The sequence below is a fragment of the Apteryx rowi genome, unplaced genomic scaffold (assembly GCF_003343035.1).
Source record: "Apteryx rowi isolate R43461 unplaced genomic scaffold, aptRow1 scaffold_1267, whole genome shotgun sequence".
NCBI lineage: Eukaryota > Metazoa > Chordata > Aves > Apterygiformes > Apterygidae > Apteryx > Apteryx rowi.
Window position 1 is genome coordinate 3,365 of NW_020447494.1, and position 72,089 is coordinate 75,453.

Here is a 72,089-nt window from a genome sequence, read left to right on the forward strand (position 1 = left end):
ATCAGTATAGTCAACATATCTTGTCTGGACCAAGATCTACTGTCCAGTCCTGTGCTTTGTCAGCTTTGAAGGAGAATTAGAGAGTGGATGGAAATTTTCATCTCCCATTAACTAAGAGAGGGTTTAGAGTTCCTGTGATTTAGTTCAGTCATGACTGTGATGCAGAAGCAGAAAATTCCCATATTCTTCACAACTTTCTGTTGCAGCTCTCATTGACCATGTCAGTCTCATGCATAATATGGCTCATCTTATGCATGTGGTGTTGGGGCCCTTGTGGTGTTTCAGAACAATAATCTATATGAGATATAGAGCATGGAACTAACACTGTTTAGGATTAATTGCTTAGCACAACTTGCTTAGCATTAGTAGCTAAATTTGCTGAAGCCTTAGGCCTCAGGCTGTAGCCACTGCTACGTGCTTTGAAGTAGTTTTACCAAGGACACTGGTGCAGCTGGGAATGATACATCCTGAGAAAGTACAGATAAGCTAGCAGAAGCCAGTGGGAACCAAGGTTAAGGGCTAGACAGCTTTGCTAAACAAGCAGCAAGGTACAAGGCATGACCGCTGTGTGCGTGATCGGTGCCATGATTGGCTACCTGTGACATAATCTGCATGAACCACAAATCAAGGGCCAGAGCGCCGAATACTTGTACTTATAAAATGGGCAAATTGCTGAATAAAGATGGAATTGAACCTGCATTCTGTGAATGCGTATGATTCTTTCCCGTCACTCCCGCGGACCGCGACAATGTGGTCTGTAAAATCATCCTGGAAGTCCAGTAAGACTTAACAGTGAGGGTATACATGGCTACAGGATGGCACTGGGAAGTTTGGCTCTGATTATAAGGTCTTAGTAATAATCCACAATTATAGGAAGTGGACCCCACACCTAAGAATTTCAAGAGTGGTGTTTAAAAATATTCATAAGATATTGCCTAAATCACAAAAACTATAATTACTACATTGAAATTATGCAGTGCAACCAGGAAAGGGTTAATGGCTGATTGGAATTGAAGAATTGTTCATAATGGGCACAAAACTCCATCTGCTTTCACAGTATGAGCAGGGAAAATCATGGTACTATCTATGCCATCCATTTCCTTCTGCTCTGATGCATTATAATAGCATCTAAAGAAAGCACTAGCTGGCACATGGTTTTCTATATTATGCAAACTGAACTTTTCAAGCCCATGAAAGGTGTCAGCAAAGGTTGTCAGTCTTGTACACGGATCATTACCAGTTTTAGAGGGTGAGAGTCTGAACTGCAGATTTTAGGTTAGCTTCTGTATCTCTCTCTCTACCTATCTGTACTTCTCTATCTCTCTGACTCTGTCCCTTCCTTTCCTTCCTTCCTTCCTCTTTCCCTTTTCCTTTTCATTTCTTTTCTTTCTTTTCTTTTTCTTTTCTTTTTTCACTTCTTCACAATGATAAGGAGTCTTCCAAGACAAGAGAAAAGTCTGATAAAAGACAATTGTTCAGTGAACTCATCTAGGAGAGTAGAGATGTTTTTGTCATTTGTTATGCATTCAAGATAGTGACACAATAAACAAGACACTTATTCTGTTTAGAGATACCTCTGCTGAGCCAAACAGCAAAAACTATCAAATGTTTGTGGCTCAGTTACGCATGCCTGGAATGCTTATGTTGTGTAGTCTTAGCAGATATGCTTGTCACTTTATCACTTTGCTTTACTGGCTACATTCACGATGTGCACAAATGAAGATGGACATCACATAGTGCGAATTACAATATGCAGGGTGAAGAACAGTGTATCTCAGTGATGCTTTGTGTACTGTAAAGGCTGAGTCTCTTACCCCAATCAATCCCAGTGGATCATGAACCACCTGAGCTAAAGGACCCACTTCTCTATTTTTTGGGCTTGTTTTGGATTTCTTTTTGCATGCTTACTTACCCAAATGCCTATATTGTATAAAATCCAGGAACCTGACTCTCTGCTTAGCACTGGAAGTATGAAATTATTCTCCAAAACTGTTCAGAATGATTCCTAATTCAGGCATCTCCAAATTTGTCTCTGAATTAGCCCATGTTGCTCTGTGGGGCATGGGGCTAAGAACTGGCTACAGCAAGGCATTCTCGCCCTCGGCTGCACAGGGTAGAAGGTTTCTCCTCCCTCCTGTTGCCACTGAGCTGCTGTGCAACAAGGCAAGTCACGAAGTTCATACAGAGAGCAAGCAAAGCAAGCATCACATGCCCTCTGACACCTTAGGGGGCATAAGCGGGAGAGAGCACAAGTGCAGTTGTGGTCCCAGCTGCCTTTCCAGCTTGCACTAGATGGTTGCCTAACATCAGGCAGCTGAAACAATACAGGAGGCCCCCCAGCCTTTCCCTCACAGCCATGGGGTTACAGCTACCCTCCTGGGGCTCACAAATTTTGTTTTCTTGGCTACAGAGTCTGTCAGGTGGAGAGTATATATTATAGCCTGTGCTCCAGGAGGTAAAAGCTCTGGAGTTGAGGAGAGATCATGATAGAGGTTTTCAAATTTCCTGTGTTAATAGAGGATGTTGGAAGATGAGAAATAAAAATCTCTAAGCAAAGGAAGCAGGTTTCACAAAGACACCATGGAGCTCTCTTGGATGGATGCTTGAGAACAGAATTTCAGGTGCACACTTCTTAGCACTTTCTTTTGAGTGTTTTAGGTGTATCAACATGCTGGCATTTTAGTCTCTATGTGGTAACTTAGCTTTTATCCTATTTTGCACAGGAGTTTTGGCAAACAAATCCCACTCCTGGAGCTCGTCACCTAAGTTTCCACATGCAGCATGTGAATGCAGCAGAACCTGAGGCCTTTTGTCAAATGACTGTCCAAGGGAAAGGGCTGGAAGTGACTCGTCCTGTCATCCTTGTGGGCCTGCCCCAGCACCCTGCTCTAAAAAGACTCTCTCCAACTCCAAGGGGCACTGAATCAAGTACTGGGTACTCAGGGACTATTTTGCATAGGCATGCACATTGCTTTCTGATTTTACAATGAAGTACCAAACAGTTAGACCGTAATATCTTTATGTTGTGTTTGTAGAGGAAACCTAGCAGAGAGCAGTATTTTTATTTCAATTGCTTCATAAAACTAAAAGGCCTTTCTCCTCTTCCAGTTCTTTTAGACGTGAACTTTTCTGATACCAAGTAAGCTTAAATTATTCTCAGCTGGTACTCTTCTTAGGTGTTGAGATATTATAGCAATAAAAAAAAGTTTAAGAAATCTCATGGGTTTTTTTTTGTCTTTTAATAAAGACAACCTTTCTTAACAGACCACAGTTTTAGATCCTGTGTTAAATTATCACTAAATACATGCCTGACTGTATAGCATTTGGGAAATTAGTATTGTAAAGAAAAATCATGCCAGAATTGAACATCACACAGGTAAAATAACATAAAACAGCTTCCAAGAACACAGGGCAAAAGTATCAATGAATAGCACTGACAAGGAGTTCAGTACATAGGCATTAAAAAACATAAATCATTTTGCACATGCAAAGGACTAGGCTGATAACTTCTCAGAGCATTAATTGTTGATATTTTTGATGATCCTGAGCTGTAGTAATTCGGGAATTCTTAATGATGCGCCAGGCCATCAGGTAGAATAAGTGATTAATAGCTGCAATGTAATTTGAAATCTGTGCAGATCTGACTGCTGGAGTATCTCCTAGGGACCGAGGAGCTCTGGGGTGCAGGATGTCACCGTCCGGGCAGTTGGCATCCTGCTGCTTACTGCCAAGGAGGACAAGGAGAGAGGGGCAGGAAGACACTGGTAACAGCGGTAAGAGCTTTCAGGGGCTTTCAGCAGCAATACATAAGATACAACAGTCTTTAAATTGTTGTAACTAATATGAGAACTGGCTTGGTATCTAAGACTAACCAAAAAACTATAAGGATGAGGGTAGAAGGCATTTTTCTTCTCTTTACCTTTTAACTACAGTGCTGAATGCTCCTTAGCCAGTCCTCAAGCTGTAGGCCTGGTTGCCCTTAAACTAGCAAGACCCATGAAGTAAACAAACACAGATACTTTATTTTAAAAGTACGTAAAGGAATTTACACTGCAAGATTGATCTGACTCATCTGCACAATAAAAAAAAATGCAGAAGCTTTTTCCTTGATGTACTTCTTTTGTACAGTTTTGTTCTTAGTTTCTGGTAATCTGAAAGCACAACTTCCAAAAGCAAAGTGAAAATACACTAAATGTAGCACAACCTTAAAAAAGAACAAAGACCTGATACATCTCCCCTACGGAAGTACATGGCAAAACCATCATTTAATTCAGCAGGAATGGGACCACGAATAAATAGTATGTCATAAATATTACTTACGTACTAATACAATAGTCTAATTAGACTTATCTGAGAAAAAGAAAACAAATACACCATTTTATATGAAAATAATGCACACAGTAACTTACAAATAGTTAATGTTCTCATCATATATTAATCAGCTCTTAAAACAATTACAGATGCATTTCTACCATTTGCTACAATATTCACGAACTCTGGACATAGCAATGAATCTAATAGTGACACAGAAAGAGTTCATTTTCTGCTTGCAGTGGGCATGGTGCCCTGTGCACACAGTCAAAGCCAAATCCATCCAATAGGTACCCAGACAGCCAAGCATTTTATGCTTCTCTTTTTCTTCCCTTTTAACCCTTTTGGGTGAATTCCAATCAATATTTGCCTCTGCACTGCAGAGTTCTTCATTTTAACTAACAACATTCTTAAAAGCTTTAAAAATAAACTAGCAGTAATATCAGTTTCAGTTCAAAGAGTTTGTCTGACTCTTCCCGAAACTTCAAGCAAAACAAGAAAAAAATAAACACTGGTGAAACACTGCCTTCCCACTACTACCAACTCATTTACTCATGACTGGTTTACATGTAGGATACAATCTGTCAAGAACCTCATGCTTGTTCATTTCATTTTTGTCACTAATTTATCATATTATGACAATTAAAATGCTGGTCACAGAAGTCAGTTTATTTATAACTCTGCATTTCATTTTTGATAACTGCTATAAAAACATATGGCACAACAAATGACTTCAGCTTTCTTTTCTTTACAAATACTTTCTTTCTCTCCTTGCAAATTATTCACTGCATATGCAGACTGTTGTGAAAATAGCTTTTAAAAGTGCATCCTTTGTGAAATAATTTCTTGTTCACTAAAGTACTTTATTATTCTGTCAGATGCTATAAAACGACTCAGTTTAGGGAAATTCTGTAGTCTGCATTATGTAAGAGTTCAGACAAAATGGTCTTTCTTACTATATTGTCTGTGATCCTATGAATAAGACAAAAAAAAAAAAAATGCAGCACACACTGAGCTTCAGCTTCAGTGGTTTCCATTATTCTTGAATGCTCTTGCAATTACCAACACAATCAGACAGGCGATACCTAGGAACTTTAAAGTAAGAGCCCTCTGTCAGCTGGCTCCCCCTCTGTGCCTTCAGGGTCAAAGCACTGCATAAACCATGGATTCCTTGTTTCTGTCCTACACATCCTTCTTGGAAGACACAGTACAATATAATTTAAGACCTAGCTATTAGCTATTAAGGCATTAGTAAACTACACACTGTAAAAATTCTATACACTGTATTCTGGCATTGTAGAAATCATGGCTGATATATCAACTCTAAATAAGCACCATCAGAAATAAATGTAAACCATCTAATCAAAAAACAAAAGATTGCTCTGGGGTAGGAAAAAAATGGATAATTTGTACTATCTGTAAAAACAGATTAATGTTTACATCTACTGTAATGGTGCCCCAAGAGGTGGCCCTAGCTAACACCTACAGCTTCGATTCAGACTAACAACTGAACTTTCTTTGCAAATTGTCACAGGTCTTCCCAATATTTTGAAAGAAGAATGTTGTTGTTTTTACTATGAAAAACATATAACAGCAACATAAAACATCTCTATTTAAACCTATCTTTGAACTGCAGACTTCCTTTCTGACTACATTGCACTTTTTGTGTTTCTAACATTAATACAGCCTAGAAACCTTAAACTGCCACCTGTCCTGTAGAGAGCATGCACTTCCTGCTGAAGAGGCACTATAAACTCGATTGATGGATTGAGTGTTAAATCTTCAGCACTTTATCTGGCACTTTAATTCATCACGAGGATACTTCTCTAGCTTTGCCAGAGAAGTATGGTAATAGTTTAGCCTCCATTCACATAGATCAATTCAGAAAGCATGTCTATCCAGGGCAATACTAGACAACGCATATAACTTCAACAACTTGTTTCATTCAGTGAGGTCCTGGAAGGAGGTAGGCTTTAAACATATGCTTAATTAGTATTACAATTGTCCTTCCAGATTACAAGATGCTTAACACATAAAGTGCTGTGAAAGTGGCTGCGCTGCTCTCCTCCATTTTTTGCGCATTTTTGACAGGTCTGTAAACTGTATGTTCAAGACAATCCCCAACCTGATGTTTTGTTTGTGATCAACACCATTTCAAACAACGTTTGAATCTAGAAAACAGAAAACCAATATGTTCTTAGGCAAAACCCAAATGCTGCTATGGATAATAGTAAGAATAGATATTCGAAATAATAGAAACTAAACACCATTATTCCACTACCCTAAAAACAGGGCAAACTGTCAGTGATAATGGCTATACACGTTCACAGATGTTCCTTCATAACATGAAGATATAAAAACTCAAAACAGCTGAACTAGATTAGAAACTTGCTCTAACTTGATGATACTTGAAAGGTCTAGCATTCTTCCTGATTAGGCTCTCAGACCAGATCATCAGTCTCTGGGACTGTGAGATACAGCATTTACAGTGATGTGAATCCCTATTTTCATGGTGATAAACAGCATCTTAAATAACTCACCACATGACAGTGGAAAAGAAAAGAATCAAAACCAAACCAAATCAATTCCCTGATTTTTTTTTTTTTTTTTTTTTTTTAAAGCCCGGTGTTATTTGTTGAAGAAATGATTGGTGCCCAACTTGGATAAGTATAGAGATCAAATATAGGCACTATCCACGTCATAATTCCAAGCATAACTACAGCAACTCCGATGATGTTAATGCCCAAACCTGCTTTCACCTAAAGAAAGGGAAAAAGCAAAGCAGAGACTAATATCAGGACTCTGAAAAAAGTTTTTAAAAATGGTAAAAATTAGACATTAATGTTCCAGAGTGATTATCAGAACGTTTGAGGGAGTTTTGCTTAGAACTCACCATGTCCATAATAGTTAAATGACCATATGAAAATACAATGGCATTGGCTGGGTTTGCTACTGGCAGCAGGAATGCAAAGGAGGTACACAGGGTGGTAGGTATCAAAATAAAAAGTGGGTTCACGTGAATGGCTTCAGCCTGTCAGAAAGTAAAATAAAACAGAAAGAACAGCTGTCAGGAAATTCATTTGCCAAATGAAACACATCAAATACAAACGTATTACATTAACACAAGTGAACTGTGAACTGAACCAACAGTTTAAATAGCACAAACAATCTTTTCCAATAGCTCCTGTTTAAAATTATTTCAGGGGAGCAAGGGTGCTTCTAATAAAGAATAGCTAATGAACTTTAAATTCTGAGCTAATTTCTTTCTAATCTTAGGCAAATCCATAAAATAAAAGATTCTTTCAAAGAGTGTGGACACAGGGCAAGCATCAAAAACAAAACACTGTGAGAAAGACGTTAGGGTTGAATTTGTATATAATATGCAGGAGGGATTCAAGGCTATAGACCAGAAGATGACCACAGCAAGTTTCAAAGAAGAAAAAAGAATTGAGTGTTTTGATAAAGACAATGAGAAGAGAGGGCAGGACTGAGAAGAGAAGAAATGAGAAGTACATATAAAGCCCTTCTATCAGTCCTCTCTTCTCTTTGATGGTAGCTGGAATGTTACAGTTGGATATTTTTGTCAAAAATGTGGTCCTGATGAAACACTGTGAGAGTGCTGTCCTTTTAAATGATTCCATTATTTTCAAATAGGAATAAGAGCTTCAGTTCTTAAGCATGGAACTCTGAACTTTACAGAATTTTCAGCGTCTCCTGTAAGAAATCCCCCAGACCATCAGCTCACCAATGCACAACACGGTACTATTGCACGAACTATTTTATGGAGACTTTTTTAAAACTGCTTCTTTGACCAGTTTTATTTTTAAATGGGTGGTAGAGCACATTCTGGTTAAAAACAGCCTCTATTATACTCACCAAAGGAGATAGTATAGGCAAAAATATTGTGATGGTAGCTGGATTGCTAGCCACTTCTGTTACTGAAGTGACAATAAGGCATGATATCAGGATAATCAGCCACAAGGGTAATGATCCTAGAGGGGTCAATTTATTTCCTACCCAGGCAGACAGATTTGAAACCTGCATAAGGAATATGACAACACGATTATGTTATACAAATCACTAAAAATGAAATTTAATAAAAGGTGTAGAACAAGAATTTACTCATCTGTTAATTGTGAAGTATTTGTGTAAAAGAGAAAAACTGGATATGAAATATTTCCCATGTTCCTTCCACATGCTTTAAGCACATTGTTCTAATTGCACCCTTGTCCTATAGGAACCCATGCAAACATTATGCTATTTATTTATATTTATTCCTTAGAGAATTTTAAGAAGATATCCTCAGAAAATTTTAATCTGCATGCATCAGGGTTCACAAGCAGAGTGTGGGTCAAATCCTGCTTGATTTACTTGAGTAGCCAGCAGAGATCAACATTATGGGGGAGTTACCTCAGTGACATGGGACATTAATCATACAGCTTTGGAAACAGTGTGTCTGCACAACTCCCACCACCATTACGCTTAGATTAAAACAAATAACAAACAGCAGTCATCACTGTGCATAGTCTTTGAAGACAGAGAAAACTCCTTCTTTTTAATCCTCCTTTCTGAACTTCTTGAATATTCTTCACATTTATCATATTCAATATTGCTACAAAATTACTTGTTAAAATAAGAGAATAACCTTGAATCCACTGCATGTCTGAATTGTTCCTGGTGTGGGTCATGATAATTGATCAGTATCTTCTATAAATTGCATTACCTCACAGCCGTCTGCCAGTGCAAACCCGCCACCAACAAGAATAGCTATTTCCCAGGGCATGCATGACTGAAATTCCTTCCAAGTAATCAGTGGAGTGTAACCAAAAACAGCTAGAGAAAAAAAATAATAAAAAAACCCCCACCAATATTTAAGAAACGGATTGAAAAACGTCTTGAAATAATCTCTCTCAGGAAACACTTTGGAAATTTCATCATTATAATATGATTAAAGTCTTTGACATGAACAACCTGCACTTCCTGGGACAGATCCTTAGCTAGCATAAACTGTCACAGCTTGAAGTCCATAGAGCTACAACAGTTTCCACCAGCGGAGCATTGATCCCTCTCCCCTCCTTCTTTATGTGGAAGATAGCTATAGGATATCACTATGATTAATTTATTCAATAAATCTGCTCTATTTAGACAGACTGCTGAGCACGTTGTTTCACATAGACTCATTTAAATCCTGATATTGCACTCTCTGTGAACCCCCAGATTTCACTGATTTCAGTAGCAGAGCTGAATGCATGAAGAGGTCAAGCCTGAGGCATACTTTAATCAAGGTAAATTCCTTTTTAAGAGGAAAAATTTAAACGAAAATAGATTCATTTACCATGTGGAATTGTGTAGGTTACCTTAAATCAGCAGTAACATTTTCAAAAACAACCCCAAACCCATCCCGGTAACTTGATCCAAAGCCTGTTAAAATCAACAGAAAGGTTGTTTCCATTGATTCTAGTGTGCTGTAAATAGCATGTTCCTATATACTGCTAGCTCTTTGCTGCTTACATCACATAAGCATTGCCATTGATTTCTAGGCCAGGCAGGTTTTACAGCCCAGTAAGATATCATCCTGTATGAAGGTGGTAAAATTGGACTATGGAGTAAGAAAAAAATCCCCAAAGGTATATTGGGCGGAATTCATCTCAGTTGACTTAAAACATCTACATATGAACTGTCGCATGGGTTCCCTTTCATATTCTTAGAGAAAAATGGGCAAGTCTGGGAAGTGATTTTTTGGACCTATTTTAGATATTCCTGTTAAGGTGCAAGTAATTTTCCCTGGATGCCTTTGTTTGCACTGAAAATAAAGACAGCCCAATTATGGGTTTTGTTGTAGACAGATACATTGTAAGCATCCAAAGAAAAAGGTAAGATGGATCCCACCATTTCATTATTGTATTGTTTCATTAGTGCACCTAAGTCTTAAAGTATTCAGAAACTTCTACATCTGTATCCCTTTGAAGACCCTTTATCCTGTCAGTTATGTAAACCCAAAGCAGTTCAAGTATAAGACACGTACAAAAGTGTGGTATCAGGTAGCATAGAAAGCAACATTCAGTGTTGTTCAAATTCAGAACTTCTTTGCCATGTAAGCAATGGAGCAAAATCATAAATTTTAGTAATCTTATTTCCTGAACTTTTCTTGAATTGTTCTATTTTTACTGTATAGTCTTCACTTATTCTGGATACTGAAATGAAACAAGCAATTTCTTTTTCTTTCTTTTTCCTTTTTTAATCCATAGCTCATTTTGATTTCTTATTGTCAGAAACTTCCAAGCAGCCTTGTGTTCAAGTTTCTGGCATTATGGATGGATGTTTAATTTAGACTCTATAAAGCACTTCCACCGTCCATGTTTTCTTTTGACTTAAAAACTTGCTGGACTTTAGTATTTAACAACAGTATTCTAACAAATACATTGAATAATATTTATGGTTGAGTTTTAAATAACTTATTGTAGCAAAAGCCACATCAAAATATACTCAACTGTTTTCTCCATTTGAAGTCCTAGACAATGTTTTTGCTGGAATAATAAAGAAGAGGAGGCCAATCACTAATGCAGTTGTTGAATCTGTAGCAAATCCTTTATACCTAGGGAGAAGTTAAGAAGAATAACACAAGAAAAAAGCATATAAATGTATATAGTCAGGAAAAGTAAATGTGTATTATTTTGTCACACAGAAATAAGCTGGGGGATGAGAATGTTTAGGAACTGTTGATACTTAAACAACTAATTTGCAGACAAAAGTTAGCCATATTCTTCAGTTCAATGGTGAATTTAATAACTTTGATATGCTCTGTTGTATATCCAGTCCAATAGGCCTTAAGAGCACTGTGCCTACCCACAACGAGTGATGCTCTTGCAGCAGAGGGAAGACTGGAGTTTCATTATCAGCCTCCTATGTTTGTCACTATGGGGGTCATAGGTGTGAGGGCCGTAATTGCTTTGGACATTTCGGGCACTTTAGAACTGCTTGCACCAGTGTGCTTCTTAAGCTGATCCAGTTTCCTACTAACTTGTACACAGTATCGCCAAGATCGAGTAATGGGCAAAGCTGATCATTAAGGCCATTTTAACACATTGTCTCATTTTATTGAATGCTCTTAGGTGGTGATGTATCCCAGTCTGTCTTATATTAGTCAAGATGGTCATTGAGAGGAATAAGAACTGTGCTGCAGAAAGTTAAAAAACTGTGTTAAGGTTTGTCATTAATTTCTTGTCGTATTTTCTGTAAGTTCTTTTTCCTGAACGAATATATTTGTCCTCTTAGCCTCATACCATATGCTTTTCTTCATATGCAGCAACAGTAGGTGGAAGTATAACTTCCCAACAGATCTTAGGCTTAAGATTTTATGCTAAATCAGGGCTTTTCACTGAGAGGGAAAATCATCTCTCAGTTATACGCTATGAATGTATAAACTGGTAGAACCCTTTGCTTTAACAGCAGTGTTAGGCGAGATTCAAAACACCCTAATATGCATAGTACGCTGACACCACAGACAGCATAGTGTTAGCTAACACTATCAGGAAATGAACCTGCCACAAAAGTTGAAGTGGCCCTCTAATATATTTCAACTCTTGTTTTATACTGTCTGCTAGCACAGAAGACACTTTTAAACAAAAGTTCTTATTTTGTAATGGCTTCCCTTGACAGGGGGGTGGTCTGCCTATATGTCAGTTTTAGCCCAGGTATGGGTACATCGCAGCAAGTAGAAAAAACCTTCCTCTAGATTCCTATCCTGCACCCTTCTGTGACTTGAGGGGTGTTTTGCAGGAAGGAAGGACTTGGATTATAAAGACACAATTGATGCCACTACTTTCTTGTAGGCAGCTGCTTCTTCTCCCTGTGTAGTTTCATTATTGCTTAAATATAATCAACATTCCTGATTGATGACTGCAAAACACTATTTTTGGAAAACCTGTTTGGGAGACAGCACTATGTCTACATCTATATTGATAGCTATATCACTATTGCTATCACTATCAAAATTGATATATAGATATATGTGTATATTTATACAGCACTCCACATATATACACACAAAGAGACTGAAAAGATAACACTTCTTGAACTGGAATAATAGTTTAAGAAAAACACACAACAACCTACCATTAGTCATATTGTTATGGAGACACACATGGCACCATTCCAGACAGAAGCTTTTCAAACATTATTGAATTTTGAGATAAACATTTTTCAAAGTCCATTTACCCAAGCTATAATGCAATTGCATATACAATATCTACCTGCTTGTGACACTATAAATCTGATTGTCCTATAAGGGAGCAAAAAGCTGTCATTTAAGGAAGACTCACAATGACTTGAACTAAAAGCATTGTAGAAAATGGGACCATTGGCAAATTAATATGACCAATTCCATTCACGTTCTTGCTTTGCACCCACCCTTCAATATTGTAGTTGGACACATTCCAAAAAATGCATAGTAGCCATGTATTGGCAGTAAAGAAGGGACAAGCCATACAGAAAAGTGGAAAAATGTGCTGAGACACATGCTCAGGCTGTAATCTGATGGAGGTGAAGAAAGCCCACCTTGCATACGTCAGCTCTAATCGGCTGCAGACCTGGGCTGAACTTTCTGTTCCTTAGTAAGTTCATAAGGACCTGGCCAAAGGCCGCCTTGAAACTCATCTTAATTGAAGCTGGTATCCTACAGCACGTACAGCCTGGAATCAAGCCAGGAGAGGAAGAGGAACTGCTGTGGTAGAAATGATAAGCGATCTTTCACTGTCAGCAGATGAAAAGGAAACAGACATTTTTGCCCTGCACTTCTCTGCAGAGTTATGCAGCACTGATTATAGATAGCAGCCTGCATCTGCCTCTAGTGGCAGGTAACAGGGACTCAGGGCAAGGCAGTAAAGGACTAGTCTTTGATAGGTTTACAGAGTTTTCTTGATAAAAATTAACTCATAAATGTAATGTATGTTTGAAAGGTATCTGACTTAGAGAGGTTGATTTGCTGCTTAAATATGAGCTCTACTCATATACTGCAGAAATGTGGGTTGAGAATTGCCTGACATTTCAAAAAGCAGCCATTAAAGAGTGGGGAGCATCATCATTAAATACAAATATTTCTGCTGGGATTACAAAGAAATCAGTGTCTATATTTTAAATAGGTCTTCAGTAACTTGTGGGAATGCAGACAATCATGCATGTAAGTTGAGAGTGGTGAGAATGCCTCTCCAAGCAAAACTTCAAGCATTCCGTTTAGTTTGTCAAAAATTATAATGGGATATAATTATACCAGATAACTATATCCTTAAAGCCCCTATTACAGAGAAGTTTTTAACCTAACAGAGAAAGACAAAAACAGATGGCTGGAAGCGATATTCAGATAGAAAACAAGGTGCAAATTTCTCTGGTTTATTTTGGCAACGGAGGTGATTATCTGCTGGGACATACTAACAAAGAAAGTGGTAAATTCTTCCATTGCCTCCAAAATATGAAGAACCTATGTTTTGATATCTTGAAATAAGCCCGGGTGCTTTCTGCAAATTCATGTTCCAATAAAATAAATATATACCAAGCTCAAAATTCAGAACAGTGTAGCTTCTTAGGATAGTCAGCATGTTAGAACAAATGAGCTGAGAGTCAAGTAGTCCAGCTTAATACCCTAAAGGTGGTGTGAATCCTACTTAAAAGGATTAATTTCTTCTTAAAACCAACCCACTGGCCCAGGGGGTTCTTAAGGTTACTTATGGCTCTGACTTTGTAGCTTTGTTCCTCCAGTCTAATGGAAAGTTTTATAAAGAGGACAAAGCTCATCTGTACAGGTGACAGGTTCCCTGAGGTCATCTTGAGACTGTGGAATAAAATCCTGTGGGAAATAAGTACTATCATCAATCAAAGTGCAGAGAACATTTCCTTATATTTGCTTTGTGTAATATAAACTTAGGTTTATATTACAGGCAGCTTGCACAGGCAATTGCACACATGCCTACTGATATACTTTTAAAAAATCCAGAATAAAATATTCCACTGAACAATTCTTGCCTGCGGAGGGCATGAGGGAACATGGGCATGAGAGGTGTAGGCCACAGTAAGGCACTACTAGAAGCCTCTTGAATCTTATGGTGATGAGTGCAATGCAACAATTGAGAGAAACACAGTTCTTTGAGGTCTTTTTTTCTGATTGTTTCTTTTTTTCTTTAAAGACAATGGCTCCCTACTGCTCATAACTGTACCTTTGCTGGATCCATGCACTGCTCCTGTACCTTGGACCCTGCTTGCAGAGGTCCCACTCAGCCCCGCAGTGCTGCTGAGAGGCGGACCTTTGGGCCTCCTCACCTGTACCAAGCCCCTGCCATCAGAACTTTCTGAGTTAAGGGAGGAGCAGCACTGCAAGCTAGAGACGGAGAGGTATGTGGGACATTGGCTGGCTGAAGAAGGGGACAGGGCTGACCATCACGGCAGCACTGCTCTCTGGTCTCCCTGTCTCCTGCTGCTGCCTCCCTGTTGCAGTGATTGTTATTCAACAGCTGTGGTGTGGTCTCGAGTGAGCAAATCGAGCTTGTGCTCAGCTCTCTGTCTCTTCTCTGATATAGACCTGCCTTATATTGGGAGCTACGGATATAAACAAACTTGAACCTCTGAAACCTATAAACCACACTGAACCGCTAATAAACTCCTAGCTCCCATCTGAAACCAAAATGTTCTCAACCATAATTGGCTGGTTTTATGCTTATCACTGTAACTGTCTGATAAATTAAAGCTACCTAGAAATAGGCAGGGTCTGAATAGTGAGAAATGCTTTCTTTCCCGTTAATGTTTTTGTTAGAGAATAACACAGGCTTTGTTTCTCTTCAGATTACCTCATACAAATTATAACATGATTCAGCCTAATGTGACATGACACATGTTCGCATTCCCTTCCAAGGAAAGCATTAGAGGGCATCCACAAAGTAACATCCCCATGCAGAACCTGTGACCGTAGTTATTATGAGAATATTCTACTTTTCACTGTCAGTGAACAAATCCTCAGACAAACAATAAACAAAAAACTTCAAATAGGAAAATGTAAGTATCTGGACTGAAATAATTTCTTGGTCATAAGCCTCCTCAAATTTGAAAGGCTGCTCACAAGGTCTGTTTTTTAGTATCAGAGGTAGCTCGTTAAATGGTGTTCGATGAACACTGAATGTTGGTATGAAGCAGAAAGGGAGGTGAAGCCAGCCTGATTGTTTAACTTGCTGATTGCTTGATTAGGTCAACACTCCAAAAACTCTTCTTTAAGAATAGTGTTTCATATGAGACAATGATTATCAGCCCTTCTGTCACAGTTATAGGGGAAAAATATTCTTTTGTTATCTTTAGATATTTAAAAAATTAAAACATTTTAAAACAATCTTAGATTTTTATGCTTTTCAATGCTATTTTTACATGAAAGAATTCTTCTCTGTGCTTTAGATCTTCAAAGGGCTAAATTATTCCTTATAACACCCTCTATCGGACCTAGTGGGAGAGCGCTTGACTCTCTGTGTGTGCATGTGTGTGTATGTGTATGTGACACTATGTGAATGGTGGGGAGCATATTTAAAGAGAGGAGGGATGACGGGTGCATGTGCACATGTCATCCAGGATGGAGACACAGAAACACAAAAATAGAAAGTACGACCCGAGTCCAGCTTATGACCCATTAAGTAATACATGTTAAGTACAGAAGAGCATAAACAGCACAATGTCCTGTCCCTCCCAGTCTTCCAGCTATTTCCCAATACTCTAGAGCAAAATTCAGACCTTTATCACAGAGGAAAGAAACCAAAATTACAATGATTACAGCAAAAGAACATGAGAGATTACAGGAATCACTGTATCATAAATTCTTGCAGTAGTGAGGGATTTCTTAGGGAAAAAAGTCTAGGTGATCCTGCAAAAGGGACTGTACACCCAAGCTGCAGCAGAAGGAAAAGAAAACGCAATAGTTCCTGCAGGTCTGTTTCTCTGGTGGTTAGTTTAACTATGAACTTGAGATAGCTACCTATGAACAGATAGTAATTTATAACAGTAATTAAAGCTGTCAAAGCAGAGGAAGTTGCCCTATAAGAATAGAAGCATGGCTGTCAGTAAGCACAGTAGATTAAAAAATCCTGACTAAAGACCATATTCTTCAGATTGCAGATTTTACAGGTAAACTGTAACATCAGACATTATACATTCTCCCTCACTGCGCTAAGTCTAAAAAACAGGTATAATTCATTTTAAAAGGCACTCTGTCTTACCCTGTAATAAGTTTAGTCCATTTTGAATATTGCACAAATATACTGATGAAATTGCTGGAGTTGTACCTATTGTGAATACCCTACATAGGTTTTCAACAATTTCAGTTTGGAATTTTTCCAGAATATTAAAAACAATTTTTGGTTTTTTAGAAGAAAAGCAGATATTCAGTTAAGACACGGTATAGTTCTTGTTGGTATATCAAAAAGATTACTTACTTTGGGAAAAGTGAAGACCATCCAGGGATGAAGCCAGGATCTCTGGTAAACCACAACAGGGTCATTAGAATGAATAGGACAAGTGTAACAATTTCTGGGTAGCTGTAGCAGAAACACAATGGGTTACATTTTCCAGAATTCACACTTAGATTTACTTTGAGCAGCTTTGTTCTCATATGCTGATTTACAGTTCAACATACCTTATTGGTCCAAGTTTCTTGTATTCCTCCCGAATCACCTGTGCTGAGGCCTGTTCTCTAGCTGTTTTTTCCTTGCCACACCTGAACATACTTTTAAAACTGGAATGTAAATCAGCAATAATGGAGGATGAATTAAAAAAGAGAAAAACATCTATCCTTTCCATGTAACAATAGCACTTAAAAACAAGACTTTCATTTTACAATGCAGTGTCTCCCATTTAATTATCACACACTAGACTGAACATATTGAAATTAACTGACAAAGCTCAGTGGGAGATTGACAGAGGCAGCAACAAAATGCGTCCTGTCATTGACTGGCTCATTTGTCAAGGAGGGATGAGGCTTTAATCACAGCAGCTAATTGAAACAATCAAATGCATAACCTGTCTATTTAATGAAAATCTTAGATGACTTTGCTCTACTTTGTTTTGTAATGAGAAAGTTTGTATTGCATTAGTAGCCTGCATACTGATCAGCACATCTCTGTTTTGCTACAAGCTGGATTATCATTCTTGGATAAGACTCTTGCATAATGTCAAAAAGAACACTATCAAAACAATTAAGAGAAATGAAACGATAAATGTTCAAATATACAGTGGTAAGCCTGGGATGTTTCTAAGTCTGCTTAAGAGTAGAAGGTCTACTTCTTCATCTCTTACACCTGAAGTAGCCATCTGATTGTGAAAGACAGGCATCTCCACTACTATCCTTGCAGAGGTTAGTGAATGCATTGAGAGCAAAGATTTGGAGACTCAGACTGAAAGAACTGTTGTCCTCTCCAAAAATCTTAAAAGCACAAACTGCAAGGGCAAAAAGAGCATATAAATTTTTGAAAATTGGACATTTTTGCTTTATGTTTATAAATGTAGTCATCTAGTTTATAATACAGATACTGTTCAAGTACCTAAGTCAAACCCTGGCTCTAATGAAGAACATTCTCCTGATTATCTTTAATATTTTCAAGACTTGGACTGCAAAGCATATAATTTAATATTCTTCCATCTTGCACATATGCATTGTTTAATGACAATGTGTATATTCTACAGGAATGCATATCATCATTTTTGATGTGAGCTTTCCACACTGGGCTGAGTAGTCAAGGATTCTTATTTAATAGGACTCCTGTCCCCTCCAGAGACTCAGTTGTACTATTCAAGAATGCAAAATCACCACTGCTGCATTAGCTTTCTATTAAGCATGTTAGATACAATATTTACTGCCTGTACAAAGTATTTCTTATATTATCAACCTTTAGTTTTATTGATTCCAATATTTACTTACTCAAATCCAAGGAAAAGCCACTGGAGCCAGACCCAGGAGAGCAGCAGAATAATAACTGTGATGGGGATGGAAAGGATGAACCAGGATCCAAAATTGATGCACTGGCAATCTGGGTAACGTCTGGATAAAATTCAAAAAAAACAATTCAGTTAAGCTTTGGAAAGGAATGAAGTCCTGTCAGAAGTGCCAGAAAACCCTGCTGCATCAGGGATATTCAGAGTGCTTCTGGATGGCAGCTGCCTTTAACAAGAGGTTGCCTCTCGTGTCCTCTCCCTCACCCTCCCGTCTTGTTCCTAATCATCATAACTAAAGCAACCATTTCTCCAGCTGTGTCCCAATTATTTGAGCCTGCAGCAATGGGTTTGTGAGCCTGCCACCAGGTCTGAATGTGTCTAAGCTGAGCTGAGGAGGTGAGGAAGGGTCACTCAGAGCATTAAGGGCCATTAGGACTACAGAGAAAGAGAAGTAGAAGAAAAACAATTCTTAGAAAGGAGACTTTAGCACAAGAAAGCATACTTGAATAAATAGGCTCCAATAAACTTAGAAGTAGAAGATGACAGTGGAGAAAATGCTGTAAAATATGCATTGTATAAGCTTCATAAGGGATTAAAAGCTCATTAGAAACAAAATTATTACTAATTTCCACAAAAAGCAGGCAAATTCATTTGTCAGGTGGATTGTATCTCAAGTCACACTGTCTCTTTGAGGCTGACTTAATCTACCATCTACAGATGTGAGCCATTCACCCAAAGCTGTCCCTGACATATACATTTAAGAAAAGGAGAAAGGTGCTTGGGTTTTCTGAAATAAATTAATTTATTATTGAATGAGATAGATGCCAGGTAACCAAAAAGGCCAGAAAAATGAATACTGTTTTCCAATTTACTTTATAAATTGTTTTTTTTCTTCATTTGAGACCTTCCAGCTTTACTGAGAGAGCTTTTAATGTTAAATATGAGAACATTCTAACCCTCTGGAACAGCCTTCCCTCTCAATGCAAAAATCAGATGGAAGGAAAATGACAGTGCTCAGTCAGAGGCTATAATGACTATTTCTAATTATTATCAATTCTTCTTTGTATTTCAGGCCTTGCTAAAAGAAAAGGAATTGTAATATCCACAGTAATGGCAGTAAATGTTGATTACAAATGCTATCTCAAGTGCTGTGTAAATTTTAGGAATGATCTATATTTATTATAATATTTATATACATAGCAATTAAAGTGCCAGCTGGGACTGAACCAAAATGCTTACCCACATCTTGAGGTGGATTATCTAAATTGCAACTCTGCATAGTAATGAGACAGTGAAACTAGAACAGGAAAAGACATTATGCTATTATATATAATTTACTGATTATGTGGCTATTTAGCTTTTATTACATGATTAACCACATCATTTTTTGAATGTACAAATTCCAGGATAGAAAAAACCCTGACTTCAGCACAGCAATGACTCAGCTTACTAATTTAGTATTTTATCAACTTGATAAAGTATTTATCACCTTCTTTCCTGAAGTATGCACAGTAAATTTTTATCAAGCAACAAAGCTCTTGAAAACTTTACACTAGAGTTAATTCTGTTATCAGAATGTATTTTACTTTGGACAGGTTTCACAGTAAGTTAGTGCAGGGTTGAATATATATATATATAAAAGTATTTCTCTTAATCTTTAATATTAATGTTAACTAATCCTAATTTCCATAGCAAGTATTCCTACGTAGAAAGGATGATCAGTTTAAATGATTAAGAAATGATCCATTATATAGTGCTGCAAGATTATCTTCTATAGTTGGATTATCTACAATAGGTCTTTTCTGGGGCAAAGACTGACAGAAAGAAACACTGAACTAGCTTTTTTTTAGATCTATGTCTTGTGGAAGATATGAAAGTGTGATTGACTTTAACAAATCTCTGTATTACAGTGAATCAGTGCCACTAACAATAAACTATCTTTCCAGGAACACACTACAAATGCCAGCAAAACTTTATTCATAAAACAGATGCAGATAAAATTATTCCTTTCACTTTAGAAAGTTCCTCAGGTAGAAAATAATTTAATGTTGGCAAAGTTTGATTCTTCTTGTTGGAAGGTCAAACTCAGTTACCAGAATAGGATTCACACAACCTAGGAAATTGTCAGTGTGCCTGACTGGAGAACCAAAGGTTCCCCATGTAGGACCTTCCCTTCCTTGTGTGTAGGAGAACTCAGTTTTCTCCCCACCACTATGTCCTGCTCTCTGGTAACCCTTTCCTTTCTGTAACCCGCTTCGGGGCCTTCCCCCCAACCCATGGTGTGGCTGCCTGCGCTCCCCAGATCCACAGCCCCACTCTGATATGGGTCAGCGACACTGCCTTGGCTGGCACTGTTTAGTCATGGGAAAGGGCCATGAGAAAGTCCCTACTGCAGAGCTATGCAAGATAAGAAAGGTAAAACTGCAGAGTTTAGATCACTGACATGGGGTTTGATAGCAGCCTCAGGGATTCAAGAAGAAAAATATCAATACAGAAAGGTATCAAATGCTAAAGGAAAAAAAAAGTAGAGAGTCAGAAGAGGGACACTCAACACCATTAATGATCCACTCCAGGGAGCAGTGAGAGCCAACTCTTCTCATCCCCACTGACACCTCCCTGGCCAGTAAAGGCTTCTGAGTAACTTAAGGGAGATGGTAAGCAAACTGATGGTTAGCCTTCTAGTGTCTTCTGAGTGTGTTAGCCAACTTTTTTTTTTTTCAGTTGCATATATCCTGCTTGCAGTCTCTCTTTGCACACAATAAAAGATGCCTGAGTAGAGTGACCCTGAGAGGATCAGTAACAATTCTGTCTTAAAAACGAGCCCTTATGGAAGTGCAGTCTCACTGGCAGGGATGCTTAGAATTGCATCAACATTTCCACTGTTTGCTTTTACCCTGTGAAACATGGCTTAAATGCATGTCCTAACTCAACAACATGCTGAGGGTTCCCAGCTACTCACAGCCTCCAAAGTGAACACAGATATGCTAGCTTCCTCTTCATGTGACAAATGAAAAGAAGGGAGGAAGAGGACAGTAAGCATCAGTTCCAGCTTGTTTAATATTAAAACCAGGAAGACATGATGAATCTGGAACCTTGCAATGCCGTTTTAACTATCCTATCATGAGTGGTAAACCCAAGAATATGCTGGATATGTACAGTTCTCTTGACGAATTATCCCCCCACCAGATGCATGCATGACGGTAGACTGCAAATATGTTCAAGTCATGCTAACAGGTTGATTACCACTTCAGACAGGACATAAATAGAATTAAGGCCTCTAAGCAGAAGGGGGGCAAGACATTTAAAAGTATTTGCACAACTAGGTTGTTGAGACAGCTCAAGTTAAGGATTAGGCTCAGTGGTTGTGTCACGATTAAATAAAACCCTGGCTGCATGTAAAACTGGATTACACACATAGTACTTGATGTATGCCCCATGTTCCTAGCAGAAGGTGAAGATCCAGGGAGAGAAAAACAATCTGTGTATGCATTCTTGAAGAGATTGTTAACATCTAAGACAAACTGAAAAACCAGCTGCAAGCCAGTTTTTCAAGTTTCCTACAACTTCAGGGAAATGAACAAACTAGCTCTTATCAAGTAGTTTTGAATTCTTGTAGGCTCCTGAGGATGAAGCCTGCTGGAACCAGAAGTACTTATACATTTAAAAGTTTAAACCTAGTAAGCATAACATTTCCCTACAGAATGCAGAAGACCTGAAGGGACTGCAACAGATTTTAAAAGGTCTTTTTTTAGACTTTGGAAGGACAGATTATAATTTCACAATCTGGCCTGTGTAGTTCTTTGGTCCCAATAGCAGAGAATCTCTGCTATAATTTCTCTATTGCTCTGTTGGAGAGGTAATCTGGACCAGACTTTCTCTTAGCACAGGCTGGTTTACAGACTGTACCACTTCAGTACTCTGCACCATCATGTTGGAGCCAAATTTGATCCACTCATGGAACACGGGTAGAAGAAAATCTATCAGTAACTGGTCTTTCAACCTGTTTTGCTACCTGTAATACAAAATAGTATGCAGAGAAGAATAAATGGATTGTATATTGTTTTGTTCTATTTTAAAAGTAGAGTGTAAATATTTTTGACAATGAGTAAACCTGCAGAAGAAAAAAAAAAGCCAGCAAAAACTATGGGTTTTTCAAAAAGCTTTGGAAAGAAATCTGCCAATTTTCATTTCAAAATAGTTTGATGTAGGAAAGAAAAGGAATATTAAAGAACATTTTTAGTAACCTCAAAACAAAGTGTTTCATTGAATACAGTGTTTCAAATTGATTTGAAATGATTTGCTTTTTCTTTGATTAACGGACCTAAATTTTGCATTTCAACAATGCACCAGACATAGCCTACTGAAAGCACATATGCTAGTAAAGACACTCTTTGCTAAATGTACCTGCATGCCTGCCTGCTACAGATATTACAGAAGTTTATGACAGACCAAAAAATATTTTCTTCCTCCCTTCCACCAAATCTCTTTGAATTTTTTCTTTCTTTTCCATTAACGCTTCTAAACTCTACAAAATGGTCTTTAGAAAAGAAACATTTCAGGGTTGCCAGTAAGCAATGTAGGTCAGATTTAAATATACATTTATATATTTTAGAATTTGAAAATATTGTATTAAAACTGCTGTAAATATTGGAAAAAATCAGCACTAAGGTGAGTTCTTGTCTATTTTAATGGATTGGGCAGGTGTGGAAAGAAGTCTTGTAATCTGCTTTGCTGCCTCTCTGATTCTGGGACTGACAGGAACTCGGAGCAGCTTTAAATGCAAGTTAGCACAATTCAGAGCAACCACAGGGCCCCTCTCAGTTATGCTAACATATGCTAACTAGTCACAAAAAGACTGTTCACATGGGAGCCCCCAAGTACTCTAACTGGACTTCATACAATACACTAGTCCATCTCACTCTTCTCCCCAAATCTGTATTTGGGAAAGTAGGTGGTGACCTCAAAAACAAATAATATTAAGATATATGGGAGAAAGATACTTTAGTTAGAACTATACCTGATGTCCTGTTTGCTCTTTTAAAGTCTAAATTATGATAGATTTCTTACTGCAAGAGCTCAACTTTCAGTGGTGCCAGTTTTTACAAAATGCAGGTGGCAGTCAGACATAATATTCCTCATTCTTACAAATCACACTAGCCCCTCAGAAATATTCAGAACACAAAATAAATCTGATCATCAATATTGCTTAAGGAGATGTCAGGTAGTATCTGGACGATTAAGTGATGCTATTACAGCTACACTGGAGTTAAAGGGAAACCAGAATTTAACTCCTGCTGTACTTAGAAACGAGTAACAGTCCTTTAAAGCCAGATCATGTCTCTCATATCCATGAGAGAAGTATCTTCCTCCTCAGATAGGCTCATCTTTTTGCATGTAGCTATTCAAAGAGTAAAGTACTACTTAACCAAAGCGTGACAGAAATTAATCATCATTTTGCATATTTGGAATAATCATGTCTAACCTTTCCCATTGTAAGTCAAATACAAACCATACAATTTCATTGTATGTCTTTAACAAAAAATAACAAAAAGAAAGTAATAGAATCAAATACTGTCAAATCAAAGGGTAAGGTTCCTCATGCATTTCACGGGAACCATGTGAGAGCTCAAGAAAGGACAGTTAAAATTCTGGATAAAAAAGGATACAAATAATTTAATATAGTTTCTTACGTATTGAAGTGCTCAGCAAAAATCAAATTAGTCGATGTTCCTGTGATTGTGGTCAACCCTCCAATGGTAGCAGAATAAGCAATACATAAGCACATCACTTTGGAAATCCCATTGTATTTGTCCTCTCTGCTTTTTCTCCCTGTTTCAGCAGGTGGTAGGTTCTGCTCAATAAGAACATACACTGATTAACATGGAAGAAGGGCTCATCACCAAGCGCAAAAGCAGAATTCAGGAATGTCCCAGAATTTCACAGTCCGGCAATTTGCTGGCAATATTACCATCTGCAGTATGTTTTGGTTTGCTGTTACAATTAATCATGTGAAGGGAAAGACAGGAGAGCCAAATCCTGAAGTCCTTTGCCTAAGTTGCCTCAGTCTTTACACAGGAACTCCCTTTCTCCCCTTCCCTCCCTACTCTGGCACTACTGCTCCAGAATAAGATTGAGAAAATCCTGAGAAATTCAGTCTATAGGTATTTCAAATTCTGGGAAAACCTGATAAGTACTGTTTGTCCTCAGGTGAGGTTGGTTTAATTTGCATGAAATAAATTTGGAGCACAAAAACATTAATGAAATAAATAAGCAAACTTTTTGTATACAGATATACACATATATATCTTACAAGGAACTAGCTTCAAGGCTAGTAGCACCATGATAGGTGTTACATGAGAGTAAGATTTAGGTTAAAACTATAATACACACATTAGCTGCATAAAAAAAAAAGAACACCTTAAGTACCTTTCCATTTTCATTTTCTTTTTCATTTTCCTTTTCATTTTCAATTGTGCACACAGTATTACCCATACCATTGTCATATCTGGAAAAATAAAGATATTTATTTTAATAAAGAGATATTCCATTGATGAATTCTTCAAACAGATGTTAAGAAATGAATAACTGTTACCCATTAGCTTCTTTTGTTTTCTCTTTCCAGTCACTGGTTTCACATTCCATAATGTTTTCTGGAATACATCAATGGAAAGACAGGTAATAATTTAGGGGTGCAAGAAAGAATCTTTTCCATGAGTAAGTCCTAAACCATGCAACTGCTTCCTATCATCCCACTAATAGATTTTTAAGAGTCAATCTTAAAAACAGCTAGATTGTGCCCTACTCCTCCACTATTCCTGTTACACCAGAATCTCAATCTTCTTATGATTAGACACCTTTTCCTAATTTACAGTCCAACTGTGTACATAACCTTTTTAGATTCATTTGTTCTCCCAACATTATCCTAGAGCTTAAAGAGCTCCCTCACTAATGTTTAACCCCTGGTGTATTTATAGCCTACAGTCATATTTCCTTTCAGACCTCATTTTACTAGGCTGAACAAGTCAGACTCTTCTCCTCTTCTCTCATAAAACTGCCATATCCTGAACCTGTTCAGTTTTATTTAATCTTTGTGAACATGAGAGGCCTCATATAGAGTATTCCAAGAGAGGTCTCACCATGAAACGCATGATGGTGGAGGCACTTCCCTATCCAGCCAACCCCATTTTGTGTGGTCTTTACCTCACTGTGGAGCGGGGGGATGTATGAACTGCAACATATGCCTACCATTGAGCTCCAGTGCTGGGTTGACGGAGCTGTTAGAATAAGACATCTCCAGTGCATCTGCTTCTGCTTCAGCCCTGATGATCTGCTGAGCTACAGCCTCTACAATCGGCATCACCATAGCAGCAGCAGAGGTGTTGCTGAGCCACATAGACAAGAAGCTACAGCTAACCATGAAACCCAGAGTAAGCCTAGAATGAGAAAAAAAGTGTATTACTGTTACAGTAGCCCCTCCTGTTTATTATTAATGGAAAACTTGTTCAACAGAAAGATATAATGTAGGAAACACTAAACGTTTAGTGCTTGTAATTGACCTTGGAGGAAGTTTGTGAATTAAAGTGATCTTGATCAAAGACATTTTCTCACAGAAATCATTATATTTTAGAGTTTTAAGGGTCAAATATATTATTATAAATTGAAACAGAAGCAATAATGTTTATTTACAGTCTGAACTATCTTCTATTGGAGAAATATCGACATGCATGTCACAAGTTCAAAGAAAAGTTAAAATAGCTATACTGCCTAATGCTATTAATCTTGTTGTACTGTGCAAGATAGCTCAAAACTCTGGACTTATTGCGTTGGCTGTCAGTCCTTTGGATAATAGTGAAGGTGTTGTAGGAAGAAATATTAGCAATTCAACAGGTGGCACTTAACTTAGCTCTTAACCAGTGCCCCAAGACAGCCTTAGAGATTATTTGTGCTTCAGTAAATTTCATATTTCCTATTAAACAAGAAAGTAAAGGTCATTACAAAGTCTCAGTCTGGTCTTGGCACAACTTATGCTAAGTTTACCACAAAATAGAGATTGTATCAACCTTACTGGAGTCACTCTAGTTTTACACCAAACCCACAAATTTTCCATGTCACATCTGGTAAAGGTAGACAGGTTACATTTAGACTACAGAATGCATTATCATTTTTAATGCATCTTTTGGAGTTGTAAATGAGAATATTTTGCAAAAGAGAGTATTTTTATTGACTTGCTGTCGCAACATGTTGACAGTGTCATTAAACACCTGGCAAGCATCACCACAGAGAGAGAGCTAGCAGCAGTGAGGGAAGAGATCACAGTGCATTTCATTTTCTGAGAAGTCCTTTGTGCAATTTGCAAAGCTTTTTGGCTAACTTCTAGATGAACAACGTTACATGAGCTGTAAGAATAACTCAGTATACCAAGACAAGATTTTTGTATAAAAATATTGTATTCTAGAAGCCTCTAACAGCTTTGCACTTCAGCTAATAGTGATAGCGTTTCAAACTTGTTTTTTCACAATGAGCACACAAAAGTTCAGTACCTTGATGTGCCATCTTTTCTTTGTGCCTTTCTAATTGCATAATGATGAAATGAACTACAGATCTACAAATGGTGAACCTGATTCAGCACAAACGATCATCAATAAAATAAATCCTATTAACTTGGCTCAGTTTTGGATGAGGGTGACAGAGCACTGGAACAGGTTGCCCAGAGAGGTGGTGGAGTCTCCTTCTCTGGAGATATTCAAAACGCGCCTGGATGCAATCCTGCGCAATGTGCTCTAGGTGACCCTGCTTGAGCAGGGGGGTTGGACTAGATGATCTCCAGAGGTCCCTTCCAACCTCAGCGATTCTGTGATTCTGTGAGATCCTCAGCTGGGAGTTGAGGAAGAATTGTTTTCAGGAGAAATTTCAGTGTAGAAAAGGCTGGTCAGGCTAAGTACACTGAATATGAATATTTACGTTGTAGATAAGTATTATTTTAGTATAATAAAGCAAATAAAGCAAATGAAGACATTTGCTAACATCTATTTCAAAACTATTCATCATGTATTTCCAACATTTGATAGACTGATGTTCAAGGGATCTTTTAGTACACTGCAGTGTCCTCTGATGAGTGACTCTAAAACTGATAAAAAAAGTAACAGAATATATCCTAACCTGTTCAGTCTGGATTATTTTCCCTGCAGTTTGTTAAAAAATATTCTGCATGGAACCTTGGAGGATAACTTAATTTACAGTCAACTGTAAAGCCACTCTTTGCTATATAATGCACAATCAATCCTTTATAACTCATTCTAGGCTTTGTGGGTTGCATAGGCATATTCACCTGTCCTTGCTATGAAATACCTGCAAGTCCTCGGACCAGACCACACAGATCAAATGATGGGAGGCCACTAAGAACTCCTGCCATTGTACCTCCACCACTGTGTCTCCCACATCCTCTACTTCAGAAGCCTCCTACAATAACATCTCTTCCTTGGGCTGGATGTGGTTCCAATATGCAAAGGCTGGCTGTGGATTCCTGCGAGCAGAGGCAGAGGGCTACGCACAAAAACTTTACATCAGTTTGCATTGGGATGCAGATAGCAAGCAGCAGATGCTGAGAGGTGGGAGGATCCGCTCCTTCACAGATCATCTTACCATAATCTTATCAGCCTCTTATCATAATCAAGTAATGTGACAGAGCTGAGATAGGAGGCATACTGCCTCCTCAGGGTTTCAAAACTGTCTGTGGAATTGTTTTATGCATCCTCAGCAGCTGGCTGCAGATTTCTGCATCTCTGTCTCCACTGCAAGCTCCCCAGCAGGGTTCAGCTTAGCGCCATTCACTTATGTTCTCACTTTCAAGAATTCAGCTAAATGGTAGGGACTTAAGATTGATCAGTAAAGAAAAGCTGAAATAACTGAACCTGCATGGCTCAAGAATACAGCTAAATGTAATGGAAGACAGTTGAATATAAGAACTTTTTGTCAAGAATGAAGGCTAAAAGCTATTGAAAGAGGTAGGAAAAAAATCAAAATATATGTGATATATTTAAAATTAGGCCTGACAAAGCACTGAGGAATAGAAATAATCCAATATTTCCAAAAGGTGTTATTAGTTAGATCATCCAAGATGCCTCTTATTTTTTTAGACCTAGGGCTTTTATTTTTCTGACTTTTTAGTTCCCATCACTTTTTGCTTCTTAAGAAGAACTCATAAGTGCCTTGTATTCTGGGAAGCCAGACACACTCCAGATCTTCTCTGCAGTCTTACTGATGTGCTGACAGATGAAGCTGCTTGCCCAAAGCTCTCCTGCAAACTTTTCAAGCAAGCAAAGAAAAGGGTTTTCACTTCATAAGATACATGCTGATACCGAGTCAGTAAAGAGTGTGTGATTTTATTTCCTTCACCACGTCATCCAGCTGGAGAAGTTCCTATCCATTTGATATTTTCTTTCTTCACAGATATCCAAAGAAAAACTATAAGCAGAGACATTATGCATATCCTTTTCCTTCCCTACCACATTTTGTATTTTCTGACTTTTTTTTTCTCACTCTATATTGTGAATTCTTGTTGTATACTTGGGACATGTCCAGCATTTTGCAAACAGTGCTAAAATACAGATTAATAATAAGCACAGTATGGATTTTCAGTTGTAGGCATTGGTTATTTAATGTACTAACCATCATTAAGAAATAGGAACCTTACATTCACAGATTCATCAGTTTCTCTGTTCAGAAGGATGCATATTATGAACAGAGTCATTGCAGGCAGCTTTCAGTCTTATAATTAGGATTTCAACAAAACTGTAAAGCTTCACCTACAAATCAGTCAAACTGTTTCACACATCTACTTTTTTCAGTAGCAAAGAAAGGCTTGATTTCTACTACAGAATAAATAAGAGGCAATTATTTCTTGTATACCTAGCTTTCCAGAGGTATTATTGTCCTTCAAGACATTGCTTAGCACGTACCATGCAGGGTTCACACCCACCAGCATCACCATTCTTAAAGCCACTCTTTTGTGGAAATTCCATTTTTCTATTGATGTTGCCAAACAAATCACTCCAATTAATAGCAAATGGAAGTCTTTAAAGTAAGCGGATGCAACCTGAAATAAAAACAAAAAGGGTTTTGTTAACTAAATAGTGACTTTGTATTAGTATTTGCTATTACCAGTTTAATGAAAAACACTTTCAGTAAAAATATACACTGAAATGCATATGTAGAAAGATTTTTTGATTAAATTTAGACTGTTAATTTCATTGAAATTGTTAATTTATTTTAACCCAAATGATGCAACAGTAACTAGACTAAAGTTAACAGTATTAAAAATTAATAAATAATAAGGCTTGTGGTATAAACAACCTAAGATCATCTGTCACACCTCACATATGAACTAAATCACCAATGAAAGTTTTTTTAAATTAATTTAGTCATCTATCCAATGGATGAAAGAACAACTTTAAATGTAGATACTTAGAATATGATTGTCTGTGATGTTGTAATCTCTTTAACATTAAGGTGGATACTCAGCATTTTGCAGATAGGATCTTTAGTATATCACATTACTCCTATAACATTAGGGATTCTTTATACATGACTAGTGTTTTCCCACTGACTGGCATCTCAGCATTGAATCACAATCTAGCAAAAAGAAAATTTAAAGAAGTCAGGACAAAGTATGTGAGCAAGTCTTGACACCAGCCTGCTGTGATTGATACTCAGAAAATCCTTGGATTACCTATGAAGTTTCAGCATTATGTGGTTCTTTCTCTGGATATTTTGTGATTTATCATTGAAAACTATAATACAATTAAGAGGAAGAAAAGGTTACCTGCTTGGATGCCATTATACCAAACAATGGGAACATAAAGGCAGGGAGCAAAGCTGAAACAGCCAGTGGCAAAGCTTCTGTGAGCCAAAAGATGGCAACTACAAACAGCGTGTATGCACATTCTGCTTCCTAGAATACACAAGATATCAATAAAAACATTATTGGATCATCCAGGGAAAACAATCACAACTGCAAAAAGTCCATCCAGGTCAATAGAGATATTCCCCTCACCTGGTATGAATCTAGGGACCTAGATTTACAGCAGTTACTGTCTGCTATTGTTAATCCTCCTATTATTTAAAAGATATTCTGTAAATAGTTTAAAAGGTTTTTTTATTTAAGATGGTAAAATACAACTGTGTATTATTATTTAAATTCTAATGCTTATGAAAGAAAAGGGCAGCTGCCTTTTCCCTTTTCAAGCACAATTAACCAAATAGGTCATTCTGGGGCCTTCTCTGACCGTGAATCAGCATGAATCAGAAACATTCTGCAGCTGCAAGCAAACCTTTAGAAGTCTTGGAGAAGCTGCAATCAATAATAGGTCAAATTTTGGCTCTCCTATGATCAATGACATTTTCTCATCAATATCAATAAGACAAGTATTTCATCTAATATAGTCAGCACAGTCCAAGACTGACAAGAAATGCAGTTGTTCTTAAGTTGTTTTTAAGTTTTGCAATTTTAGTAAGTATCTTCTATTCAGAATCCTGGAAAACAAAATTTACTGCAAAGCTGCCAGTAAAATGGAGCCACCATGATGCTGATAAAGAACACACCAGAAAAGACTAGAATGAAGGAGGAACAGTGAACAACAACAGAAATGACTGAAGCTGCAACCAAAGTCAGACTCTGGTGAGATGTGGTCTGAAGGTTTGAGTTTATAATGAGATTGAGTGAGCCTAGTTTGCTGTAGAATCCTAGAAACCAGTTTTGCATAGTTTCAATTTATATTTCTGCTCTTGAGGAAAGTGATTTAGAAAATTTAATGCCACTCGCTAGGGAATGAAGCTACTCAACAGCAATAGAAACGGGTTCTAGAAGGAGAGGAACAGCTTAATAAAATGGGACTGTGCATCTTTGACTGTAAAACAATGGTGTCCAATCCAAATCAGTCAGCCAAATCTAATATTGATTATTTGAGAAGCTTGTGGTACATATGAAGCAATCTGATAGTGCCAGTTCAGGTATCATTTAGGAAATGTTCAACTTGCCCGAATCCTACCACATTAAAAATCTTAATGCCCAGAGAGGAATACTGAATCTGTGACATGGATGGTGTAACCATGATCTAATTGAGAAGCAAGGACTTGAACTGGACTTTCATGTATTATCATATTCATTCTCCTGAGATCAGATCTGTGCCAAACAGAAGCACTAATAAAAATTTTATATAACTGTTTCAGCAACTTGGAATTGTCGCAAGAGTTATTGAATGCCAGCAGAATTTATTTTGAGTAAAGGAAAACTAAGCTGTCCTGCCATAGCATTTGCTGTATTTAGGAACCAGAGGGAAATTTCCTGGATCCTTGATTTCCATCCGTTGCTATCAGGCAACACAATATATGATAAACTTAACAAAATCCATCTTGAAAGTGGTTAGGTATTTTGACTCCATTCCTATGTCTAGAAAATGGCTCTGATGCTCGGATGTAAAGTTTGTATTTGTAAATTGCTTCTGTGAATTGTAATACAGCTTAATATTGAAATTTCGCAACCTGACTTGAAACACACAGGTCATGTTGTATCAAAGATCCCAATAACTTTTAAAATATTTGTTTTATAATGAAGTAGCAGATTGAACTACATTAAGCATTAGTATTCTGTAAAGTTCCATGAAACCTGGTGAAGCAGTAAGAACTGGCTGTCAGGACATCCTGCACTGACAGTGAAAATACTGATATAGAAAAAAATACATAGTCCAATCTGTATATTTGGAAAATTAGATCCATGCTGTACAAAGAAACAAAAGTTCATACTTCAAAACTCTCTTAAGCTCTTTGAACTGAAAAAGAGGCAATCCGGCCTTTAGAGTCCTGATTCACCTGTTACTTGAATGCAAATTTATACCTGATTACTTGGTGAATACTTCAGTTTAAACAAACTCTTGTATATCTTGCTGAACTGGATCCTAATTTTGGACTTGAAAGTATTAGCACAGAAAGAATTCCATTTCCCCTGAAAAAAACCATCATCATGCATTATAGCAGACACAGCAGTTCAACAATGCAGAGGAGCTGGCAGATATTCCTGCTAAATATACTTGCTTTTACTGTTGATCCTTTGAATAGTCTCAGAGTCGACCACTTTGTAATGAACACAATAACTTACATTTTTCAGAGATATTTTACACAAAACCATATAAATTCTGGGAGATTTCATTATTTCACTTCAGATTAATATATCATTTTAAAGATTTTCTTTGCTGCTGGTAGGAATGAAGGCATTTTTTGAAAAATGCATTTCACTGGTTGCAAATAAAGGACTAATTCAAAAGAACAATTATAGATCAGTTGAAATGACTGTGAAGCTGTATCATACATGGAACTTGGATAAAGTGTATAGTGCAGAAAGTCTAAAATTCATTGTAATATAAAGTTCTAAGAATTTAACAGCAGTACTAAACTAGAAAGGAAATTTCCAGCACAATTCCTTTTAAAAGTTGCCTGAGATCATGTCTAAAACTCCTTACTAGCCGTTACACAAAATTGTTTTTTCTTGCTTGTAATTTTACTGGATTTAACTGTTCAGATGGCAGTTTTCCACAGTTTTCCATTCCACCACTCAGCTGATTTTTTTTATTTATTTTTTGGAATGCTACAGCCAAAACAGTCCGGTCTATTCTGAGAATGAAGTTAATAAAAAATACTGTACTCCTTGGGTGAAATTTTAAGGTTTTTATTTGTTTGTTTGTAGATGTTCCAGCACTTACAAACTGTTTTGGAGAATCTGAAATTTTGTAGAACATTTATGGTATGACTGTACCTTTTGCTGCTGTAAAAATCTTCCTATGTTAAATATAATTAAGTTGTATACATTCTGAAAAAGCAAGTTTGCCCCTTCTCAGTAAAACCCTGTAAAGCTACACTGTTATAAACTATGGAAATTATATCTGTACTGGCCATGCTCCATGCTCAGTCCTATTGAAATTTCTTGAGATGGCAGCTCACCCCCAGGGAAGTCCTGTACTTTGGGTCTTAGCCAAGGGGCGGGTGGATTGGGAACGCTGTGGGAATATATTGGCCTGTGCAGAAGAGACTCCCAGTTTTAGGGAGACAATAGCAATAGTTGTATTTGCATAGAATAAAGCTGACCCCCCCCCCAAAAATATATTTTATTTCTTTCAGAGCTGAGGGAACAGGTCAGCAACCTACACCAATGCGAGGGGTGAGACTTTGACTTCTAACGTCAGAGAATGCTGCTCAGGAAGTCAGTTGGGTCAGCTGCGGTGGAAAATAACACTATGTTTTTGTATGCACTCTTAACTACATGAGACAGATTTGTGTCTGAGATATGCAAAGAAGATAACTGAAAACTTGTTGCTAGAAAATGTTAAGGATAACTGGAGACCAACCAGATACCTTAAGACCTCCATTGCTACTGTCCAGCTCACCTGGATGCTGAGGGAGGAAGGAAGGTCAGCCTTGGCCTTCAGGGAAACAAGGACGCTGAGGCTGTCATTATCACATACTTCTAGTGAGCACTGCTGCTGCACTCCTGATTTTCAGGCAGCTTATGAAAAATCAACTACAATCTTGCAATTGATGTTGACAGAGTCAAAAGAATAATCATAATTTAAGTAAGGGCTATTTTTGTTTTATGTTGTATTCACAACTTTGGGTCTGAAAACAATTTTTTCCTTGAGCAAATGGTGCCACTTCTATAGGGCAAAAGTAATATAAAGTAGTCCAGTTATAATGAGTACTGGATTGAATGATTTTTCACTCACCCAATCACTTTATAACTCAGGGAAAAATCTTTTCATTAGCATTGGTAGTGCCTTTTAATAAAGATCTTGATTTGACAGGAACTAGAAGGCTACTATCCACCATTAATAGCATTAGCACTTTTTTCTCCACAAGGGACAAATTTAGTTTCATCTCAAGATGCAAAGTCTGTTTATTGCTTTTATGTAAAACAGTTGGATTCAATACAAATCCTTGCTTTTACTGTATAATAAAAGTTAGTTACTAACAGTTACTAATAAATCTATAAATATACATGCATTTTGTATTTGTATAAAAATACTCCTTTCAGACATTTTTGAAAATATTTATTCTAAATTTCCTCTGAAAGTTTGAGGTAGACAGTGGAAGTGTAAGGGGGCAAAAAGTCGTGAAAGTATGGGAAAAGATGAGAAATCTGTCACTTTTGATTTTAGAGTGCCTAGATTCAAAACCATAATCTATCCTTCATTGCTTTCTACAGGAGACAGGAAGGGAAGAGAAGGAAAGAGACAGCACATTCCTTACATGTGTCCCAGGGTCATGGTGTAAACAGAGCTCTCCGAATCTGATGGGAGATGCATGCTCTGCTGCAGACTTTGTGCAATATCTTAGAACTGTCTTTTGCTTTGAGGAGCAAAGTCATTACACTGTTTTCCCTATTCACTATATATCCTCATTCAGGGTAGAAATGCAACTCTTTTTCTTCAGTGTCTCCATCCACCAAACAAGTCACCAGACACCACTCTGCTATGAGAAAGAGAGAGACTCTCTTCTGTTTCAAAATCTCCCTTCTTTAAAAATAAAAACTATATATTTTTTTATACATCATAAAATAACAAGGTAATTGCATCTTCCTTCTTTTTTTTTCCTTCCATCTTCACTGTAAAACATACAGAGCTCTTTAAAACTGGCCAAAACGTCATAGTAAGGACAGTATTTTCAAGGTAGTCTGGGTGATCTGTATGTTTAAATACCAATGTTAAATGTGCAAAATATTTTCTAAATAAGGAATAAAATATATTCAGGACTTGGTGCAGTCGGCACTGAAATTCACACTAAAACTCTTATCTTCTATACATTTCTATGAAAATACTCTAAGTTGACCAAAAAAAAAAAAAAAAACCACCACAATGCAAACATACTGAAGTCATTCTGAAGAGATCAGGAAACTTGCACTTGACATACAGCTACAAAATAATTACCTCTTGCAGCAGGTCACTTACTTTGGTTCTGATGATAAGTGGTAATGGAAGTAAAAGCAGTGGGGTGAGCACAATGAGCAGGAACCTTCGGTAGACCAGGAGATAACTAAGAATCTTCATGACTGGTGGTTGGTAGTTGAGCTTTCCTGCAGAAACTAACAAAAAATGGGTCTGAGTTTAAATAGTTTACTCTGATTAATATTTTCCTAAACTATCACCTTTAGCCATTGCTAAAGCAGGCCAGTAAAACAAGTTAAAATTAAATCTTGGTCTTTATTGTTTTAGTGACTTTGTTAACAGTAGGGTGATAAGATAAGTGTTCATCATAAACCAAGGCTAGCTGTCGGCCTCCTCATGACTTTCTCCCCCTGCCCTTCCTCATGATGAGGTTATGTAATCAGAGCGGTTTTAGACAACTGGATAACCAAACATCTCCGATACTCTCTCAGTCACTGTTGGCTTCAGGAGGAAATCAAAACATCTACATAGAATATATATGTTCAAGACCAATTACATCACTATGTGAAAACATGCAAGTTCATTTTACTGGACAGAAGGAAAAACTTCTTCACAATGAGGATGGATAAGAACTGAAACAGGCTGTTCAGCAAGTTGTGGCATCTCCATCCTTGGAGATATTTAAAGTTTGAGAGAAGAAGGCACTGAGCAACCTGATGTGACTTTGAACTTTCCTCTGCTTTGAGCAAGAGGTTGGATGAGATGACCTCCAGAGGTCCCTTCCAACCTTGATCTTCCTATGATCCTATCCTTCAAGAATTTGAAATACGTGGAAAAATAAGTTTTTTTCCCTCTTGCCGGGCAAAAAGTGTATGTAGTTCCTCTTTTCTTCTCATGCAGAAACGGGGAAAGATGTTCCATATACATTACATACAGCCTTGAAGACTGAGAATGGAAGAGTTTTTGAGACAAAAGCAAAGCAAAGACAAAATATTTTTGCCTGAATTTTCCTGTGCTCCATAAAAGAGAACTTTGTACAATCCTTGTAATATAACAGAACAGCATCAAATTAAGAAGACAGAAAGGTGGGAAAGAATTTTGTTCACTATTTGTGAGTGAAGATAAAAAGGGGAAAGAACACTGTTTCATGCTCAGGATCTTATATGAAGCAGTAAATCAGAAGAGGAGACAGATGAAGGATTCTTTGAGCTATCATTACAAGCAACCAAAGGTCAGGTAATAAGGTAGATTTTTACTATCTATATATATATAGATATAACAATATGTCAGGATACATACAAACCAAGTTCTCAGATTGCCTATGTCAGGGACAGGCTTTTGATTTTGGAAGGTAGACTTTGATTTTACTAGGAACGCAGTATTTCAAATCTAACTGACAGGAAGGAATTGACTGAAAACCCAGAGGAGAAAAATAATTTGGGGGTGAAAGTAATCATGAAATAACAGCCTTTGCTACTGCACAGGAAGAACAAATAGGGAAAACAGCTTTGAGACAACTCAGGAAACTAAGACTGAGATCTTCTGAGAAAATAATATAAGAGAGAAAGAAGTTAAGTGAACTGAAGTTTTTGAAAGGAACTATATTAAACATATAATGGTAAACTATCCTAGTCTGAAGGAAAGACAGCTTAGAGAGAAACTATGGCATCTTCACCAGGAGAGCTTCAAAGGTCTGAAAATGAAAAATGAATTGTATAAGACCTGGTAACAATGGCATGTGTCTAGGGATTGCTATAAAGGAATAACATGAACATGGAGGAATAAATTCAAAGATATTATGTTGTGAAATATATTTCAGTTGAGGACATCAAGAAAAATTTCTATTAAAATAGAATAAAAGCCTATTCTCTTCAGAAGTAGAAGAGAACAAAGAACAGAGGGATATAGCAAATGTAAGGGAAAGCAAATTATAGACAATGCTAGAGTATCCAACACTTTCTTTGCTTGAGTCTTCGGAAAGGTAAATGGCAGTCAGTTCTTTAATGAAAAAAATTAACAGGCTAAAAGAAATGCATACAGGCACTGTGCTGCTAGGAGTGCTGAATATTTAGATTTAGTATGTGTGTTCAAATCAACTGCCAGATGAAATTCACCCATAATTAACAAGTATGAATTCAATCTGAGAATGATCTTAGAATATACTTGAAAATATTCTGACATATTATACATTTAAAAAACTGTAGAGCACTAGGAGTTCCTAGAAAATTGATGATGTATATATGGAAATAAATATTGGCTAATTTACGTCATGTGAACTCAGTCTAATTTTCTTCTTTTATGGGACAACTGACTTAGTGATTAAAGATATAAAATAGATGTGTTTTATTTCATTTCAATATACTTTTTTAGATGAACTAAGAGAAATTCAGAAGTAAGCACAGAATAAATGCTTAAGTTGAAATTACCTTTGGGTGCACAGCTAGTCAAAAATGTTTTACTTTCGCACTTGGCATTTCAAATGGGTTCCTGAAGTAGTTTCTCCCAAGTCATCTTCTATATCATATTTTTATTAGTGATTTGAATTATAAATCTTTAGTGATTTGAATTAAACTGGTGTTGGACAGGGCAAGTTAGTACACACAAGTAATACCTTCTAGCTGATATCAGATCAAAAAAGCTGTCCTTTCAGTATTCTCAGACCATCATGGCTATAGCAAGGTGTCATGTAGAAATATGCATACACATTTCAAAAACAAAACAGGGAAAGAGACTTCCATTACTAACTCATGTGAATTATTGCTGATGAGACAGTAGAAATTCCTGTTGGAACAGAATCTGAAATCAAGACCTTCTGCAGATCCTTGCTATGACATCTGCAGTCAGCCACCAGAGATAGCCAGGGTGAAAACCAGGAGCTAAAATGAGAAAGAAAGAGATTTCCTCTCAAACTGGTGCTGATATGTGTTTCTGGAACAGTCAAGCCTTAGCGGATAACCTAAGAATGGATCAACAGACAGACTCTCCGCTAGATGGCAAATTTGCAGATCAGGTTTAGTGGAGGGGGTTGAAAGCTTTCTAAGAGACCTCAAACTTGAAATAGCACAAACTTGGATATTTCCTTATTGCCAGGGACCAGGAGTAACAAGCAAGGGTGTTGAAAGCTGATTACAAGGATCTTAAACATGCAGCTCTGCAGGTGGAAAGGAAAGGGATTCTAATCTGTTTTTAAGACATTACTGAATGAATAGGAAAAAAAAAGATGAATTCAGTTGAAAAATAAAAATGTGTTGGCAACAATGAAAAAAATATAAAAGAGGTGAAGTTTATAGGGAGACTATTTCTCATTATACCATCCACTATTAGCTGATCTGGTTCAGTATTGATCTTTTACCCCCTAGCTTTCTCGGTATGCTTTATTTATGTTTGTTATGTCTTAACTGTGAATGTCTCCCAGGTATTTTCTCTGTATCCAGTTTGAGTACTGTGGTTCATATGCCCAGACTTCAAGAAAGCCTGTGGAGCTGATCCTTTCATCCTTGAAGCTTTGTCCTGTTAGCTGTATCTATTATTTAGCTGAGGACCACTATTGCTGTTTCATACTCGAAGAAGGGCTTATGCGCGCAGAAGCTCATCAATTTTTTCCTTGTCAGTGACTTTATAATTTACATTACTACTCTCTACCTTACCTTGCTTTTATCTTTTGGCTGTTACAGATATAATGGCAATACTACTGCACAAAACTAAGAGGAATAGCTCCTTTAAGTGACAATACCAAGGAAAAATGGGCACAGTTCAGACAGTATTATAAATGTCCAGCAAAATTCATCCTCCAGTTCAAACAATGGATGAGAGAATGCCTAGCTGAAGATGCATATTCAGAGACAAAAGCGTCAGCACAACACTTTTTTTTTTTCCTTATGGGCAACTGAGTCACAGTAAGGGAAGCTGGGCTAATGTGTAACAGGACTGCAGAATAGCAGAGAGCTTGTCAAAACTGGTTAAAACCAAAACAAAAACTAAAGCAGACAAGCTAAAAAAAGCTTGTGAAATGGATGACCCAAAATGGAACCACTTAATTATGTCAAATGGAAACAATTTAAAAAGTGTCATAATGTCTAGTCTATTCCCTTTAGCTTTTTAAATAGCTATCACGTCATACTGTCCTAAGACCATCATTTCTGAACAGTCACTGGTGCCATTCTTTAGATTCATTTGTCAATGTATTCTCCTAAAAGTGAACATGGAAAACTAGTTGATATTGCATGCAGGATGTCATATATTCACGTACAAAAGTAGAGTATTTATTACCTTTGCCAGATCCATTGGTTTATGATTTCTTTGCTTGCTCTGATTTTCCTTTTTTAATTAAATTTTTGATTGTCAAAAATACTGAGCAAATGATTAAAGTACTGATCCCAGCAACAAGAGAATTACTAATGTGATTTCAAAAGCATGTAAAGGTTTAGTATAGCACTCAACCAGGCAGAATCATTGGAAATCTGGAGTTAGAAAACAGGAAAAAAATCAGTATTTCCTTACCAAAGATTCACACGGGACACCTTTATAGAATGAGATAAGGTGCATTTTAGATCAGTATCTCTAAGCTAGGAGTAACGTATTTGTTATGCCAATGCGTGACTAATTATTTTGGTGGAAAGGATGTGTATCACTACAAGAACAGTAAGGCTGGATAAGGTTCTGGCTAAAGGGAAGACATCAGTGGAAGAACAAGTGAGGCAAAGGAACATTATAAAATAAGGTTCTAGAAGATTTGGGGGATTTTATACTTTTTAAAAATTTCATTAATGAGTCCCAAAATGTCACTCATTGATGACAAAATTGATAAGCATTGTCACCAAGTTGAAATTCTTTAAATAAGATCTATGACAGCTTGAATGCTGAAGTCATAGAAACACATAATGTGCAGAGAAGAAAGCTCCAAAAGTGGCCCGAGTGAGCACTGCAGTGGGATTCACTTCTTCTAATTTTACACATCCATATTTAAACTAGTCCCTGTAACCTTTTTTCACAATCTATAGAGAGAGATAAAGTGCTTCCAAAGGGGATCCATCGTGCTTATCTGAGATGCCTATTGTAAAATGAGGTGAACTGCACTCTAAAGATGACTGTTTCTCCTCACTAACTATGAAAATCCCTAGGCAATGGGGTTGGACCAAGATGACTGACTTCTAGATGTCAACTTAGGACAGATGTGTCCTGTCCTCTGCCTATTTGGGGAAAAGAAGAAGAAGAAGAAAAAAAAAAACCTAGAAAGCCATCTGAAGTCAAGACCAAGAGACTTGGGGCACTGAGCAAAGAAACAGTTCCCTGTTGTTTGTGTCTGTGAGTTCAAGGAAACAGGACATTGTACATACCCCTCAATAAAGAAAGCTGCATCAGAATAATTAGCTTCATTATTACTGAATAATTAACTTTCAATCCTTCCTCATTATTGCAACAATTGGAAAACACCTCCAATTTTATTTCTGTATTTATTTACCAGTGGCTAGAGTCAAAAGGTGTCTCTATTGCCAGAGAAAAATTAAATGTTTAGTATGAACACAACACTGATTGCCACCTTTTGAAAGATGCCATTGAGAATAAATGGAAAAGCATGGAAATTAAATCGCACACAATAATTCCCCAAGATCTCACATATTCTGCAAGGCTTATATCTAGCTCAGAAATTTTTTTCCTGGCTGCTTCCCATTTTTAACGCTCATTATTTTTCCTCAAAAGTATAACAGTTTTTGGGACTGAAAATTCAATTTACAACCCCAGAAAGCACATTTCAAGAGAAGAAAACTTTCCTTCTCCATTCTCTTCTCCTTGTTATAGACATGAAAGTAGGGAAGTAAAAACACTTACTTCAGAGCTACACTGAGGATCAGTGGCAGAATTGGCTGTGTAGCCACAGTTGTCTCCCACCAGAGACATAGGGTCTCCCATCAAATCAGAGGTGAAATGAAATGGAAATATGAATGTGCTGGGCCTTGATCAAGATTCACTTCTCTAAAAAACACAAGGGAGCCAAAGCAACAGATGTTTGGAAAATGTAATAGCATCTCTAAGATTTAGCACTTAGGATGGTGATAGGATGAAATCACATCCTAAAGTGCTCACATTTCTAAATACATATCCAATATGATGCCAGACAACTGCTCCAAAAACTCTCTGAGTATAGTTAGTATATCCTTATGGAAATGCAATTTGATGCATCTTAAGCTGCATTTTTTCATTTTCTCATTCGTCCTCTTTTTTTTAAACTTCCTCCTAAGGAACAGTCACTTCTAAGTAAAGGATGCTATCAGGAGAATGAGATTCATTTGAAAAAGAAGGAAAACCAAGAGACAGAGCAATCAGAAAAAAAGTATCTCTCTGAAACATTAATAAAATGAGACTTAAAAATCTGTACAATACAAATGAGCTTTATCTCCAGCTGGGAGATATGATCTTGGCCTGAGTTTTCAAAGAGTGGTAATCAAAAAAAAAAAAAAAAAAATCCAATTTCCCTAGCTTTTCTGCTTCTAAACTGCAGAACTGCTGATAAAGTGATAGCTCTTTGGGAAAGTTTATTGACACCTTTTGGAGAAGCCTTTCACAGAAACCAGATGAAATCTATTTTCAGGGTGTGATAAGAGGAGAAGAAACACATTTCATACCTACATTCAACCTGTATTTCTGAACAGACAGAATTTGATATTTTTTGAATACATTTCCAGAGTCCTTATGGCATTAAAAAAAAAAAAAAAAGAGAGAGAGACTTGAGACAAGTTTGCATTTAAAAATTTTAAGAGGAAATATAAAGTTCACTTCTGTTGGCCTATTCATTGTAAGCACATTATATAGCTTCTTTTAGTTTTGCATAGAAACCCACTGTGCCTGAAGGACATCAGTGCCATGATTTTTTTAAGATGACCTGTACTTACAGCTTTTTTTCTTTGAATCAGTTCAAGTGCTTTCCCCTTCAGCAATTACCATACAATCTTCTATCTGTCTGAAGCGGAATCCTCTCGTCTAATGATGCTAGATAACATACAGATCCTCCATTATATTCATTATATTCATTATTCATCCTAGATAGACTCCATTCCTGTGAATCTCCCTACTGGAGATTTACCGCATCACCAATGGTAAATACAATATCACAAAGCAGTATTTCCAAAATGCAGTTTACATGCAGACTCATATATTGCCCATAAAATGTAAGATATGAACAAATAACGGGATTTTAAAACAATAAAGAACCCCTAAACTGGTCTCTAATACCTGAAGCACACACCATGAAAGATTAGAAAGGCCCAATTACTTCAGACTTTTTAAACTAAGTCTGTCTTTACATCAATCTACTTCTCACAAACAACTCCTTGATAACATTTCTCTTCACCCCTGAACTAGCTGTAAACAAGTTAGCTCCAGAAGTGGTAACAATTTACCTTCACCAATGCAATACTCTGCCCAAGGTAAATTAATTCTCCTCAGAGTGTCACCTTGATGGAGCATGACGCTAACCAAGTGAAACAGATTGCATAGCCTGCATGAGTATCTTGCATGGCACTGCACAATGTCCCATCAACCTGATCATCCCGTTCAGAACAATGCCAGATGGTATGTTTACGTGCGTAGATACACCTTTCATTTCTTTTTTGTCTCTTGACTCCATCTTGGCCAGAAGCCATTAGACCACAGTAAATATTTCTAATTACCTACATAAATATCTTCATTAATAGAGTCAGATCAGCATGTCTCATTATTATATTTTAGTTCCACCTCTTTTGTAATTATAGTAATTAGAGATCATGGAAACATGTTTATTGCATGTGCTATTATCCTTTCACAGTAGGGTGCAATTAAAACACTGATAAACCTGTATTTACATTTCTTCAAAGTTTTAGATCATATTCTAAGTATTTCTCTTCCTGTGTCATTACTGAAGGGTAGTATATAGATACTTTTTGCCCTGAGTCAACTGTCATGTCTCTCCGATTCACTTAGCTCCCACTTAACTGAATGCATCTCTTGCATAAGTAAAAAAATATTTATTTATTTATTTATTTATTTATTTATCTTTCTCCAAACCTCATTTTACCTTGTAAGTTTGTGGAATGCTTCACACTGTTATGAGCAAATGTTCACATGGATGCCCTGTTCTTTCACTCCTTAATCTAACTGTTTTTGCTTTAAAAATGTTATTTGCTTTGCTCTCATTTTGCGGAGTTGTGACCTTGTCTGGCACCAGCACGCCTGGCCTGGCACCTGACATCTTGACCCCCGTTCTCCAACAAACTTGCATGTTTTCAGTACCTCTAGTTAATATTCTCCATCCTGGAAACCTGCCTGGAGAAGCTGCCGTTCAGCTTCCACAACATAAGCTATTTTCTTGGCCAGGACCTCTCCAGGAGCTGTCGATGAAGGAACCACCGTATTTCCACTTTAAGCAATATTTTCCTTCACCCTCATTCCAGAGGCTTCACTTAATCTTTCAACCTTGTATACACAGTTGCCCAATGTGCTCCTTTTAAGGAGAAGAGTCGTTCTGCCTTTGGACCACTCATATTTGTGCTCCTAAATCCTAGCAAACTTCCCTTGCCAATTACCAGTATGATTCTGATGTAAAATACCCCACCCTTCTAGCTTCCTGCATAGCTTTCTTGCTGACTGAACAGGCAGCCTCCGGGCTGCTGTCACACAACTCAGCCACAAAACCAAAACACAACCTCGAATCATTTATAGGCCTAATTTAAAAATATTTAACATTTTTTTGCCTCCCTAGAACATGTTTTTTCTTGATGAATGGTAGCCACATAGTTAGTGCTGTGTGAATCCAAGACTGTTGTGTGTACCAAAACATTTAACCTGCAGTGGATCTGCACAGATGAGTCTTTAAATCAGTAAAGACACCCCCGAAGTCTGGGGGAGGCCGTGTGCACTCCAGAGTGGCTATACTGACAGATCCGTTTGCCACTCACAGCCTAACCCAGCTGGGGTTTTTAGCACAGGATTCAGACTTCTACCCACTGGAAGGTGTACATTCCCCACGTAACAAGGTGGTAGAGCCTGTACTAGAGTAAACATAAATTTGTAAGCCTCTTCGTCTCATGAAGTGCTAATTATGCTCTTCTAACTTACCAAAGACAAGCTTAGCAGAGTATTTTGAAACGTATTTGTAAAAATACTGTGTGATTTTTCAGCAAGTAATCTTAGCTACAGAAATTCAGATGCTGCCTGATTAAGCAGCATACCATGCTTTTGACTTTTATCATTTTGGAGGAGGAATTTTGCTTTAAAATTAATTGCATGACATGACTCCCAGATCAGGATTTTCTTTCCCTAGAAGACTACGTGTGTAGTCTCATACAGCATGCACACCCTTCAAATTTGTCTGCAGTCTAATGGTAGAGTTGCAGGGAAAAGAAGTCTGCTTAGAATGGCACTGTTGGCTCTAAAATATGGTTTTGTTTGCTTTCTTTCATGAAAGCAAAATTTATTTTACATGGTAATCCATGAATTAAAATTTGAGTTGATGGGCTTGCAACATAACATTGTCTGTTGAGAAGCAACATAAGAAGGGAAAATATTTAAAGCATTTCATCTGCTGTTTGCTAGCTTAAGAGCTCTTTGCTGTTTAATTATTTCAAATGATGAAATGCTAATTGGAAGTGGTATAACTACACTTTCTGCAATTGATGTTGTCTGTGTGTTGATGACATGGTAATGTCAACAACCACGCTGACTTTTGTCTGAGCTGTTTGATCAGTTCGTGTTATTGTCGAGGAAAGATATTAATCAGACAAAAACATTAACTGGTATCTTTGATTTATACTAAGATCATTGTTCAACTTCTGCTCCTTTGGAAGTCACTGAGGATAAATTATTGCAAAGAAGAATACTAAAGTTATTCTGGTGAAACACAAATCGAATAGTTTGTCAAAATTATATAAGAAGTTTTAACTGATAATGCTGCTGTGAGATTTCTTGGTGGAGTAATTATCCTAAATTGATCATTCCTAAATTTAATCTTTTTTTTTCAGTTTATAGTCATTAATAACATTAACAGTTTGCTGCCTCACAGATATATTTACTCAAGGGTGTCATATTCTCTATTTGTAACCTAGACTCTCAGAAAAAAACTTCTATAAAATCTGCTATCAAAACAAACAAACCGCACGAGTACTCCCGTTTCTTCTTCTGCAGCAGACAAACTAGGCTTCCCATAAAATGTGCTTGTGAAGTCTTTGAGATAGCTTAACGTATTCCTCTTTTTACTCATTCAGTGGAAACAGTCAACACCTAGTAAAGCTGGTACAGGCTTGGTGTAGCAGGGTGCCTCCTGTGCTGCCTGCGAGCCGACAGCTCGGCAGGGGACAAATGAAGGCCTGCAGTGTGCCCCAAGTCCGGGAGTCCTAGTGAAAGGGGCCAGAGTGATGAAGCAAGCCACGGCTTGAGGGAGGGAGTAAGGTACTAGCACACGCCGCGCTGCCAGCCCCATTCAGCGTGGCCAAGGAATTTTTCTGTTAACGAAGTTTAAAGTTCAGGCTGGAGCTGCAAAGGTGATAAGAGGCTCTAGCTGCACAACCTCCACTGGAGTGAGGAGAATTGGGTGCCTGAAAATCTCAGCTTCTGTGTTTATGCCCGTGCCTGAATGTATCATTTTATTACCAAGTGAAATTAATCATAGAAACTTAAGATAACTATACTGTTAATAATGTGTCATAGGAATAGTCCAAATTCCAGAGGCAGCGCTGGGATGTCTGCTACCTACATTGCATTCTCCCAGTGTTTATACTGTCTGTGTCAAGAGTGCTCTGCCTGCAGCCACAGCAAGACCTGCCACTGTCATGTTAGTTAAAAAAGAAGCTCAGCTTTGATAAGTAAACTCTGCTTGGTAAAAATAGACTTTATAGGTTATGTTTTCAGCATTCTCACAGGGATTGTCTGAAGGAGTAATGGAGTGCTAGGAAAAAATCCTCTGAGAACTAGTTTTTAAAATGACTAATGCTTCTGTGATGAAAACTAATCAAATGTAAATTCTCTTATATTCTCAGAATTAATCTACACCAATTAACAAGTCTTAACACAGATAAACAAAAGTTTGCAACTTATATCCTACAAGAAGTTTCACTGAGTTTGGGAACAACCCCCTTAATGCATCATGAGAGAGGCAACACGAGACTTCATGCGCCATGCTGCAAAAGTTCTTTCTTTCAAGAAAAGTATTTCTTGTGGGATACAAGTGCAGTCATGTAACAAAAGAGCAAATCTGTATCAATATGACTTAATCAATACACAAGGAAAACAGTATATTTCAAAGGCTAATGTTTAAGACTAATATCCAGGCGTAAAATCACACAAGGAATCTCCCTTTGAACCTCGTAAAGTATTTATTAAAGTAATGCAACAAAGGTCCAGAAGAGAAAAGTATTAATCAGTAGTTGCTTAAATCATTAATATTTATCTTTTAAAATGGACCAAATTCAGAAATCAGGACAAGAGTTGCACTAAACCAGATTTTAAGGCTCTTCCAGGGTGCTATTTGCTTTGTTCGAATTTGGATCAGTATTGGATTCTAACAGCCTGAAAGATTAGGGACTGCTAAACATGAGGTTTGTCTAGCACCATACCCTTCTCCCTTACTCTGCAATAATTACTTATTTCAGGTTCAAAGTAAGCTGTAAACTAATATTATAGGGCCATGCCATTTTTGCAGAAAGGTTCAGAATTCTTCTTAATTATACCTAAGAGGATATGTAAAAATCACAGGAAGATGCTATTACTTTGTTATTAGAAGTACCTCTGAGCCTGTACTCAGGGTCTTAAGCTATTTTAGGAGGATTTTTTCCCTGCTTGTATATTTCTTATCTTCAGCAATTGTTCATTTAGAGTCTATTCCTGTCATTCTTTGAAGTCAACAGGAGTTCTGAGTATAGAGTAGACACCTAATAAATAACCAATCTGTTCAGTTATACTGCAGTCATGGGGGATATTCACATTCCCTCAGGAGTTCACCATGATGGAGGGGAGGATAGGAGCTACTGTGATTTCCTGTGGAGATGGCTAAGTGTAAGAAATGCTATAGGAGCAGGGCTAGGACCTTTGAAATGTGCTGTTTCATTGGAAAAACCCCACACAAAGTCCTTGAAGCGTTCTGCAGAAGCCTCTCAGACATGATGATGAACTTTCACTGAGTCTTCAGCAGAATTCTGCAGAAATTGGTGTCCCGGCAGAGCCCTGGTGCACCCCGGCTCCCAGGCCAACCCTGTCATGCAGGACATGTCAGGCTCCTCAGTCAATGGGCTCTCACAAATTTATACCATTCTTGGGCAAGGCTTCTCCAACAAGTAGTTTTAAGGAAACTGAGGAGATGGATTTACAGCATGACAGTTATGCTGTACAGCATGTACAGCAGATATGAAGTAGGAATTAACTACTGTTTCTTTACTTAAGGGAGGGGTATGCTCTAGAGCAATCATTGCAGCACCAGTAACAGTGACTCCTGGTAACTTGTTCAGGTAGCCTGGCTAAATTTCCAGCAGCAGCTGGCAATGCCAATGCTAGCTGGACGATGTAATTTCAGAAATACTTAATGTTTTAAAAAGATGGGACTTTCCCCTCCTTTAATTTCTAACCTGCAAGATCTTTCTTTTTAATCTAGTGTCATTCTGATTCATAACAAAGGAGAGTTTTAACATCACCATCTCCTGTGAAACAGGAGACACTGGAAATACCACGCCTTGGCCAGTTCTGCAGACTCCTTCCAATGACCTGCCTGCCTGTGGGATCTGTTTGGCCAGGGAAGTCAAACCACCACATCCTGTAGGGGTAAGTCTGGAAGGAAGTGACATAAAGCATAATTTACATATCAGAAACTAAAAATGTCTTTTATATCTTAAAAATTAAATAGCATTTCTTTATTTTTATATGAAAGATTTTATTAGCCATATATTTCAAATTCCTTCAAAAATATGAAGGAGAAGGATAAGAGATATACAGATCCAAAAATATAGGAAGCATGACAGTCTGGAGTACCTTACTGGAAGTAGTTATGGAAAGTCGTTAATCACTGTACTCTCTACCTTGGCTTCAGGTCACTACCTTTACTCTTAATCTTTGCAAACATTAACATTCAGCCAACTCACCTATATAGCTCTGTAAAAGTTTTACAGATTTGGATGGTAGGAACGAGCTCCAGACATCTCTGCAAGGTTGCTGTCTTTCTGATTCTTCCAAATTAAATTCTGCAGTATGGTCTCTAATTTTTTTACAAAATTTTCATCCAGTCATAGTGGAATAAACAATACTTACAAAAGTTATTAGTAAGACTCTTTCTAGAACTGGTTCATTTTCTCTAAAATCCATCCTGGGTGATTATTACTGTACTCATGAAGAAGGGAGAGGCAAATAGTTTATATTTCTGTGCTGCTATGTAGCAAGACACAGCAGCTCTGGGCTCTCAAGCAAAGCTAGCTAAATAGCATTAGTTTAAATGAAGCTCTTGACCAACTGTTGGATACGTTTTAAAACAATTGTCAGCATTTCAATGAAATTAATCCCTTCTTCCCTTTCCTATTTTGTGATCCAGTAACTCACAAGAAAAAAAAAAATACAACCCATTGTTAACTTCTCATGTTCTGAAAACCAGTGTCCTGCCTGACTCAACATTTTGAAATCTTACTGTAACAAACTCACTTCTTAAATACAAAAAAATACTTCTGTAAAACAAGAATTACATTCCTGGCTCTGGTCCTCACTGCCAGATTGACACTGCTCAGGCTCACTAAGCTTTTATCCCCCATGGGGGCAATACAGCTCCCTTTTTGTGTCTCCTCTATTCAGATAGGCAAAGCCCAGCAGGTATCCCACACATTGGCTCCTTTCTACGGGATACATCCACCTGCAGTGGGGTGGAGATGCGGAGAGCAGCCTCCAGCGCTGCAGCCTGACAAGAATGAGGGATGGCAGCCTGAACTGTGGTTTCAGAGCCAGATACATCTCTTTTGACTGCTGAGGCCAGGACAGCGTGTAATAGAGCATCTTCTGCTGTGTTTGTGTCAACAGCATCCACCAAACAGGCCCCAATTTCATGTAGGGCCTTTATGCTCTAGCAATGTAGGAATGATGCTGCTAACCCACTATAGTGAGGGTGCCGATCGCTCTCCCTTACAGGTTATATATGTAGTGTGCATACGGAGACACACACCCATTTCCCAGGGTATTCTGAAAAATGATAATGGGATTAATGAGAGTTTGTGTCAGACTCTAGAAACTCTCTTCTGGCTAACCAAGTGATTTGTAAACTCCTCTGTCATAAAGTTCAGTGCCTCTGCCTTCCTGTACAAAGTGCCAGAGCGATCTAGCAACAGGAGACCTGCTACAGGTAGCTGCAGAACAACTGAAGAGAGAAATTCTTTGTATTATATCAATCTGATCTTCAGAGAGATTGAAGTTTAGGCATATAAGAACATCTTGCAGCCTCAAAGCTGTTTGTCTTGCTGACCAAAAGCTTTGAAGTTCCTTCCAAACCATTTCCTTACTGTGGACTCCCCCAGGGCTACCAAGTGGCTTTAAAACTTAAAGTTTTATACATAGCTCTCCGTCTGCTTACTCAGTCTTTTATTCTAGGCTCGGTTTAAATAATTTTGTGACTTTCTCATCTTAGCAAATTCTGCACAGACTCCACCAATCTGAAGAGGTTTCTTTTCTGGCCCTGCTGAGGACTTGCCCACTGCTCCCTGTTCCCCTCCGCAGTTCCTCATTCAGGGTTTGGGGCTGCTGGTTCCCAGATCTGGGCCCTGCTCCCATGCTACCTGTCCTAGCAGGCACTTGGCCCTTCCTGCTCCCTAAACACACTCACTTGGCAGCAACTTCCCCCATCTTTCCTTCTTTCCTGTTGGTTGCTGCTGACCTAGTTTCTATTTAAAAAAATAGCATGAAAACCATAGAACCAGCAAATCACATGTCAAATGTGCCTGGCTCAAGACTTCTCTAGTGTAAGCCCAGTGGCTTTTTGGTGGCCAATAATCAGCGTACAACCAGTTAGACCTGGAAAATCATCCCTGCTGCTCAGCCTTGGAAGCAGAGGGTACTGCTGCTACGAGCAGCCCCAGTCCCTTCCTCATTAATGCCTCCTTCATCCGGCTCCTTTCTTAGCAGGACAAATAGCAGAGCTGGCTCCCTGGGACACTGGCAGACCTGGCAATGTCACCAAGGCTGTCCTGCCGCTGCCACAGCTCGGTCTCTGGGGCCACCGCTGTGTGGGCCCTGGCTGCCTTCTCCAAGTCTGGGGCCGGCTCTCCAGGGCCCAAAGCAGGTGGCAGCGGTGGCAGCGGCACGAGCCCACAACACGAGCATCTGCCGTCTGCCCAGACCTGAGTGTTTGGACAGAGAGCACAGGACTCCCTGTGCCTGTGTTCACTGCGCACGCAGGGGTGACACGCTTCAGCCCTGTCCTTTGTGAACAAACTCCACCAGGGCTGGTGTCTTATCCAAAATAAAATCCTGAATCTGATCTGCATCTCCAAACTGTGAGGAAGTCAGTTGCAGACCTGCACAGTCAGTCATGGGAACTGCGGATATGAACATTGCAATTTAGGCCCATCCCTAAAAAAAGAAGGTAAAAACAAGACCATAACAGCTCAAGCTGCAAAACAACATTCTTTTTAAGTCCATGCCCTCTGTTACAGATATTGCAAGCTCAATGGAAGCAATGCAACTATAATTGTTAGGTATAGGAAGTAAAAGAGCCTTGCCTAACAAGAATTAACATTGGCTAATCTCTCTAGCTGAATTTGGTTTACAGCTAGCGATCATTGCATTGCAACACTGGATATTTCAAATTCAGGCAGTGTGGTGCATTATAGCTGTATACAAGTGAATATACACGTGTTCTTTTTAGCAAATTTTCAAAATTCTGTACATTGGATTCTCAAATGCAAATACTAATTAACCTTTCTTTTAATTTATTTTGCATTTGCCTTAATTTTTGCCAAAGTTGCTCCTTGCAGAGATTGTCCATTGTTGCTATCGCATGCTTTGACAAACACTTCTTAAACAGCAGATCAACAGGCTTTGCATACACTGTAGTAAATCAATATTTCACAGAAATACATACAGCACATGCTGTATTTTTAATGTAAGCAAGTACACAGATCATAGTTACAATACAGCAATACAAACACTATTTTTAATACCCTAACAAAACTGTCTTATAATCTCTACTGTTATGAAAGCCAATAGAATTTGAATGCCAATAAACTTTTGAACCTTTATGAGTTGAAAATATTTAAAGCACTTAAGGCAGGGTGTGATAAGATTACTTACGGGCTACTGTCTGCTATCAGTAGTTAATAAAAGATTTTTTGTTGTTTTGTTGTTTTTTTTTGTTCAGTAATGTTCACTAATAGATATTTTTCTGTCTTGTCATACCCAAAAGGGAAGAAAGAAAGGAATTTTAATAAAGACTTGTACCCTGTGTTTGTGTATACCTCTTTTGTTAAAGATTCTGAAATATTAGTACTTTAATAATAAAGTCCATACACACATTCAAACACTCTTCATTAATCAACTGATAGTCACCCTCTGTATTCACTACTAGATTATTCACTAGAATAGTCTTCAAGAGCATACAAAAAAGATGACTCAAGCACAATTTAAGTAAATCTATTTAAAAGGTAAATGAATATTCATGTTACTCATTCAGTTCCAGTTGTTTCATATATTCAACTTTCCTTGCTCTGGTCAGTGGAACTGAGTCTTTCCTGTCAACAGTAGTTTGTTCACAATATCTGAAGTAGCTTTGTCAGAGGAAGAATGAATTTTCCTATTTTTTTTCTTTGACTGCGACTCCTCTTTTCATCTGAATTTTGATTCATCTTCTCTTTTCTTTCTCTCTCCTCTATCTTTCCTTTCTATCTGTTCTGCAGTGGACTTGCTGACAGGCTGGCCTGCAGTAAAATTGTAATTAAAAATGTTTCCTTTCTCTGCTTAACAAGAAGCAGTTCTTTCAGCTGAATTCCTTTCACTGCAGTGTAGGTTTGTGCCATGGTCAGGATAGTTCAGGAGGAGGGGAGAAATTTTCCAGCTGTATTTACCAGCTTTTCAAAACACTCCATTTCATTGACTTGTTGAAATTCTCTAGGGTTCATAAGGAATTGAACACTCTGGGTCATTTGTTTCTAATGTACACATAAAAACACCCTATTAATTTCTTAGATAATGAAAAATTAGTATCACGCTCCTGAGGTTCTAATTATTTTAGAAGGATACATTTTTTCCCTGAGTTTGAAGGTTTGCTTTCTACTCAAAGGGTAGTTGAAAGAGGACAGAATTCTCCTACAGGAATAGCAAGAGATTAAATGTCTCACTTTTCGTCCAGTTGGAAGTTTTAAAAATCTTTTCAATAAAAGACTGTTTACAATAAAAGACTGTTTACAGAGATTCTCCTCATTTTTTCAGTTCATACCTAATAATAATGTTAGAATATCCCTCTCCCTTCAGCAAATTATAAGGAACTAATGTGCTTGAGATAGCTGAGGATCTGGTTATTGGTAATTACTGAATGTACGGGTTAGTTAATCCAGGAAGAAAAACCAGGGTGAAAGAGCTGAAGAAATGAAAACATCCCTAATACCTGACATGATGAAAAATGCTCCTAATAGCACAACCAATTAGATAATAGAGTAGATGGTCAAGAAAGTTCAGAGGAGTGCAAGGTGGAAACAGAGGAAATAATTACCTAAGGTCTGAGGACAGTCTAAATGATGATGCAAATTCCTTATAACTGATGGTGACACAATGAATGGTTGTTCTGGCTCAGTATACAACTGGGCATAGCAATGGTGAAGCAGAGGCCTCTGCTTGGTTACCAGGGCAGTATCTCCAATTCTCTCTAGTAACATCAAGGTAAACGACTTTGTTGAGCCAATAGCTTCTATAGCAGTGTCTCAGTTCCCAGAATTTCTATAAAACAGGCTACATGTTTAACTGAATAAATATGGCCTGACAGCTTAATTTTCACAACCCTTTATTTTAAGTCCAAACACCATGATTTCATGCAATTTACTTATGGATAAGAGGAGCCAGGCTCCTTAACCGGACTACAGCTTAGTACCTTGTTTTTTCTACTGTAAAAATCACATTCCTTTTTAGTTCTCAAAATTAATTGTACTCAGAAAACTGCCATATGAACTGGAAATAGGAACAGACAGCAATATGAATTTGGCACTCATGCTTTAGGCACTCATCATCATGATATGATCATTACGCAAAAACAACGAAACAATAAAAGGATAAAATGACAGTACTTTGCCAGCCATTTCAAGTCAGGACACTTATCTTTCCTAGGTGCTTTTGAGGAGGAGCTGGACACAAATAAAACAAACACGAGTATAGCCTTAGGAAGAACTCATAAGTCTTGCTTTGTTTCTCAAGAGCAGGAAACAAAGCTCTGTGTGTGGAGCAGGGGGAACAAAAAATAAAACGGGGATTCAGCACTTCTAAGTGCTTTCACATTGCTTCATATAGAAACACAAGCAAGGATGTAACTTGCTATAAATTCCTTTGAATTCTGGAAATCATTTTTTTCCAGCTATTTAATTTTCACCAATGAAGAAAGCTGGAAAACCTCTTTCCCCCAGAAAAATGCTCAATATCGATAACACCACAGAACAGGATATAAGTAATGAACTCCAGCTACTACCTACATAACAGTCATCACTTGTAAATTGTCCCGTTAATTCTATCAGAGTGAACAAATTGTGTGCTTATTATTAGACCACAAAATCCTCTAATTTACTTCCAGATGACCTTCTTTTAACCGGAACCAGTTGAAACACTAGAAAGCCATTTCTTGAAAGCTAATAATTAATTATAAAATTAGGAATATTATGCATATTAAATAAAATATGTATAAGATTTCCCTATTTTGACCATGGTCTGGTGAATACCATAGGGAGAAGGAAAACCAGCCTCCTTTTCCGGATCCTGGTGCATCTGCATATACAGGCCAGCTTACCCTGGCATTGCAGTTGCCACATGCCACACTGCAACCTCCAGAGGTCTGCAACCTAAAGGTCAAATCTAGCTCACAGCTCTCATAGCTAGTCTCTAATGAGCGATCTGTTGAATCAAGTAAAGAGGATTCAGTGTGCTCTTGAATGAGTTCTGATCAAGGTTTAGGTTTTGGGTTTTTTTTAATGATCCTTATCATTGTGCTGAAGTACTTGTATTGCAGTCCGGCTCACAAGACTGAAACTGAAACTGTGGGCACATACTGAGGGTTTGATGCCTAGTTTGACTCTAACTTGAAAGCTTACTTTTAGCATGAAAAGAAGGAAAAAACAAAACCCACAATTAAACAACCAAAACAACACCAAAAGTTTCTTTCCACTGACTTCAGTGAAACAAATCTTACTTTATCACTACAATAAGTAAGGGGAAAATTAGGACAGCTGTGAAGAGGTCTGAGTACCATTTGACCTAAAATAAAAACTCCTTTTCCGGTTTATTTTAAAAAGTATTCCCTGGTACAAAAGAAATAATGATTCAGGTACTCAGCCTGAAAAAAGTGGATGTTCCACTATCAAAAGGAGCATAAAATACTTTGTTGTAGCACAGCATCCTTTACCTGAGTATCTCAAGGCACATCTTAGTGATTCTCAACTTTACTGAAGCAGAAACCAAGGCATACAGAGATGAAAGCCTAAATTTTCAAAAAACAGCCTGTAAATGGGAGTGCTTCCATTTTAGGGTGTTAGTTTTCAACAAAGTCAATTTCCCGTCTCTGAAAATGTATGTTCAGCTGTCATAATGTTCAACTGCATTGGGCAACAGCAGCTTTTATTAACCTGCCTGGTGTTTGAGGGCCTTTACCTCGGCTCTTTAGCTAAATTCCAACTTCAACGGTTACAAAATTGTGTCCAAAATCTGAGATTGTCTGAAAGTTTAGCACTCAATGACATATTGTAGATTATTGGTGGACTAAGTCACAGTCAGAAAAATTGGATTTTCCCAGGTCTAACCTCTAGGTAATATTGTGTCCCTATTCCATAGCTTCCTGATGGGCTCTGTTTTGAAGAATTATATTTAGAAGCTTAATTTTTTAAGACCTAAAGAAAACTAAGGATTAAACATTTTATCCAAAGCATCTGCTTCATACCGAGTAAATTAGAAAAATAAAATAATAACATAAACTAATGAAAATAAAACCACCCTGACATATGAATATCTGCCAGTGACATCTACCTCTGTGCTGGACCAGTCACTATATTGCAGTACAGATTTCTGCAATTTCCAGCAATGGGAATGAGATCAAAGCTTGTGCTATAGCCTCATTGTCTCTCCTATGGTATAAACTGAGGCTGCTCAAGACAAAGAAACAAATTACTTACTTAAAAAAAAAAAAAAAAAAGATGAGCAGCAAGTTCTTTCCTTTATCCCTAAAGTTGTCCTAGAAATGGATTATAGCAGGCTTATGGGGCAAATATCAGGCCATGCAAGGACTGCATAGGAGAATATACAGAAGCATAAGTCATAGAGCTGAAATGTCTCACTATCAGCTCTTTCTATTGGTATGCAGCCACAGAAAGAGAGAAAAAATGAATATGACGCGGCTAAGATGGCTGATGAAGGGCATTTCACGCATTTCTGCCTGCAGGTTCAAAAATCAAAAGTCACACTGAAATCTGACAGTCCCCATTTCATTTGCTGAAAAATCACCAGGTCTCACTGACTGCATGTTCTCCTCAGGACGAAGGTTATGCTGGCAAAGATATGTCATGAATTAGAGAAATTATTTTATCTAAGTAGCACATTTCTAGTAACAGACTTAATTAAAATTTTAAAAGTTTAAGCTTCACTCATAAAGCCACTTAACCAGTTACTTGCATCATAATTAACTCATCCACTGCCTTTTGAAGTTAAAAAAGAAACCCACCCTATTTTCTTTTGTGCATTTTTTTGCACATCATATTGCAGCAGCAATTTCTGGTTAATTTACTGAAGATGTGTGAGATAAAGGTTTATTAATATAACAACATCCATTTGTTACTATATCAGTATTTTCATTTAACACCTCTCCTTTTTCTTGCAGTATGTGAAAGCCTAATAATAAGCTATTTGATATATATGTGCTATAGCCCTCTTTTGCTCTACCTGCATGAGCAAGTCAAAGAAATAGAACAAGAGATACATACAGCCAAAGAGTCTGAGGTGTAAATTAGTCTCTCCCTCTCCCTGCCTGTGGTGAGAGGAATAAAATCCCAGAGAATAGATGTTCAGGAGTTTGCTCTTAAACATAGGAGGGTTCAAATGTGGGTCATTCAGCTCTACGTTTTGCAACCTGTTACTCAGTCTACTATGACATATTTCTAAGATAAGGCCTGATCTGAAGGCCACGGAAGGAGATGGAAAAATTCCTGTTAATTCCAATGCCTTTGAACTAGACCTTCATTTCTAAGTAATGTTGCTCTTTAAATATCGTTGTCATTGCAAGGCATCTACTGGAAATTATGGCTCATCTTTGGACAGTGCAATGTGCTGGGAGGGGGAGAGGGACACTGCACTGTGCTTGCACATTTTGTCCCTACAGAAACAAGAAATGCCCAAAAACTGAAATAAATCAATGCCAATTTGTTCATAACTGCTCACCAGCACAACATTTACTTAATCAATTGAATTTTCAGTTAACACAGGTAAAATACAAAAGTTAAATAAAACTTCGTAGTGTTGCTATGCTAAATTTTCTGTATTCATTTTAAAGTAATTATATGATCTGGTGAAGTCCTGCTTTGTTCTCTCAGAGTCTGTTGCCATGGAAGTGACTGAAATATCACAAGTTAAGCATTATAACCTCTATTTCCTAAACAAATAAGCAGCTTTTCCCTCTGCAAAAGGACTGCAAATGGCCCTTATGCTGCTCTCAAATATGCACTGCACTTGTCAAATGCTTTTAAGCGTTGTGCTGGGCTCTAAGCAATTGAGTCACCCAACAGGAAGGACCAGCTAGAAGGTGCAACCTTGTCTGTGGGAAGCAGGAGGTTGTTTTGGAGTTACAGACTTCACAGTGTTTCCAAACCTAGTTCAGTCATCCCTCGCTTATGCTGCGACTGGCAAAACAGGCCCATGAGCAAGAGTGGAAGAACAAAAGTTTGACCACTTCTATCTATTAGGGAGCAAGATGATACTTTCTTCTTCTGGGGAGGAAGGCTAACATCACTTGGCATGTTTTTCAAGCACACTCCCAAACTGAGGAGCGCACAGGTACAGCTGCTGTGCCCAGGGCTTGCAGAGGTGGACAAGGGAGGGATGGACACGGCTTCCCCTGTTCATGAAGAGCAAGACAATGTCCAGCAGGCCAGCCCTTGCACTGCCAGGGGCTGTATCTGCATGGCACAACATGGTGTTTGTTTTCACTCCTTAAGAAGTTCTGAGCAAGCTAACAGGGGAACTGGAAGCTGTCTAACACTGCGGATATTCCCCTGGAGTCTGTTTTCAAAGAACAAATATAGCAGTGCTCACTTTTTCTGTACAAGCAGATCCTTTCTCAGAATAAAAGCTTAATTCAGATAAAAAGCTGTGTGCATGTTGTATTTCACAGTATATGCATTCCTGCGGAACTATGTTTATGATGATAGAAACATTTCTGACATTTTAAAACAGCTGCTATGTTTTCCAATTATTTATTTATGTATTATCTCTCACAGAAAGGGAACTGGGAAGAAGTCAGGAATTTCATCTTTTACTTGACAGGTATCTTATTTAAATGTTTGCAGGATTTCATGCATTTCTACAGAAGCCATCCATTCTCATTCATCCCATATCCTCTGCAGATCTTCCAATCTTATTTTAGAGCTCCTGCATATAAGGATATATATATGCGTGTGTATGTGTGCGTGTGTGTGTGTATGTGTATATATATATATATTTACATTCCTCTATCTTCTAAATCGGTTGGAATTTATTACATGTGAGCAAATACAGATTTTTTCATCAGAAAACCTATGAGTTGGCTCATGTCTATTGATTCTTTCAGCTTTTTGACTAAATTATTGCCAAGCAGCTAGAAGTTCTGGATTCCTTGTGTTTGTGGTAAGTTTACAAAAATTGAACTTTAGAAAAATTAGGCAATGACTCATGATCTCCAGTCCGAACCACCTTGGCTAGGATCAAACAAGCTAAGCAAGGTCAGACTCAGTCAATGAGATCAACAGAACCAGCAGCTGTTGCTGCAAGCTGCACTGGTGAGCAGCACTGGAGCAGCAGTGTTTCTAAAAGGTGGTGGGAGTGCCACACTGCAGAGGAGGGAGACATAAAACTAAAGAATCTTAATATTATTCCATCAGGATTTGGGGGAAAAAAAAGCTAATTTTAGTGTCTTGGCCAAACTGCATGGATTATACAGCCAGTGTCATCTCAGATGTAAGTTGTGTGCTTCACTTAATATACAGTTTCATGCAATGCTGTAGTACAACAGTAAATAAAGGCTATGTTCTGTCAAAAAGCTGCTGTCTTTCAATGCAGATGAAGCAATTTCCACCAATACACGGAGACCCTTTCTGGATGAGAGCCATGACACATATTAGTACCAGATATCAGATGTATACCGCCATACCACCACCAGTAGATCAAAATCATAAAGTTCTTTAATAGCATTAGAAGTATCTAACAAGAAATTGCATAACACTGAACTTGGTGTTTAAAGGGAAAAGATCATCCTCCTTTCAACCATAGTAATAATAAATGACAACAATGAAATGATTTTAGTTAGAACACAAATACACAGACATACCTTCCTCTGTTGCAAGTGCCCTTTAGTCTTCCTTTCATACAAAGTTTATAAAGGGCAGGATTATACTGCAATTGAAGCTCTGTGCTAACACTTTTAGACAGGAGGCCCAATATATTACAGGATCAAAGAAGAAGAACACACAAGTCATAATTTTGATCACTATGTAATTTCCAGCTAGGGCAATGGTCTCACCGTATGCAGCTTTTAGAGTGAGAGTCCCATTGCACAACAGCAGAATCCAGCCCTGGATTTGCAGCAGACATATACGCTGCTGATTAGACAAGATGTAGATTTTACTTAATGAGTAACGTGTAATCTTACTGAATCTTTGAAGTGAAACCTTTGCCTATTCCAGTTGAAGACAATGACCCAGCTGAAGGAGTCCTTCACCTTTCCGATAAGGTAAGGTGGTAGAAGTAACTAGCTCACGTGTTAACCAAAGGTTTCATAACAAACAGCAGGTGGTATTTCTGTGGTCATTCGTTAGGCAAAATCCTGTGTACTTTATCATATACATCAATTTAATCCAGGAAGAAGTTTCAGATATTATAGTTTAGAAAACTGACTGCTATTCTTTAGCTCATTTATCTGTTGCCAGAAGTGTGCTCAGCCTAATGATCTATGACCACTAATCCCTTTTTGCCCCCCTTGAGCTTCAAAGAGTGCTGTAAATATGATTATAGCAGAACTGGGTTCGAATGATATCAGAACATGAACAAACTTTCATTTCCCTGATATATCCAATAAAGAGATTTTGTGCTATTTAAGACAAACAGAAAAACACACACAGTCTTACTCTATGTAGGTGTCCAGGCACCACTATTAGGCCACCAAAGCTGGTGCTAGTAAGCCATTAAGGTGTAAATTCTGCTCTCAGAAACACCCAGTATGTCCCGCCAAAAACTTCTGGGAAAATGCAACTCAATGAAATCTGATGCAATTGTTCCACTCATGCTGTATTTCAAACACTTTGAGGTCCAACTGTGTTGCTTCATGCATGGGGTCAGACAAATGTCGTATAGTCCATGAAGAGTTCCCTCCTTCTGCTATTTCAGTGTTGGGGTGTTCAGCCAAGGGGGCTCCTGCTGCAGTTCGCAGAGAGCACCACACAGGGACTCTGGGAGCACTGGACATTTCACAGTGGTGAAAGCTGAAGACTTGGGGGGCCTTCCAAGACAACCCAGCACCGCACAGGTGTGCACACCCAGACCTGGGTGGTGGGGCTCTTTGATGCCACCTTTGCTTCTCTACCGGGGTGTAGGACTCTGGCTGTCACTCAGAAAGAAAGGCAATGACTCCCAGTCTGCCTCTCGAAGAAGACAGGGTTATGGGTATCGCCCCTCCTCTTCCACATCTCCTTCTCCTCTTTCTCACTAAACCATTGGAAGGCTGGGACATCTCAGTTCATTTGCAATCTGAAGATATAGAGTGGGACGAGGCCACAGCTGAATCATGGTGGCCTCTAGGTATCTTCTGCTGTGGACAGCCTTTAGGGGTCTTTGTAGCAGGACTTAAACTGGAACAATCCTGAGATTGCCCTAATATATATGCTGTTAGCTGAACTGTGTTCAGGTATTGAGAGACAGAACACACATTGCTCAAAGTGGAGCTGGGTCCTGCCTCTCTGGCTCCTAGCAATGTGGCCTTTGACCCTGGCAAGTCACATGGACATTTGCATGCTTCACTTTCCCCACCTGACAGCTGTGGCAAAAATCCTTCACCAATATCTCTGTAATATGTTAAGACCTCTGTGTCTGCAGAGGTTTGCTCCTCTGACAGAGCTTTATTACCCAGCAGCAGGAATGACAGAAGCAGACAAGCACCTGCACCTCAGATGCTCCAGTGCAAAATCTGATGTAGTACATCCGTGGTGGAGAAAGAGCACAGCAGTGTGCGCTGAATGCACAGCAGAGGCACAGGCACACATGAATGAAAGGCAGGGTAGATAGGGATAGTAAGATCTCAAATTGTCACAGTATGCTTCAGCAAAAGATATCTGTTAAATAGCTTAATTGATCACTCTGCTATCCATTAATGAAAAAGCAACATACATAGGATACATAGAATAAATAGGGTACAGAAAATTACAATTCTAATATTATATCCAAAAGTGCTTAAGTTATCCTGCCTCCAAAAGTACTTTTATGAAAGTGTTTGTTTTATTTTATGCTGCAAAAATATTCTTGCACAGTTTTCATTGACTAAAGAAAGCTGCATATCAAGGTTACTGTACATCATTCATTCTATGCTGCTTCTAGACAACTAGTTAAAGGAGTATGAAGACAGACTGAAGACGGATTTCACAGTCTTCCACTGGACACCCACATTGCCATTTGCAAAGCAGAAAAGATATGATGACTCTGTAAACTATTTTCTGCCATGGCAATAATGAATGATATACAAGAGAGTCTAAAACTAAGTTCATTTATAATAATTCAAGAACATACCCAGTCCAGGGGTTATACAGAAATCCAACCAATTTAGAGCAGCGAACCTGTGTTCAAACAGGAGTCATACAAAAAGTTGTGGTGAAGAATGGGAAGCCACTTCATTTGTGGGACATCGATGGCAGATGATCTGCTTTTGGACTTGGGCTCAGTCACTGTCGTAAGTCTCCCACCCACCCACACAGGCAGGAAGACTAAGAAAGACACTGGCCCACACACTGGAAGTGAGAGACTACTTACTTATCAAAGGATCAGGGAACCACCCCTTGGCAAGAAGATCCTGCTTCTTTTCTTTTTTTTTTTTTCCCTGCACTTCAATATTTTTTTAAGCCTTTGGAAACCTCAGCTCTGAAGAAACAGCTCTTTCCTCCTTGATTTTGCATTGATTTTGTTAGGGAATAGACTGGTCTGAGAAAATAACCTTTATTAGCAAACAGAAGAAGACCAGGTTCCTTTCCTGGAAGATTATTAAACATCAGAGGATTTTTTCTGCATGAACAGAATTTTAAAGTTTGAACACTCTCCTTCCTTCTTCTTTTCCTCTGAATAGATTTCTCGAAATACTGCTCCTACTTTTTCCACTCAGCTACAGTCTTCAGCTCTTTTAAGAAGTGTTTCAGGAAAAAATAATCTGTTCCACATTGTAACCCAACACACTGCAGGATGCTGCAGGGCCTGTTGTGACAGTCAGTCCCTCATTGCCTGTGTTCTCTTTATCACAGCTTCAGAGACAGCACAGAACGATGAGGCTCTGGAGGCATCAGCCCTCGCTGTCTGAAAGAGCTGCAGGAGAGTGACAGCACTCTTCTGCCTGAAATCAAAGGACAGGGAATGAGCAGTTTTTAATGACACTCCAGGACAGAGTAAGAGCAAGGAGAACAATCTTCACATAATTCTATAAACTTCCTGGCCACCCTGTATTGCATCTGCGCTATTGCCTCATCTCTTCATTTGTGCCTTTCCTACTGGAGATCCCACAGGTTGCCAGACATTGATGTCACATTCCTCTTCACCCTATTGGCTTTTGAAAGCCCCAGAAGAATGAAACTTGAGAGGAGAAATGGTCATGGATCCTATCTTTCTATCGCATATCTGGACAGAGCATGATTGAGCAATACCCACTAGCTCCCTGGCAGCCTTCGGAAAGCAATAGAGGGATGTTCCTTCAAAATCTCCCCCTTCCTAACTTTTCCTTTTAAGTTTCCAATGCTTTGATCATCAGCCCTACAGTTAGTTGGTTTCCTCATTCAGTGCCCTTCTCAGGAGCACCTTTCATCTCTTTTCACTGTGGGAGTCCAACAAGAAGAATAGCCAGCAGGAAAAGGTCTCCCTGTCTGCCCTCCCGTTCTTGTTTGGGTGTCGATCATCTACTTCCCCATTCGATGAAAGAAAATTACCACTACATTTGCTCCCACCATCATCATCACCTGCTCAGACTACTGCTAGCTTTTTTGCCAGCAGCGACCAGCATCCCAATTTCAGGCTTCTTGTCTCTATCTCTATCTTAGGAGTTAGCTTTTTATTGCCACGCCTTCTTTTCAGCATCTCTATCTTCCTCTCATATATGGAGCCCTGTAAAGCCTGGACACTGCCTAATAATCTAGTTGATTGATTTAGATTTGCATATTAATTATCTATCAGGCCACGCTGAAGGTGAGGCGGAACCAATTACTTCAGTGAGTCTTCCCTTGACAGATAGCATGACATCTTCTTTTACTATCTACATAAAAATACTACTGTTTTCATTATCATTCTGTTCCATTAGAAGTCATTGCTGGGTTTCCACATGGTTTGTGAAGGAGGTCATTTCACAAGTGGAAAAACAAACACACTAGGACACAAAGCAAAGCAGTATGAGTAGTAGCAAGAGAAGTCAGGTGTTTCAGATTCTAGCTCCATCTCTGCTCTCCCCTCCAACAAAGTGATCATTACTGGGTGGTGAGGAAATACCTTAAATACATTATGGATTCAAGACTTTTTTGTTTTGGTTTGTTTTTTTCTCTGGTTTTAATCTTCTTGATTTTTCACATTTAATTTGATATTTTTCAAGTTGTGCTGTAATTTTGATAGTAGCTGATATTTTTTTCTAATTAAACTTTATATATTTGAAAGAAAAAAAGACTGCCTTTTTAAGTGTTGCTCTTTCCCATCATCCCCCCCCCAATCTTTATTAAATTATTTTATACTTTGTAGAGCTATAAGCTAGCACTCACTGAAGTAAGTGGCAATACTTCTGATGACTTCAGTGAGCTCCAGAGAAAGTCCTAAAGGCTCACACCTTCCAGGCAGAGCTCATATTCTTGTTGGAACAACTCCCAAAACAGGCATGTTTTAACAAGTATACCTGTGATTAAGCTGAATTATGAAAAGAGAAGTATGCAGAACTAGAAGGCCCCTGACAGGTTTCTAACTTTATTCAGTAAGCAAAAATAGGCAGATGCAACATCCTGCTAGAATTTCTTGAGGGCCAGCCCTGCTTAAAAGGCAAGAAGCTAGCCCTGCTGAAATCAATAACAAGCTGTCTTTGTCTTTGGCCGTAGGGCAATGCAGTGCACAGCTGCAGGGGTTGACAAAGGCATTTGGATTCAGGCAGTGCACACAGCCCTGACCTAGAGAACCAGTCAGTTCACCCACTTTAACAGGGAGAGTCCATGGTCCCCAGAGCCCTGGCCAGCCCCCAGGACAGGTGGGACAGCTTCAGCTGCAGCGCACCAGTACACAGTGCCCTTCCTTTTCTGCTCTCTCACCCAGAACAGGCCCCACAAGAGTAACACAGCTGCATCCAGGGCTATGGCACATGGCTTGAGCCACAACCCTAACAGGTTTACATTACAACCCTAAAGGCGACAGGGATATCCCAACTTGCTATAGAAATAGATTATACATCCCCACCTCCCTACAGGCTATTGCTATTTGCCAAAGCATTCATACTATCACTGTCATGAGGGAGCCTAGAAGTAAAAAGCTTCTACCCCCCCGCAAGCCGACTTCCCTTTCCCCCTAGAAAGCGCAATATTAAACACAGCAGATTCAGTCTGGCCCTTTTCTGAGGGTTTCAGTTTTACTGCATCAACAAAAAACTTGTCCAATGAACATCTCTTCCATCTGACTTGGTATCTTCTGAAAAAGGCCAATCTCTTCCCCATGGTACGGCCTCCCTAAAACTCTGTTTCCTTCTCCCCTTCCGCAGAGCCCAGTTCAGACAGGAAAGGGAGAGTACATGTATCCCCAGTACTGTACAACAGTCAGGACATTGTGAGCTCTAGAAGAGTCCACAGGCTCCAGGGGAGGCTGGACAAATTTATGGAAAATAAATCCACCCAGAGTTATTAAATACAAACACCACCTCTGGCTAAGGAAGTCTGTGAGCTTCGGTCATGTAGGCTGGGAGAAGGTCTGCAGGAAGTATTGTTATACACTTGCTGTACTCACGCTGCTGCTGCAGACAGGATACTGAGCTCAGTGGCATTTTCATGGTACAGTAGTTCTTCAGTTCTTATATATGATCACTACTGAACAAAATCTGTTCCAAATTTTGCTGATTCTAGATAAAAGTCGTAAGAAAGCTGTCTTCTACAAACCAAGACCTTTTTTATCTCCCTCTTCTCTTCTATCAGTTACACTACCATTATGTCGATTTTCAGTTAAGTCACATTTACATGACTTGCTTTGAAAAGGGAATTAATAAATAAATCCTGTTGTCTCCCTTGGCAACTAGTTTTTGAAAAGAAGAAGTGCCTTTCTAACACAACATTCTTATGCAGCTCAAACTACAGTATTTCTCAAGTTTTTGAATAACATGTAGGAAAAACATTAAAGCACTGGAGTTTCCTATCCTGCTTTCATGCCAGTGCCCTTTTTGTTTTCCAGGTGAGGATTGAGCAATTCAAGAGGAATAGCTTCAGACAACATTATTTTACTTCTTTGACTGCATAATAAAAATATGACATCCAGGAATGATGGGTAGAGATTAGTATTGGTTTAGCTGGGTAGTTGATTCTAACCATCACTCCTCTGTATCATAGTCCTGTGACATGGATCAAGATCACAAAAGTTAGAATTTTTTTCATGTCACCAACTGGTATGTTTTTATTCTGTTAACTACTAATAGAACAAGTACAGTCATATCAAAACATTACAGAAAAAATAATGAAAATGATATTTTATTATTTCACATATCCTCTTATATCTTTCAAAATAATAATAGTCATTGAAAATAATTTTCCATTTTTTTCCAAATCAAAAATTAACATGTCAAGAATCAAAAAATCATTCATTTTAACCCAAAATATGACTTGAGTGATAACAGACATTCGACAGACATTGACTTGAACACTTAATTATCTGTGACAGCAAATAGTTTTTCATAATATTTAGTAATTCATTCTGTAGTCAGATTGCCCATTGAGAAGATGTGGTGTCTTTATTAATTGTCAAAGAATTCAGCACACTCTGAATGTGTTCAGGCTCCTGAAATCATTGGGATCACCATAAACATGCTCAGATTTTATTAGTACATTAGCACAGTATTTCTTCTAATGACTTACAAACACACACACACACACACACACACACACACACACGGGTTTTTTTGTACTAACTTCAAAACTACCCCAAAAACACTTGGAAAAGGAGGAATATTAAGAAAATTACCTTATCTCTTTTAAAGTACTGTCTGCACTGGAACTGGTTATGAGCTTGAAGAGTTACATTAATTATCATGATGTTAAATACAACTTTGTGATCAGTTTGGACAGGGACCTATCTTGATTGGTAACTCCATCAGCTGCCTGTGGCTAAAACAAACATGAGTCAGTGTTACTCAGCATAATTCTCAGAGGCATAAGATGACTTTAGAGGGAAGATGAGCCTTAGTCTACCCCTTCTCTTTTGTGATACCACATCTGAATAATGCCATATATTTTGAAAAAAACCTTCCAAGATCATTTTGTTTAGTGACTTGTACTTTATTAGTTCTCTACATTTCTGGATGATTTTTTCAGGAGAAAAACTGACAAGAAGGCTTCAGGCTTCTTAAGTTGTAGCATTAACATGCTATGCTTATTAAAGACCATTTAAAGAGGCTTCAGTGGTTTCAATATACAGTCTTACTGAATAAATAATTTATAAATCCTTCCAGTGTATCTCTGTTGTGATAGCCTTTCTTTGCCAGTAATATTTAATCTGATAGAAGTTCTTACTGGTCTTTCTAATAGCTGGATAGAGTAATAACTTCTACGGTCTCATCTCAGAGCTTTAACAAAGATAACTACTAACAAACTGAGGTAATAGCACATAGAACTATTATTGTTGCCAAGCAAAAGGATCCTTTTTTATATCTAGTTTAATTATCTCTTTCTGCTATAGTATCTCTTTAGGTTACATTTATTATAAAGTAGCAAGGTTATAAAACTGTAAATATCAGACCAGGAAAAGCTGAAGAGGCATTAACTCAATCCACTCCTATTCTGTCTGAGGAACTGACAGAGCTGGACCTTTGGGATCGTCAAATCTACTGTTTGTTGTGAGCTGCATGATCATGTGGATTCCATAGGCCAGGATCCACAGCAGAACCACAGAGGTCACCAAGCCCATCCAGATTCCAGGAGTGAAGAAACTTGTACAGTCGCTTGCATAGGAAAATTGGCTGTTTTCAATGTTAAAGCCTTGAATCTGAGAATGAAAAAAATGTAAGTGCAGACAAATGTACAGCACAGACCCTACTTTCAGGATGTATTTGGTCATTACAAAACCTGCACCTGTTAATTACCACTCACACTCAGCCCACTAAAAAAGACTCAGAATCAAATCCTTTGCATAGTGATTTTCCAGTTCCCTTTTTCTCCCAGAAAGTTAAAGATGCATGAGCTATTTGTGCAGAGCACAGGAGCAAGGTTGTGTTTCCCACCACAGAAATTTGGGCTACTTTTAAAAGTAAAGTTCCAAATGGAATGTGAAATCAGGTTAGCTCAAGGAACCATTTCAGAATCAGGAAACTCAAAGCACTCAAAAACATGTCAGTTAAGGCTTCCCAAATCATGAAAATTGTTGAAATACTCTGAGATTTTTAAGTAGCAGAAGATTTTTAATAGCAGAACTCCTGAAGCCTACTTTAAAATGCATTTAATGATTGATGACTTGTTTGGCTGAGTTAATCTGATCTTGGATATGTTTTTGAGCTTTTCTTAAATCACTTTAAAATAAAAATGAAGGCTGGTATTTTTATGTATTTACAGATTCTTTGAAATGTGTGTTTAAGGAAAGCACCAAACACCATAAATCCACTAGTAAACCTTAAAACTGACTGTTTTCTATAAAATTATTTCATTTAAATCACTCCCCTCACCAAGCAATAAGTGATGAAGCAGAAGATCATGTATTTCTACTTTTGTATGTTTCTACACCCTGATTATTCCATGCTTTATGATGAATAAACTGGATAACTTTGTGGTAATAAAACAGAATTTGTACTTCCAAGGAAAGGTGTTGGTGCAAACAGTGAAGAAATTAGTCTTTGGCTTCTGTACAATGCTATATCTATATCATTAATCCCTTCAGGTCTGAGTGACTCAGGCACCTTAAAGTCAATGTGTATGCAATACATGTGTTAAAGAGTGATGTCTTTATTTCCTCTAAAATGCTGATTAGCGCAACTATTGTCATATGCAGAACTAGCTTCTGAGGCTATGCATGCACTGTGGTGAAGACAAGTATATAAGTATACAGGCAAAGATAATTTTGGCAATACAAGCTTTCCTGGGCCTCTTGAAAGAATCTCTCCAAGTATTATCATGGTAGTTAACTGGCAAATATGGTCTGTTTTCCACTATAGGCAGTCACAGAGTTCTGATTAAGGTAGGATTACAGAAAATAAACTCTTGGGTTGGATAACTTTGCACATCGTTTTAGAGAATAGGGGTGATTACAAAGGCCTTTGCTTGTTAAGCCACTATTTAGACAACAGATGAGAACATGAATAGGAGTCATGAAATGTAATCTGAAAGACTTATATATGAAAAAAAAAACACAGAAAGCTGGTGATGATTTATGTCATTTTGGTTCACAGAAAAGAGCGAAGTTCTGAAAAACAATACACTCTTGTTATCACATTTACGAGAACTCTCTGAGGCACTTACCAGGTATATTTGGTTTAGCAAGGCTTTACCACTTCTGATTTAGAGCCAGAAATACTGTGGGTTTTTTTATGTCAATCCTTTTTTTCTTTCTTTTTTTCAAGAGGGATTATGCTTATTGAACCTTTCAGGTGAAAGCTTTAATTGCACATTCTTAAAATGCTATGTCTACCTTTTAGGAAGGAGATGAAGTATATTAAGGGTTCTTTTATTGTTTTTCTGAAGCTTTATCATTTCTGTGGGGGTGTTAGATCCCAGCTGGGAGATAAAAATGTGACTTCTAGCAGCATTTCTACCTATGGAAAGTTAAAAATACTTAAATGTGGTTGTTTAATTTTTATGCATATAAAAGTCTTTTGATAAAGACACCTGTCCTGTGGAGGGTGTAATTTTAGTGTTTGGACCAGCATCATTTGTCTCAGTTATAGTAGTCTACATTTCCTGTTCATTTAGGTGTTTTTTTAAATGGGATTTGCCTCAGCACTTGACCTTTTATAAAACCTTCAAGTAAAATCTCTGTTGTTGCATTGCTCTTAAAGGTACATTACATCTAATTACTGAAATTAGAAATATTTTAGCCTCAAAAAAGTCTAAAGTTCTTGGCTTCAAAGTTTTGGGCAGTTTCTTTTAAGAACAAAAGGGCTTCTAAACAAGTATCAAAGAATCACAGCATCACAGAATGGCTGAGGTTGGAAGGGACCTCTGGAGATCATCTGGTCCAGTTGCCCTGCTCAAGCAGGGTCACCTAGAGCAGGCCGCCCAGGACTGTGGCCAGATGGCTTTTGAATATCTCCAAGGTTGGAGATTCCACAACCTCTCTGGGCAACCTGTTCGAGTATTCAGTCACCCTCACAGTAAAGAAGTTTTTCCTTAGATTCAGACAGAACTTCCTGTGTTTCAGTTTGTGCCCAGTGCCTCTTGTTCTGTCACTGGGCACGACAGAGAAGAGTCTGGCTGTCTTCTTCACATCCTCCCTTATGATATTTATAAACATTAATAAGATCCCTCCCTCTTTAGTATGACACATATTAAAGAAAAGCAGTGCCTGATGGTAGCCTCCTCTTTAATTTCATAGACTACTCTGGGATCCTCAAAGGGACAGATTCATTGCAGAACGTTCATTCCCCTCACAGCAAAACACAGCAGTATTGGTACTGTATACATCTGTGAGTGGTGACATCCTAGGCCAAGGGCATGCCTAGAGAGCATTCTATAAAGGTTCCTTCAGTGGCAGTAAGCGAGCTAGACCCTGAACTAAAGCAAATGGCTGCATCAGTTCAGTCTAGCTCTGAAATAAGTTATGCAGGGCTTAGCTGTGCAGGTGGTATGTCCCTCTAATATAGCAATACTGTTTTCAGGACCCAAGCTAGTAAAGTGCAATCGTACCAGCTAGACTGGCACTGGAACCTGGTTTCTGATTCATTGCTTAACACTGACATGAAAAACATGTTCCTCCATGTCAGCTACCAGATTCTGTGCTGCCTACAGGTCTGTAGTCATTGATCACATCCCATGTGCTTTCTTGTATCTTGCAACAGAGCTTGGGGGTTTCCAAACTTCATTCTAGGACAAAGACTGATATCTCAGCTGACTGAGTTGAGATAATTTGGATTCAACTATGTATCAGTGGAAGGAATCTAGAAAGGCATGTTCTAGTTCAGATAAAGCTTAAAAAGTGGCCCCAAATGGTGACTTTCCAGTTTTACTGAGGCTCATACAACAGAAATGATCAGAACAGGACTTTTCAGGTTGTGTTTCACGGTTAAGACTTAGTGTGAGAAAAAGGCCTTCCCCAAGAGGAACTGAGAGCAGTGGAAGAAGCTGCTGCTCCAAAACAGTAAGGAAGCTGGGAATCCTGTTAATTCTACTCTTGATCTAGACCCCAATGAAAGGATGCCTGCTCAAGATGGAGCAAGGCCTATGTCTAAGCTTTGAGACGGTAACAGTATCAATGTGTGTAGAAATTCTGAAAAAAAGATTATTGTTGTAAGTGGACACTTCATAGTCCCTGTACCTAATGATGTCAAAGGCTTTGCCTCACACTTCAGAGAGTTTACTAGGCAAAGTACAGTCAAGTGAACTCTGTTTTTTTTCAGGTCTTGCCATAAACAATAGCATCAGGAAGAACCTTCGCAACATTGGTGCCTACTGCTATGTAGTTTCTCAAAAACAGTGGGACTCGATATTGGAATCTGTGGATTTCTGCAAAGAGGAAGACAAAAATTAATGATTCCTAAGGAAGGCTACCAGAGATACTTAGGTCTGGTGTTTTTATGTGACTTAATAATGATTAAAGATATTCAATTTGCTGCTATTTCAATTCTTCATTTTTTTGCATTCCATTTTCTGTTAGATTCTGATTCTGCAGTAGGAGTAAGTAGCTATGGATAGTAGAGGAGGGGAAATAAATGTCAGCACCAGTGCTGTTTCTTTGAGATTTCCATTGTTTAAGCAGAAATGCCAAATATGAATTTAGATCACTGAGATTCTATTTGGTATCCAAATCCTATATAAAACTATATTAGCATTTGTATCCAGTTAAGATGGGGTCAGATTATCTTTGATAAATAGAGTCAGGCTTGGAATTATTCCTGTCATTTCCATGATCTCTTTAATCAAAGAGTGTGTTTTAAGATATAAATGTTGATGTATTCCTCCTAAATAAAGATCAATGCTCAAAATAATAAAGAAGTAATAATCTACACCTCACATATGTGGTCTATATTACTGCATTACATATACAGAAAATGTGTATCTCATTCAAAGAAGAGCAAGCTGCTTTCCCTCTGGGCCATGTGGGACCTAATATTGCTCCCAATTGAAGTCAATGGCAAACCTTCCATTAAATCTAATTGCACTGGGCTTTGTTTCTGTCTGTAGGAGTTCAGACACTTTATGTTATTGAAAACCATAACCACACTAAGCTGTACTCTCCTAGGTAAACAAAGTGCAAAGAAATCAAATGAAAACAAAGTAAAGAGCATAAAGCCACCCACTTAAGAGGTCCATGTTTCTAATAGCAGCCCAATTCATTAAACAGGCATGGGGACTTGGTCATTCTTTGCCTTATTAAGTGCATTTGGTTTTATTGGTTTTTCTTTTCTGTGGACAACTTCATAGTTTTTTTGTTTTTCAGAGCTGTGCTTTCACATTCTTATTGTTCAAAAACTGCCTTCTCTTTTCCCCCTTATTGAATAGCTCACATAGGGGGAACGGCTTTTCTTTTACATTTTCCTTCAGACTGAAATGAAAGTAAGGGCATTATGAATGTATGACATTCAGCACCTACAATAGCAAGTAATAGTTCTTGGAATTATCTCTGAAATGGCAATGTGTACTCACTTGGAACCTGGAAATGAAAACATCCCAGTTTTTTGCTTCATCGTTGGATGGAATCAGCCTTGCAGGATAGAGATTGCTTGTTCCCACCAGCTGACAATGAAATGAATACTCTGCAGGAGCAGAGATGACAGAAACATTAAACTTAGCAAACTTTTTGTCATCTTGTACAATCTCAACTGATTCTAAAGTGGACCAGTTTCTAGCCGACCCTCCATAGAACACGTTGGTCATT

At 38.1% G+C, this 72,089-nt stretch overlaps 2 protein-coding genes across 2 annotated transcripts in view; both read right to left on the reverse strand.

The window, feature by feature from the left end:
• Window positions 1-6,926: 6,926 nt before the first annotated feature.
• On the reverse strand, window positions 6,927-35,360 carry SLC13A1 (solute carrier family 13 member 1). The gene is made up of 15 exons (XM_026055870.1): window positions 35,256-35,360; window positions 30,086-30,214; window positions 29,223-29,359; window positions 25,510-25,697; window positions 24,857-24,914; window positions 24,691-24,769; window positions 23,955-24,118; window positions 18,251-18,370; window positions 16,970-17,068; window positions 16,770-16,871; window positions 10,803-10,906; window positions 9,035-9,144; window positions 8,188-8,349; window positions 7,205-7,342; window positions 6,927-7,070 (listed from the first exon to the last, which is right to left on the reverse strand). Exons 1-15 carry the CDS (start codon window positions 35,352-35,354, stop codon window positions 6,927-6,929), a joined length of 1,833 nt encoding a protein of 610 aa, XP_025911655.1. The 5' UTR covers window positions 35,355-35,360.
• Window positions 35,361-66,772: 31,412 nt separating this feature from the next.
• ATP6AP1 (ATPase H+ transporting accessory protein 1) overlaps window positions 66,773-72,089 on the reverse strand; it is a 16,646-nt gene continuing 11,329 nt past the window's right edge. The window contains exons 4-5 of the mRNA XM_026055869.1: window positions 71,858-72,089; window positions 66,773-67,055 (exon numbers count right to left, since the gene is read on the reverse strand). The exon at window positions 71,858-72,089 is cut by the window's right edge and continues 6 nt beyond it. Coding sequence (XP_025911654.1) covers window positions 66,846-67,055; window positions 71,858-72,089 — 442 coding nt within the window. The 3' untranslated portion in view covers window positions 66,773-66,845. The remainder of the gene's footprint in view (window positions 67,056-71,857) is intronic.

What these genes read in the sequence shown, in the direction of transcription:
- SLC13A1 (XM_026055870.1), bottom strand. Translation starts at nt 35,354, where the DNA reads ATGAAGATTCTTAGTTATCTCCTGGTCTACCGAAGGTTCCTGCTCATT. An exon ending in AAGAAAATGAAAATGGAAAG is followed by an intron (nt 24,119 to 24,690) that starts GTACTTAAGGTG and finishes GTTCTTATTGAG; the next exon opens with CAGAACCTACCACCTGCTGA. An exon ending in TTTGCTGAGCACTTCAATAC is followed by an intron (nt 18,371 to 23,954) that starts GTAAGAAACTAT and finishes AATTTTATCCAG; the next exon opens with ACGTTACCCAGATTGCCAGT.